The sequence below is a fragment of the Triticum urartu genome, chromosome 5, assembly GCF_003073215.2.
Source record: "Triticum urartu cultivar G1812 chromosome 5, Tu2.1, whole genome shotgun sequence".
NCBI classification, from domain to species: domain Eukaryota; kingdom Viridiplantae; phylum Streptophyta; class Magnoliopsida; order Poales; family Poaceae; genus Triticum; species Triticum urartu.
In genome coordinates, this window is record NC_053026.1 from 590,898,930 (window position 1) to 590,971,018 (window position 72,089).

The 72,089-nt window shown below is 44.2% G+C and overlaps 1 protein-coding gene and 1 pseudogene across 1 annotated transcript; both read right to left on the bottom strand.

Annotated features, from left to right (window-relative positions):
- Nucleotides 1-13,645: 13,645 nt before the first annotated feature.
- On the bottom strand, nucleotides 13,646-14,686 carry LOC125506960 (annotated as a pseudogene).
- A 3,402-nt stretch (nucleotides 14,687-18,088) lies between these two features.
- LOC125507488 (translation initiation factor IF3-1, mitochondrial-like) lies at nucleotides 18,089-42,463 on the bottom strand. Its single transcript, XM_048672056.1, has 8 exons — nucleotides 42,122-42,463; nucleotides 41,701-41,763; nucleotides 21,708-21,806; nucleotides 21,482-21,580; nucleotides 20,699-20,755; nucleotides 20,289-20,357; nucleotides 19,274-19,342; nucleotides 18,089-19,183 (listed from the first exon to the last, which is right to left on the bottom strand). The coding sequence occupies exons 1-8, from the start codon at nucleotides 42,461-42,463 to the stop codon at nucleotides 18,176-18,178; spliced, it is 1,806 nt and encodes a 601-aa protein (XP_048528013.1). The 3' UTR covers nucleotides 18,089-18,175.
- Nucleotides 42,464-72,089: the final 29,626 nt, after the last annotated feature.

A 72,089-nucleotide genomic window follows, 5' to 3' on the forward strand; every position in this document is an offset into this window, starting at 1 on the left:
CGGTACCCCTAGGGAACTGAACATCACCCCTGGCTCCACGGAGGCAATGGGGTGAACCGAAGTATGTTGTCGTGCTTCGTGTCGAGCTGTCAACTCGGCCTCTCGACGTGTGCGGCCGTGGTCCACAACATCTTGCGCATTAGCACCTCCTCCGTCCGGGTTGTTCCCCCGTGGCGAATTTCGGCGGCGTGCACTACTGGACACGGCCGGTTCGTCTTCCACGTGTCTGCTATAACTCCGGCTTGGACGGGGAGCGAAATGAATCCTCTCACGGCTGTGTGAATATGCTTGCTATTGATTTAGTGCTGTCTGAAGGAGATCCCTGGCCCGACGCGCTTCCACTGCAACTGGTGACTCGCCGTCGGTTGGGAGGGCTGCCAGACGCGAAGCGGCGGCCACAATGTTGTCCAATGGGTTGGAATAATGCCCGGGCGGCGTTGATGGTACAACGTTGTTCTGGCGAGGCAGGTCCGTCGTGCGCGGCTGAACCGGCGCTCCTTCTCCCGGTGCCCCCGCCCGGTTTAGCGTGGGTTGGTTACCAGCTCGTGCACCTGGCGTGTTGAAAAGATTCTGCGGCTCATAAACCGACGGGAGACGTGATCGGTACCTTCTTCTCATGACCTCCTCCGAAGCATTCTGATCCAGTCTAATCCGATAAGCCTGTGCTTCCAACTCGGCCTGCTCCGTAGCCATCCCAGCGTTCTCTGCTGCCAGGTCCACTTTAGCCTGGGCTATCTGATCTTTCACTTTTAGAATCTCCACATCGTGTTGATCCCTGGCTGCTGCGTCTACCTATACGGACATCAGTGCCGCCAGAGCGTCGAACAAATCAGATAAGACTTGGGCCGGAGGTGGCGCCGAGCTTCCTGCCCCTGCTGGTGTGGCCGTCGTTGAACCGGAGAGCACTACTGCGGCGGTAGATGAAAGGCGCCTATCGTGTGCCGGCCATGAAGATGGCGGCCCGGTTTGGCGGACTGGGGGAATCCGGAATACTGTTGCCCTCGGATCCTCCCTCAATCCGGTCGTCCTGCAACTGGTAAAGCGATTCGGTTTCTCCAGAAGACTCGTCATCAGAGCAGACTATGGTTTCTCCATCGGAGACCGGTCCGTCCTCGTACCCTGATCCATGGACGACACCTACGAAAACATGCCTTGCCTCGGGCTGAACCGGCGAAGAACTTGCACGCCGAGCCGTTTCGATGATGTCGGTGCAGATGTCCGACTCGGGGGCCGGTTCACCGATCTTGCCGATGAAGACGTGAATCCCACCAAAGGGGACTCGGTACCCGTATTTGATTGAATCGGCCTCGGGACCCCATCCTGTGTTGTCGATGTAGAGCTTTCCACGGAGACTCTTCATCATCCGGCCCGCGGCGTATCCCTTGAGTCCATCGAAGCTGCCCTTCAAGAACTCAAAACCACCATGCGATAGCCCCACGGTGGGCGCCAACTGTCGTGGGTTTGTCACGGCAGATGTCCTCGTGAAAGGACTTAGTCGTGGAGCCATCGCTATGGGTTAGCTTAAAGGGATTAAACCGGACGAAGGGACATGGGAGTTTATACTAGTTCGGCCCCTTCGATGAAGGAAAAAGCCTACGTCTAGTTGTGATTGGTATTGCTAGGGGTTTGCAGGCCAGGGAGTGAATCTGCTTTATCTGGCTCTCGAGTTGTTGTTCTCTGTCCTTGAACCGCCGCCGGGTCACCCCTTTATATACTCAGGAGGACCCCGGCCGGTCTACAGAGTCCCGAGGCTGGCTCATACAAGTGTCTGCCTCGGTCTCCTCTTTTCTATCTTACAATGCAAGTTTATACAATCATGGCGGTTTACTACCATGGGCCCTAAATCTCCTGCGGGCTCTGGGCCTCTAAGCCTCATCCGTAAAGCACCATCTTCTGGGTTTCCTTGGGCTTCAGTATAGGTGAAGGTGAACCGGCCCCTCCTGGGCGGTTTACTCTTAGTGGTTATATCCTCAACAGTCCAGGTTCCTTCTCTTGTGGCCAGCTCATATTCTTCATCGCGCAACACTGATGAACATGAAGATTTGGACGACACTACGGCAGGCCCTACATCAACAAACGACCCCAACAACGATGGCTCTCCTTCATCAACATGATTATCTTCAGGTGCGTTAGTCCTCATTTTCGATTCTTTTGGTCATTCGATGACAAAGGGTGAGAAATATGAGTTAGTCTTCAAGCGGGTCTACTATATGGGCGTTTTTTATTTGCTAAGTTACAACTCTCGTTCTTCTGAAACTTTATTGGATCGAGTTGTAATCTTAAACCCGATGGTGCTCTGATACTTTTGATGCACCGTGCTCTGATACTTTTGATGCACTATTCTGCATGCTTATTCCTCGTTAATATTATTGCACGCATGATGAATTTCATCAGGCACCATATTTCATCATGCATTTCAAATTCTTCTTATTATATGTTAAATGCGTGTATGAATTACAAGATATAGGGGGAGATCTCCATGATTCAACTCTTTAAGTGTGCATTGATTCAAAGGCAAATTCCTCACTATGCACATCTTCAGGGGGAGTTCTTCTATATCTTGCAATCGAATTCCTCAATATCAGTAGTTACACTTCATATGTTTATCCCCGTTGAAAACTTAACCTATATTGTCATCAATCACCAAAAAGGGGGAGATTGTAAGTGCATCTAGTGCCCCTAAGGGACTAATGCGTTTGTGAGTGTACACAGGTCTATAAGTCTATGAGGATTTTGATATTTACAAGAAAAGTCGACCCCTAAAAATGAATATCTTCGGCTGAAGATTTTGGTATTTCTGAAGACTTTCATGAAGACTTTGAAAGTGAAGAAATTGGTGTGTCCGTGAAGACTTGATATTCATGCGAGGAATATGAAGCTTGAAGACTTTCGTTTTCATAGTTTTGTTTTTCTCTTTTTTTGAGTCATAGGAAACACCGTACTGTTAAAGGGGGTCGAGGAAATACTAAGGAAAAATTTCCATGTGATGCTCAACTCAAAATCCTACACCTACCAATCCCTTCGAGTGAAGCCATTGGAAATCTCATACAGTTCAGTCAATTTCTTCAGTGACAGAGACGAAGTTCTTCTGGTCTATGAGGAATTTTTCCTGACTGAGGAGTTAGGAATTCGCCAGTGCGGATTGCTTACACAGTGAGGAACATGATAGCCCTGAGGATTTTACTACTCAAAATTCCGACCGTTGTTGTGCTATGCGCCAGCTGTCCCAAAATATCTATCCACCTAACGGTCATATCATTGAAGGGCATTTATGTCTTATCATGTCGGGCTGCTCCCTAGGCTATAAATAGCCGCCCCCTACAATCACTAGCTGGTTGGCTGCTCTGAGAAAATTGACACTTGTCATTTGAGAGCAACCCATCCTCTGAGGACTTTGAGCGAAAATCATCAAGTGAGGAAAAACCAAAAACCCAAACACCTACAAACCCCAAGTGATTGAGCATCACTGAAGAGATTGATCCTGCGTGGATCCGACACTTGTTACCTTTGAAGACTGTGCTTCTTCCAGACGGTTAGGCGTCATGGTCTAGAGCATCCAAGAGGAATTGTGGATCACCGAGTGACCAAGTTTGTGAAGGTTTGGAAGTCTCCTGAAGACTTACCACGAGTGATTGGATGAGGTCTGTGTGACCTTAGTTCAAGGAGAATATGGTGAGGACTGGGTGTCCTGAGCTGCATGTTCAGGACTGGGTGTCCGGGACTGTGTGTCCTCGAGTTTAAATACTCAGCCGCTCCAACCAGACGTACAACTGAGACAGCAGTTGGAACTGGTCTACCAAATCATCATCTTCACCAAGCTTACTGGTTCTATTTCCTCAACTCTTTCATTTCCTCATAGTTGTGTTGTGTGTTTGTTCATATCTGTGTTTGAAGACTTTGACTGAAGACTTTCTCAATTTTCTCAGTTTAATTTCTTCAGTCTGTTTGTCTTCATCCTGTGTTATCCTATGATTACGCTTCCTGTACTCTGTGCCTGTCTTCATTTCATCATGATGACTATGCTTGTATTCTGTTATGTTTACTTTTGAGTACTTATTCCGCTGCTAGTAGTTCTTCGCTAAGAAATTTCCTCACCGGCAAATTCCTCGGTGAAGAATTTCATAAAAATCGCCTATTCACCCCCCTCTAGTCGATATAACGCACTTTCAATTGGTATCAGAGCAAGGTACTCCCTTCGATCTCAGCAATTTCTTCACCACCTCATGGTCAGTGATATCAGGGGCACCAAGTGCTTGAAACTCATTTGAGATGTCAGTGAGGCGATCGAAGGTTTGCTGAACATTTTCATTGTCGAGTCTTTTGAAGCGGTTGAAGAGATTTCAAAGAACGTTAACTCGAGAGTCACGCTATGTTGAGACTCCCTCATTGACCTTGGATAGCCTATCCCAGATAAGCTTAGCTGTCTCCAAAGCACTCACTCTGCCATACTGCCCTTTGCTCAAATGGCCACATATGATATTCTTCGCTTGAGAGTCGAGTTGCTTGAATCTCTTCACATCAGCAACGTTGATGGTGGGAGTGGCAGAGGGAACACCATTCTCCACAACGTACCAGAGATCGTTATCAATTGCCTCAAGATGCATGCGCATCTTATTTTTCCAGTAGGGGTAGTCCGTCCCATCAAAGGTAGGACACCCAGCAGAAACCTTGATCATACCTGCGGTCGACATAACTAAAACTCCAGGCGGTTAAACCAAAATCACACAGAACAAGGGATTACCTTGCTCTGATACCAATTGAAAGTGCGTTATGTCGACTAGAGGGGGGTGAATAGGCGATGTTTATGAATTCTTCACTGAGGAATTTCAGGGTGAGGAAATTCCTGAGTGAAGAACTACTTGCAGCGGAATAAGTACTCAGAAGTAAACATAACAGAGCATGAGCATGGTCTTCATGAATAAATGAAAACAAGCACAGAGTACAGAAAGCGTAAACACAGGATAACACATGATAAGACAAACAGACTGAAGAAATTGAACGGAGGAAATAGAGAAAGTCTTCAGTCAAAGTCTTCAAACAGATATGAACAAGCACACAACACAGATAAGAGGAAATGGAAGGGGTTGAGGAAATGGAACTAGTTAGCTCGGTGAAGACAATGATTTGGTAGACCAGTTCCAACTGCTATGATAGTTGTACATCTAGTTAGGGCGGCTAGGTATTTAAACCTGAGGACACACAGTCCCGAACACACAGTCCTAAACACGCAGCTCAGGACACTTAGTCCTTACTGTATTCCCCTTAGCTAAGGTCACACAGACCTCGCCCAATCACTCGTGATAAGTCTTCAGGTGACTTCCAAATCTTCACAGACTCGGTCACTCGACGATCCACAATTTCCTTTTAAATACTCTAGACCATGACGCCTAACCGTCTGGAAGATGCACAGTCTTCAAAGGTAACAAGCGTTGGATCCACGCAGGATCAATCTCTTCAGTGATGCTCAATCACTTGAGGTTTGTAGGTGTTTGGGTTTGGGTTTTCCTCACTTGATGATTTTCACTCAAAGTCCTCAGAGGATGGGATGCTCTCAAATGACAAGTGTCAGTTTCTCTCGGAGCAGCCAACCAGCTAGTGGTTGTAGGGGGCGGCTATTTATAGCCTAGGGAGCAGCACGACATGATAAGACATAAATGCCCTTCAATGATATGACCGTTAGGTGGGTAGATATTTTGGGACAGCTGGCGCATAGCACAACAACGGTCGGAATTTTGAGTATCAAATTCCTCAGGGCTATCATGTTCCTCATTGTGTGGGCAATCCGTACTGGCGAATTCCTAACTCCTCAGTCAAAACAAATTCCTCAGAGACCAGAAGAACTTTTTCTCTGTCACTGAAGAAATTGACCGAACTGTATGAGATTTTCAATGGCTTCACTCGAAGGGATTGGTAGGTGTAGGATTTTGAGTTGAGCATCACTTGGAAATTTTTCCTTAATATTTTCTCGACCCCCTTTAACAGTATGGTGTTTCCTATGAATTAAGAAAGAGAAAAAAGAAACTACGAAAACAAAAGTCTTCACGCTTCATGTTCCTCGAATGAATACCAAGTCCTCAGGATTACACCTTCTTCACTTTCAAAGTCTTCAGAAAGTCTTCAGAAATCCAAAGTCTTCAGTCGAAGAACTTCATTTTTAAGGGTCGACTTTCTCTGTAAATATCAAACTCCTCATATACTTATAGACATGTGTACACTCACAAACGCATCAGTCCCTTAACCTACAAGTCTTCAATACACCAAAATCACTAAGCGGCACTAGATGCACTTACAAAAAGAAAATAAAAAAGTGAAAAACGAGGAAATTGGTCAAGCAAACCTACAACGACCGCTACGAGCGGCAGCGAGAAACCGCACTAAATGGGCCAGCCCGTTAGTGGCCGAAAGTAGGCGATTCCTATTAGGTACGGCCTAATTTACGCTCGCGGGTGCTGCTCTCTTCTTGAATATGTTGTTGTGGTTCTCCTCTGCGTGTCAGGTTTCCTGGTGAAAACCCATGTCCACTTTGGACTCGGCAACGGCGACGCTTCGCGCCGTCTTCCCTCATGAGGGCGTTGTCATGGAGCTTAGGTGTGTTAGCTAGGGTGTAGCATGGTGTTGTACTTCTGAGGTAGTCAAAGTCGGGATTCAGAGTCGGGTCGATTTTTCTTAAACATAATCGAGTCATGGAATCAAATATTCTACTAGATTTACTCAAATAAGATATTTTGTATCCACGCCGAAAATTTATAAGGGTTCTTTAGAGTTTTAACACTAAATATAGAGAAAAAACCGTACACATCAATGCTAGTTGTATTCCACTTTTTTCATGGCTAATCTACTATCTAGTTTGCATGTGTGGAACACATATGAGAGGGAAATACATAGAACATTTAAATCTTCAACGCACGAAATCTAACTAGGAGTTTTTATAGAGTTCATGAATAGCCGATCACTTGTATAGCTAACCCGCAGTGCTGAAGCATGAAGAGTCTTGTTGCCCTTCTCCGATCAATCTTGACACATCCTCCTTCCAACTCCAATTCCATCCGTCGACAAGCCTGATCCTCAGTTTCGATCTAGGGTCTAAGAGCCAGATAAAAAATGTTGGCGGATGAGCATTTGGGTTTGGGAAGGGAATAAAGGGCCATGAGGCATGTGAAAAAGTGTTTGGATGATGACATACTATTCTGCTACAACTAAACAAACGATTTAGATAAATTAGTAGAATAGTTGGGATTCTACAGTTTTGTATAGGATTCTATTATTTGGATCGTGACTCGACATGGATTCTATTTGATCCAGATTCATAATGGAGCTTGGATCGACATGCTTCCGTATGTTCATGAAGGCGTAGGATTCCAGGAGTCGAGTCGGGATTCTGACATAGTCAGAAAAAAAATGTGAGTACTCATTAGGTTTAACTGAAACTGAACCAATCAAACCAATGAGGCAACATTAAAGCGCAAGGAAACAACAAGAGATTACTAACAAATCAGTATTTTTTCGGCTCCAGCAAACAAACACAAGCATATATGCTCTACTGATCTATTATATGTATTGACCATAGCATATTATTATAGTTGGAACTGATCATCGCTTGTATAACAAAATGTGATCTCAATAATTCGCAAAAAAAAAACTAAAAAAATGTGATCTTAAAAGTGAATCAGTAGGAAAGAAGCCCTCAGTACTCATCTGATTAAACTGAAAGTGAGACAGTCAAACACTTGAAGCAAAACCAAAGCGTCAGGAAACAACCAAAGATTTACAATGTCAGAGCAATGATAAAGGAAACAAGCACAAGTATGTATGTATTGCCACATTTAATTTGTCCAGATCAATAGGCGTATCATCACAAGAATCATCACAACTCAGAGTGAGAGCATCATCTCTGTCGAAACAGAGCAAGCATCTTTGTCAAAACAGAGCAAGCAGAAAAGGCTCCCTCCCGGAGTTCAGAAGACTTTCTCACTGACAGACACAGTAATGCCGTAAACTGATTGGAGCGACGAGATATGCCCTACATTCTACTCCCGTGGAGATGGCTGCTGCTCGGGCGCCGTGCTAGAAGAAGAACTGGCGTTGCTGTGGACTGGACCCGGGATCACGTAGCCCATCCGCCGGTGCTGCTGAAGCACGTTGCTGGCGAGGAGATAGTCGCGGCAAACCTCGTCTTCGCGCGGGGGCTCCAGGCACAAAACCCGCGTGGTGGGCGCACGGCAAACAGGGCACCACTGAGCACCTGGCGCCCTCGGTCGTGGGTCGGCGGCGACCAGTGCCGGTGAAGAAGGCTGCTGCCCCGGCGCCGCGGAAGAAGGCCGAGGAAGGCGGCGGTCGGGCTGGCGCTGCTGGCCCCGAGGCGCACCGGCGTAGGTGGGGACTGGACTCGGGAGCACGTAGCCCATCTGCGGGTGCTGCTGGAGCACGCTGTTGGCGAGGAGGTAGTTGTTGTAGCAATACTCGCACAATGGCGCCGAGCCCAAAACCCAGGCGGTCGGCGCTCCGCAAGGAATGCACGCCGGAAGCTGCTGACCAATGCATCGAGCCAAGAAGAAACCAATGAGTTAGTTCATGGCAGGACACGCCCAAATAATGAATGATGAATCGTGACTAGTGCGTGGCAAATTACCCTGCCGGAGTCGCCGCGCGGCTGCCCTGTTCCTGTCTGCCAGGGGCCGGCGATCTGGTTCTGGCCGGGGAAGAAATCATAGCCGGTCGGCGCGTGGTACTGGTACGGGATGGGCGCATTCACAACGGCTGCGACAGAAACCAAGAAATCAAACTCCGACGTCAATGAAGAACCAAGAACCGCACGGATCAGAAAGAATTTGGCGCTTTTCTAGGGAGGGAACGCACCTGGATTGCCCAGCGGCGGCCGGAGCACCGGCGTCGTCGGCGCCCTCCAATGCCACTGGGAGAATTCCCCGCGAGCAGCTGCAATCCAAGAAGCGACATCAACCCAAGAATGAAAGACGCGCTCTGTCCTGTTCTTTGATTTCTTGGGCACCGACCTCCGCCGAACTGGGACGAGCCGCCGGGATAGCCTACAGCGAAGGCTGGTGTAATCGCCGTATGCCCTGCAAGCGCCTGCCGGTGCGGCCGAGCGGATCCCCTCTGCCCCAACCCGACCCCGCCCCCGCGGCCTGCAACTGCAACTGCAACTGCAAGAAACAAAGGTACCGGATGTTACAATCCAAGAAGCGGGCACCAACGCGAGAACGAACCCCGCGCTCGCCGTATGCTTTGATTTCTTGGGCACCCACCTCCACCGGACTGGGGAGAGGCGCCGGGGAAGCCTACAGCGCTGGGCGTAGTCGCCGCCGTCGGCCCTGCGAGCGCCTTCGAAGTCCCGGCAGTGCTGTCGCCGCCTGCATTCGCCGTCGGCCCTGCAGTCTGCGCCGAAGTACCGGCAACGTCGTCGCCGGCTGCAGTGTCCGTCCGCGCAGCCCGATGCCTTGCCCCGGGAATGTCGTCGCCGGCCTTCCGCTTGCCCGCCATCTCGCCTCGGGTTGAATAGCTTCGCAAGAAAGAAGAAACAATGGGAGGGGAGGACGGCGATGGAGGGAGGCTATATAGATGACGAACAGAGCCTCCCGTCCCGCTCCAACCGATTTCAACAGGCAGAGAGATTCAGGTCGGTTGATTTGGGGGACCAAATGGAAGACAGCAAGAGCCTCGGAAATGGGCCCAGTGCCAATAGCCCAAGTCATTTGCCGGGCCAGGCCGATGCTAGCTTTTGTGGATGTTTGACAAAATAACAAAAAGGGGTATGAAATCACCTGCTTCCAATGAGTAGGAGCACCCTATTTTTTTTGTTTGACTATATCTCACCTAGACGTGAGATAATAACTCACATCTAAGTATGACATCAATACTGTTTGTGGCCTCTTTTGTTTATTTGTTTGTTTGTTTGTTTGTTGTTTGTTTGTCTTGAGCCTGTTTGTTTGTCTCGGCTTACTCACTCTAGTTAGATGCCCAACTCTTTGTTATACTGGAGTAACCATACACCGGGATCCTGACCGACTTACGATAGTTAATAAATGCATTCGAGTCAACCCTTTATTTGTATGTCGGGACTTTTTAGCGAGTCAAACCTGACTCATGTCGTAGCAAAAATAATGTTTTTTGTTTAAAAAATATTCATAAAATTAATAAAAAAAATTCATAAATAAAAAAAGTTCAATTTAAAAACACGCACGTAAAGCATAAAAATGTACGTTGAACTGGGTCCAGTTGCGAGTTGAGAGTGGACTTGCAACTGAGACAAAAAAGGTCAGAGCCGAGTTGCGAGTCTAGGGTGGACTTGCAACGGTGACAAAAAAAATGTTGGGCTCCAGTTGCGGGTCGAGGGTGGACTTGAAACTGAGACAAAAAAAGGTCACCCCCCAGTTGCGAGTCAAGGATGAACTTGCAATTAGGACAAAAAAATGTTGGGCCCTAGTTACAAGTTGAGTGTGGACTTGCAACTAAGACAAAAAGAAGTCGGGCCCCAGTTGTGAGTCAAGGGTAGACTTGCAACTGGGGCAAAAAATATTGGGCCCAGTTGCGAGTCGACAGTGGACTTGCAACTGAAACAAAAAAGGTTTATCCCAGTTGTGAGTCGAGGTTAGGTTATTGACTAGGACCAAAAATGTCAGTCCCAGTTGTGAGTCGTTTATGGACTTGCAATTGGGACAAAAAAAATCGAGTCCCAGTTGCGTGTTGAGAGTGAACTTGCAATTGAGACTAAAAAAGTTGGGGTCCAGTTGCGAGTCGAGAATGAACTTGCAACTGGGACAAAAAAGTTGGGTCTCAACTACGAGTCGAGTGTGGACTTACAACCAGGAAAACAAAATTGGGCCCCACTTGTGAGTCGAGGGTGGCTTGCAACGTGGACAAAAAATATCGGGGTTCAGTTGCTAGCCAAGGGTGGCTTGCAACAAGGACAAAAATATCAGGGCTCAGTTGCGAGTCGAGGGTGAGATTGTAACCGAGACGAGATCGGGCTGTAGTTACACTTGAGGGTGGAATTGTAATTGGGACGAGAAAAAAAAAGCAACCCTTTGTTTATGTGGTGGACAGCTAAGTGACATGGATGGTAAAAAAAATCATACATTTACAAATAAATAAAAAAGATAAAATGGAAAAAAGAAAATAAAAAAAAGAAATGAGAGTGGATGAGTGAATGAATGCGAGTGAACCGAGGAACCGTACCCTCCCCACGCTCACTTCAGTGGGGCTGGAATGCGTGGGACTTGTGGACAAACAACGACATGCCAGCTTAAGAATGTGAAGAAAAAAAATACCAACTACGGCCTGCCCCTACCCTCGTGGACCTGGACACGGCCGCCGCGCGCGACACCGCGAGTGAACGCACATAATTAGCTTGCACGAATATTAAAGATAAACAAGATCAATGGCTCTGATTTAGATGTGAGGTAATTATTTTACATCTGATGTGAAATAGCAATTCAGTTTTTTTTAACCTTTAATCGTTGTATGGATAGGCATTTTGTGTGTTCCCATCCAAGACTTATGATTTTTGCAAAACTGCCACGTTACACTTTTTTCTTTCAACGACAGCAGGAGAACTGCTGTGATTCCATTTCAGTAGAGAGAGTAGCCGAGAGAAGAACTGAGCAAAGGAAGACAGAAACCTGGGGCAACCGGGCAAGCAACATCGCCCAAGAAGGGCTACAGCGGCAACAGGCAGCTCCTTTTGGTCAAAAATTCTCCTGTTACGCTCCCGCCAAATCTGCCAACAAACAAGCAAAAGCAAGGAGCGAGTGCCCTTGCGTTGCCTGCTCTCAAGGTTTGCGCACCGCACATGGAGGCCGCCCAGTCTGAATCTGAAAGCGTGTTCGTCGGCGCCCAGTTTTGAGGTTTCAGAGAAGGGATGCCAGCCTCCGGCGCTGTTCTCTCCAACATGTGGCTTTGACCATTGCTAGTAAGTGAAAAACAAAACAGATAAGCACAATGTAACATCGAATCGGATATGCTTAATTTATGTACTGTTGTTATAATCAAATGTGTTGGGTTACCAATCAAGCGATTAGTTCTGTTCATCTACCAAATGCATTACCCAACCAGTTAGCAAGATGCACCATCTTCTTCTGACAAAGCTTGTGTGCATTTTTTCAGACATTGCAGTACTTGTCCTCTCGCCCGACACCACGAGACTGGCGACGCTAAATTCATCCCCTTTTGCAACACAAACTGTCATTCACTCGCTGATATAAGATCATATGATGTGTTCATAATCCCGTAAACCTATGTTACCGCTTCGCGGCTCATCTCACCTCCCAAACAGAAGGGAGGTGTCATAACTAAACTGATATGTTAGTTCAGCAAATGCACTGTGTGTGTCTTTCCTGTCGTGGCCTTGCAGGGCGGAAGGCTATTGACCAGCGAAGCCGATTGTAGACGAGGACGTCAGCCGCCTCGACATAACACAAGCTTCTCTTCCACTCGCTTTCCGTTGGGATGAACAGACTACAATGCTGCTCATCTATTTTCCATTGTTTTCTCGGATAACCTCAAAGTTGATATACATCATATGCCTCTTAATTGTAATATATTTACATCATTTGTATAACATTTACGTTTAAAAAAAATATGTATAACCAGAGAATCAAAGGTAAAGAAACACCTATAGACTCAGTTATTTACCTTACCAAATAAGACTTTTTATCCCACAATGATCACATTGCCAAGACCAGAAGTTAACAGATTAAGGATCCTCCCATCAACCAAAATGACCCTCATCACAGCACCGAGCTCCTTCGGCTTTCTGCTGCTGTGATGCTTCTTTCACAACCCAATGCAGGTCAGGGTTAGGTCTTCACATCTCCATCAAAACTCTCAATACTCAAGCTAACATTTGATCTGTTTGTGTCTCCCTCCCACACAGAAGCCTCTATGGCATTGCTGCCAGCACATAATTTTCATGTTTTGCAGATATACCATGGAAGAAAATTTACAGATAACCTCAAACTTGTCAACAGCCTAAATGCCGAACAGGGAAGGAACAAGAACATGGACCGGAGGCTCAGACCGGCGATATTAGAAACAGAGAAAATGTCAGATACAAATGCTCTTCACTGCGGTTACCTTTAAGAGCTGCTAGTGAAGCCAGTTCTTCCTAGAGCTGCTAGCTATTCCTTTAAGAGCTCAATGTTGTAATCCTAATCATGGCCCTGTTTGCCCACTCTTACAATCTAGTACAAGATCATTCTATCATGCTTCAAGGAATCAAAATATGTAACTTACAATGCTATGCAATGAAGTTTAACCAAATATGCGGTTTTAATCTTGTTACGTTCTAATAGATGAGGCCATCATAACACTGCACGATAACGTAAATCATATGGGTGTCAAATGCGCAACAAAGGTTGCACACAAATGGAGGAAATTTTGCCAGAAAATTAAGACCAACTGTTACACGATTGCAAGGGAGCGCTCCAGATGAAATCAACAATATGATGAATACAAATCTGGGTTCATCGACGAGAATATTCATATCATCCATATCACTTGAAAATCAACCTAAATATTCTTAGATCCATCTAGCATTGAGCTTACCATCACAATGGCAAGTGAGTACAAGAAATTTATCAAATATTGACAAGCAGTTTATATGATTTGGCAATTCTACCTATGTAGCTGCTCATGCTTTACGAAACTTTCTTCTCTTCTCCAATGCGTCCACTATGAGAGATGGGCAACTCGCCTTGACATCCTTGAAGCCTTGGGTTGCCACCACAGCATCCATGTCATCTGACATTTCCATAAATTCAAGGCAAGCATCCTTAAGCTTGTGGCAGTTATGTTGGTCAGCTAAAGCCAATGTGGTTGCCACGGTGACCGCGTTCAGATCCTCACAAAGGATGCTTTGGCAAACCAGCTTGAGCCTCTCCATGGCATATCTATCTGCAGCCACTAGCAGAAGCCGGACCATGTCAGTATCCTTACCTCCCTGAAGATCCATGTCTCCCGGCAAAGAGTCAGTATAGATGAAATGAAGCAGGGCCTTGAAAACGGCAGGTTGCATGTCCTTGATGGTTATGGACTGCCCCGCGGCCTCGCCTCCCTCATCAACCCGTAGAGCTCTGCTTTCAGAACAGGTGACCGCATAGCAAGAACGAACCTATGCGCTTCAATGGTTTCTTCCCCAACAATGAAACTAACATCAAATCCCTCCTTTTCTTCCAGCAGCCTGCCAACATGCGCAGTCATGTCAGATGGTGGCATGTCAATCTTGGGGAATGGTTTGGTATCGGCAACATGTGGCTTTTTTATAACAGTGATGATGCATTCTATCGTCAGGTGATCATCCCTAAGGTACGCGGATCCCTCGATATGGCTTCGTCTTTTGAACTCACAGAACTCTGGAGCAAACCCAGTGGAATCGTCGAAATTGAAAATCCTAGGCCCTGTTTTTTTGCGCTGAATACGATAACCCGGTAAATTGGTCAACAAGCCTCAGGTCGCAAGATGCCCGGACTTTAGTGTTGTTACTCATAAGCTCGAGATAAACTGAGATGTAATCTGGATATGCTATGCCGCCAACAGTGAAAATCCTGGATCTTATGAAGCTATCGGGGTCTTTGCCCATGCCCCTGTGCTTGCTGTAGCCCAAGATATGAAACACATGCATGCCTTGAGCCTCATCCGGGGAACACGTAGACGCCGTCCTACATGCCCCCATCTGGTGACCGGCCGGGAGGGAGAAAGAATCCACGTGACGGCGCCGCCGCGTGCTAATACGATGGTGGGAAAGAAAAGCAGATTAATCTCCAGAGGAAAGCAAAGGGAAAGAGAGGAGCAGGATACGGGGGAGTGGATCGAACCTTGAGGCCACCGATGGTAACCGGAGATGGCGGCGGCGGCCGCCCGACTTTCTTTTTCGATTTTGCGTGTTCGTGTGCGTTGTGGCCTGTGGGGAGGAAGAAGGCGAGGAGACCTCGGAGTTGCTGGGCCTGAGCCCTGAGTTTTCTGGACTGTTTTGTATACTTTTCCCCGCAACCCAACGGAAGTGCACATCCTTAATTTTTTTTATTGACTAGAAAAATAACCTTTTATTGCTCAAATAACAGTAAATATAATTGTTCACGAGCTTATTATGCCGAATAAACATAGGTGGTTCGTGTAAGCACGATTGGATTGGATGATCAGCGGCATATAGCTAGCTAAATAATCTGCAACCTCGATCGTTAGCGCCCCGAGGGCAGTGAGCATAAGTTAATTATTACCTCCGCTATCTCCGATCAGCAAATGTGTTTCGACCAAGGGGCCAACCTGGAGGCTCACATATATAGAGGCCTTGAGCATAGATTTCTCTGATAAATTTTCACCGGATCATATCTTCCTTGAAAATTATACCGGTACAGGAAAATTGAACTTGAACACTCTTAGTTTGGAAATGCTTGCTTTAGAAAGAGGCGTCAGACGTTGATCTTCACTACTTTCTTCGGTGGTCGCTGCCATCCATGACGCTTTATGCATTTCTTCTTCTCCTTGCTTCCTTCATAGTTTGCCGTCAGAGCATGGATTGACATAGCAGCTCTTTCCGGCACTGTATTGCTTTCCCTTTAACGTGTTGCCTACATTAATTCTCACCAGATGTACCAACTAGTCACAGCAAGAAGAACTTGTATGTCAGCATACTCGGTATTCTGAAGGTCATGGTCTATCCCACACAAGAAATATGTTAGGGACGATTGGCTGCAGATAGATATGCCATGGAGAGGCTCAAGCTATGAGGATATCATGTTATGATACTGCATAGCCCTCTCAATAACATGTTTGAGCCCAAGGGCCTTCCACACTTGCCATGCACGGTCTGACGGTCACATGAGGATATCCTTATAGTAGTTACTAAGCTCCTAGGTTGCCTAAAACAAAGCTCCCTAGGAATAGGAATAGAGGCCTAGGAGAGGACACCGCTTCGGTGCCTTAAAGGCACCTGCCTTTGGGTCACTGACATGTGGGCCAGCCACCTGTTGGACCCACATGTCATAGACACAAAGGTAGGTGCCTTAAGGCACCGAAGCATCATCCCCTAGGAGAGGTTCGGTGATTTTCCTGGAAGCGGGCCTATCTGTAAGCATCAAGTCGAGTCACGGGTCCTGCATAACAGCCGTTCGAACCAACCTTCTCGCTTTGGTCAAAAATTGGTCTGGTGCGTATCATCCAACCGCTATTTGGCCGCGTTCGTGCCGTCTTCGATTCATGTTATGCCGATGCGAGAAAAGGAAGCAGCTTCTGCCCTTTCTCGCGAAGCAGCATCAACCCAACCCCACCTCATTCCTCCGTTCTGCTCCCCTTCATGGTAGCAGCAACCTTCCTCCTCACCTCCTAGCTCCCTCACGTATCCACCCCGCGCCTTTCATCCGATATGCCATTGTTTCCATGGGGGACAATTCCACCATGAGCAACCCTACCTAGGGCTCAACCCTCGGGTCGATTCTACATTGGGTGCACCATCTAGGACCCGCCGATGCGCTTGCTCCCTGTGTGTTTCAAGATGGCAGTTGCCAGTATCTTTGCCTTCTTCCCAACTTATCTCAGCATTCCTTGTAAGCGTTGCTATCACTATTTCTCCCTCTGGTGACCTTGAGGCGTCTCGATCAATCGGTGTATCTGCCACAGGACACACCTCCTCTTCTCAACCATCCGAACAAGAAGATTTTAGCACTATGCCAATACCTCCTGTGTATGCACGGCCGACAGGTCCCTCTACAGGTGTACGACCCTCTATCTCTTATCTTCACACGCATAAATAAAAATAAAAATCACAGGTTGCATCATCCACGATGTATGTAGAATTTATAGCATGCTTCGAGGCCACGGGACAGGCCATATGGCTAAAGAAATTTATACCCGACTTGAAAGTGGTAAATTGTATTTAAAAAGCACTAAAGATGTACTGTGACAACAGCCCGCAGTATTCTATGCTCACAACAACAAGTCGAGTAATGCTGCCAAAACAATAGAGATAAGGTATTATGTTGTGAAAGATAAAATCTAGGATCAAACTATAAGTCTCGAGCATATAAGGACAAAGGATATGCTTGCGGATCCGCTACGAAAGGCTTACCACCCAATGTGTTCAAGGAACACTTAGCCGACATGGGTTTAAGGAAAAGCCTTATGATTCCTGGATCATGAGAGGCCCAAAAGGAACAGAATTTGTTTCTGCACAAAACGTATGTTGTAGCTGTATGATTCTATCGACAATTAAGATGTGACGATGAAACATGCTCTATGTACCAATATGTGATGAAACAAATAAACTAGAAAACATAAGGTTAAAAGTAAAGTTGAGATAAAAGGGAGAATGTTAGGTTGATCTCTCTCCCGTTCGAGCCCAACGGGTCGAACGGGCCCTTGCATCGCGCCCTGATCGGGGGCGCCCAACCAAACCATGGGTAGTGTGCCTCTGTGACCCGTGCTATATAAACAAAGGTGGGGGCCGGGGCATGGGATACGAGGGTTGCCGCTGCCACAAACCCCACTGATACTCCCTACCGATCTAGGGTTAGCGCAGTGCTCACGGGAAGCTCCATCACCAACTCTCCCTCTCTCTGCCACCGCAGCCGCCACCACACACACACACCCACACCCACACCGCTGTCACCGTCCTGCCATGGCCTTGATCTAGGCTAACCGATCAAAGGATCTAACAAAGAAATAAGAGAGGAAGAAAATCAGAGCTGAGAATGTAGCTTAATCCCTTCTACCTGCTGCCTGCTTGCATTTTTATGTGATGCCCCAAAGCAGTGACCCGCATGTTCGTTGGTGTAAGTAGTGAGTGCCATGAACCGGACTTGTACCTGAGCACATGCCAGACAGATTCAATAAATCTTGGATTTTTTTCCCGTCAAAATGAGCTGACACACACCACATTACATGTATGCATGGGCTCATGTCCCATGTTCTTTTTTATGCAAAGGATCGATGATGGGGATAATTAAGGATTATTCGAAACAAATAAATAATAACGACAAAAATGGTGGCCAAAAACAGCCACTTGCTGCTCATAAACAGGCCTTGTTGAAGCAGCAATCACAAACATTCTCAATAGACGCCACGGAGAACTCCACCCCCACAAGCGGAATAATATTTGCTCTGCAAACTTCGCCACAGAACTTACTCGTCTTTTTTCACGACCTTTTTTTTATCACCGGAATCACTTTCAGGGAGTACTAAATATTCCAAAGCTTTTGGACGGACCGGGGTCAGAAGGTTTACCAGCAGCGGACACGCCATCTGCCTTCTTCGGCTCGGATGTTGTGGCTGGCGTTCGGCTGCTGAGGACGCCCAAACTCCTGGCTGTCGGAGTCGGACTCCCTGCGTCCCGGCCTGCTAATGGTCCACTGTTCTGATTCGATTGTTGGAGTCGTCGCGGCTGGTTGTTATTCGATGGGACATGGCTTCCTCTCTCGTTTCTTCTCGGGTCCTGTGGGGGTCGTCCTTGGCTCAACCTTGGCGATGGCGGGCTAGGCTGTTCCAAAGGCCTCTGGTTGTCGTTGAACCAGTGGCGGGCTTCATTTTCATTTCTTCTCGGGTCCTGTGGGGGTCTGCCTTGGCTGAACCTTGGCGATAGCGGGCTAGGCTGTTCAAAAGGCCTTTGATTGTCGTTGAACCGGTGGCGACCTTCATTTTCATTTCTTCTCGGGTCCTGCAGGGGTCTGCCTTGGTTGTCGCCTCCCATCTGCTGTCTACGGCTGGCATACCTGTTGGTTTGCTCAGGTGCCATATCCTGATTAGTCTTCTCTCGCTTTTCCATGTGAGAATTTCCACTCCTACAACCGAGTCCACGATCGGATGATTGTGATCCCCCCTGACCACGGTTAATCCTGTTTCCTACAGCACTCATGTTGTCCATGTTATCGCGGTTCCTGCCTCCAACGCCTCTATCTTGCCTTTCTTTTTGCACCACAGATTCACGAGAGAGATAGGATGGCGTTTTGCCAACATCCCCAACTTCCAAACCATGTTCACTTGTCTTGTCCCCACTATCAGTAGCAGTGGCTGGTGATTCAGAGGCAGTGTTGTGGGGGGTGCCTTTGCCCGCGTCTTCCATGGCCTTGCTAGCTTTCTTTCCGCCTTTCTTGGTTGCAAACTTCACATGCCTGACAATAACATATGCATGCTTGGAGTCCAAATGTGGCCCACTTTCCACAATACAGACATCTTGTATCTGTTCAATTGGTGAAATTGTAGAAAGAGATGAACTTTCATGGAGAGCAATTCTTAAACTGAAGGGGACAATACAGAACAAAATACTCACAAGTCCTAACAGCCGAGATAGCGGTCCGCCTAAATCTTCTGCTTCATTACCTGCAGGCATTGCCATGCACTGACAAACAGAAGCATCGTTAAGTTTTTCACAGTTTGTGCCTGAGAATTTAAGAGAAACATATACATGTGAACATCCACAAATCCAATAGATAGCTATGAAGTCTAAATAAATAGGCTGTAAACGAAAATCCAGTTCAAGCTGGTATCCGATATATGCATGCATGCTGGTTAGCAGTTTCAAAGACACTGCTAAATACTGTCATCTTAGGTAAAAATAAAGGCAAAGTCCGTCAGGCAATTATTGCTTCAAGTGAAGATAAAGAGAAAACATGTTACTGTGATTCTCCATCCACAGTTTAGATCCAACAGATAGAATTATCACTCAAACAAGATATGAGACAGCTGGGGTTCTCCTAAGGCAAGGAGAAAACAGAAAGTTCCTCCTGAATAATAAACTACATGCCCATTATCATTATATAGGTAGAAATAGAGACTGTACACATACTGCCGTCACATACAAGCCATATCATCAAGATCCAATTATAACATCAATATGACCACCAGCATGTACAACTTCAGTTAGGGATCGATCTAGACTCAACATATGATGTAAGACTCTGCAACAAAAACTAAACTCCACACACACCTTTAGCACAGATCATCTTCTGCAGTGCCAAACATCGATACAGGGAGATCAATGTACTTAACAGTATACTACGCTTCAGCTATGTTACGCTCCTACATGTCACAACAGCTTTCACAATCAACAGTTCCAGATCCACAAAAGGCCCCTGATCATATCACACTATTTGGTTTCCCTTTCTACAGTTATAAAGTTTCCTTGGGGATTGCCCAGTAAACATTATTATAAAATAATGGTTAAACAGGAAAAAAATACAAATAAGGTTTATTGACAATTCCATGTGATACAGTTCCTTGGGTTGTCACCAAATATTTGCAAAATCATACAAAATAAGAACTAAAAAGTACATGAGCACTCTTACCTTCACCCTGTAACCACGCTCCATTAGTCTGGTAATTGCATCTGCTTTCACCTTCAAGTCTTTAATTTCCTGCAAACAGTAGTTTATGTTCCTCAACAACCTTATGTGACACCAGCTCAATGAATGAGTTCAACTAGGTATAGGTCCAAACAAACAGCAAAAGAAGCATGTAGCAGTACAATCAAGCTATTACTCCAGCTAAAAGGTAGCAATCAAGCATGCATTCCACATCTGAACAAAAAAGTTATGATAGAATATTCACTATTACTGCCAAACAGCAAGGACCAAAATAGAACAAGCAAAAAAAACTGTTTTCACTTCAAATACTAATCAATCATGCATTCCGTATAAGAATAAAAAATCATGCAGCCTGCAATTAACAAAAGAACTACAACATTAAGAAAACTTACTGTTTTCGCCTTAAACCGCACTTCTTTGTTATCTCCACCACGCAAGACAATAGCAGACTGCAGAACATTGAAAGTGCTCATTATTATGATTTATGCAGAGGTAATATAAACATGCAAGGAGGTATAAGTGATTAACATTTCCCTTGCTCTGTTTTTAAGGCTACATTTAGCATTGCAGTACTTTTCAAAAGCATTTACACATTTCTAGTCTGGACACAGCAGTTAATCGAAATCAATTTTTTTATGAAGCAACAGTAAAATCTTACTAGAATTAGTACATAATCCCCTAGCTAACCCAACACACAGCACAGTAACCACGAATGTGCTCTAGTACGACAAATAGTAAAGAAATGCAATTCTGGCCATTTCCACTCAACAACAGACTCAACAGTAGCAGATGCCCCTACAAAGAACATCTTCTATGTATTCTACTAAGGAGTACTCCCTCCGTGCCTAAATATAAGATGTCAAAACATCTTATATTTAGGCACGGAGGGAGTACATAAGATGTCTATAGCTCTTAACCAGATGCCGTTGTTTTTGTAGAGATCAAAGAGTTATTTGTGTCTTTTAAAAAAGCAACAGCATCTGGTTAAAGCAAATGACAGTTTCTGTAGCTGAGATTGACTGTATCTAAAAAACGGTTTCCTTACCACGGATCAAGGAACTGATAGTTTAGTCCAATGATCTTAAACAATTACGAACATGGCTCCTTTCTAAACATTTCAACTCAACTGCAGTGTTGATGGGACGACTGATTCAACGAGGATTTATCACACACACCTTGGTTTTTAAGCGTTCTTTCTCCTTGACATCTTTGTTATACTTCTCTTTGTGAAAGTCCATGATCTTGCAAACAGGAGGGTCTGTTTTTCTGTGGACCTGCACCGACGAAAAGATAACCGTGAGAAATGAAAATGCAAGACTTGATTGAACAGTAAGAAAACACCAACACCAGGACACAAACAATTGAAGATGAAGAAGAAAAATGCAGTATGGAGTAGTGTACCTCAACCAAGTCCAAGCCCATCCTGGCAGCGAGCTGAAGAGCCTCATGCCTGGGGACAACACTATGCCCTGCAAAACTGAAACAGGCCATGTCCATCACCTGAATGGTGAACGGAGAAGGGGAGTTGTGAGTGAGTGAGTGGGTGCATCGTCCCTTCCCTACCTTCATCGTCCCAGCCTGCCTCCCTCCGCATAGGCCTAAAAGGCTCCCTCGTTAGTTGCGCAACTAAGCCCATTTAGGGCATGTACAATGCATAGCCTTAAGGTGATGCCTCACATATCATGTAGGATCGGATATGATGTAAAGCAGGTTCGGATAGGGAAGCGAGTTCCTTTTTAGAAAGCGGGTGCTTGAAGAGAAAAAGTGTGGTCCAGTGATAAAAACTAAAAAGGTTGGAATGAGAAGTAAAGATGCATATGTACTAAAGTCTTTATTTTCTATTTTTTAATGAGATCCACTAGTGGTAGCTTGTATTGGGGAGAAAAAATAAATGTAAATGTCTCAAATTACTTTTTGTCATGGGCATATGTATCCATATGCCATCATTGTACATGCCCTTACATGCAGCCTCCTCACAGTCTTTTTTCGAGATACACATTTTTTTTACTGTTAATTATGAATTTTTAATACTGTTCCCAGAGAAATTGTGAAGATGAACTAAGATTGTGTTAGCACCATACAAAAATAGGGGAGAAGGCCAATTCAAGAAATATAGAGAAAAGTACAGAATTCTTTTTTTCTTTTTTTTTGGAAAAACTTTCAATCTATTCGTCTTCAATCATGGTTGTACAACGAATACTGGAAATAATAAAAATTACATCCAGATCCAGACTATCTACCGATGACTACAAGTACTAAAACGAGACAAAGACGCGTCACTGTAATCGCCCCTCCCTCGCCGGAGGCGGACAAACCTTGTTGTAGTAGACAATCGGAAAGTCGTCGTGCTAAGGCCTAATCTTCTATATCTAAATAGGAGCCCGCCACTAGCTGATTTTCCTGGCTTCTCGCGCAGTCACATCACCCGAATTATTATTAGCCATTGGATCAACTATGAACGCAATCAGATGTCTACACTAACGCTCGCTGCGTTCCCGTATCGGCTTCCAGCGCTTGGGTTGTACGAAGCCACTTCACATGGGCTGCCTGAGTCGAGTAGCGCTGGTGCGCTACCTTACACATGGACACATGGCCCGGTTCAATATTTGGTATGTGGGTTGTATAGCCCGTACAGCCCATGGGCTTCAGCTGCGGCACTATTTGGCTGACACCTGACAGTCATCTTCTCCGTCGTGACTCTCATCGCCGCCGCTATCTCTTCCGCTGCCTCGACCGAAGCTCTTCCGGACGCAATTGCACATGAAACCGCAGCGTTGATCGCCCTCATTACCTTGCCCTCCGTTACCGGAAGAAAAAGCTACATTAAATTGTGCGCCACCGCCCCCGCACCTCGCATCTACAAACCTGTGTGTGCTAGATCCTCCCACACAATCGCGCGTTTGCCTCTTTCCGATGCAACCCTGGGCGCGGTTCGGGACGTGGTTCCGTTGCCAAACACCCACATCGTCGAGGAAGACACGCCGTTGTGCAAGCCGTTGCTCTGCTCTGGACCATCTCCCGCACGCCAGCTAGTCTGCCTAGCCTCACATCACATCCGATGCCTCTCTGATTGGGGGAAGACAGGGACGGGCTGCCGCCATTGCTGAACACACAGAAACCCAGATCGTCGAATAGCACACACCCGTTGAGGCATCCGCACGTCGTCGCTATGCTCCCACGACCGCCATCGGCGGCAATTAGAGGTGGGGAATCCGACTCAATCAAACAAGACTTCAACAGACTCCACCATTGGGACTAGCACATCAGCTTATTAGGTCAGCACCTCCGCGCTTACATTCGAGTAACATCATTGAACTGTTTCTGTGTGGTCGGTTGTTCTGATTCTACCTTTCCGGTCACTTCCCAGTCCCTACTTTGCAGGCTGCAACATGTGTTCATCCGCTTCACATGCGTCAGATACTCTCGTGTCCAGACTATCAGCTCCGTGTGCTCCCTCATGCCCACATGGATTTCATGGAGATGCTCTTTCACTTAGACAAAAGGTACGTAGCAGATATCAGTTTAGACTATACATCTGATTTTGATTACTAATATGTGTCTCTGAATTTCTCATGCGTTTTCAGCAATGGAGATGCTCTTTCACGTGGACCTAAGGCAGCATAAATAATTTAGATTATACAGTGTGCCTTTGTAAACATTTGGCTTACACAAGTGGTTCATTGCTATTTGCTAATATATGTCTCTGAATTTTGTAGCAGAGGGATTATTTTGCAAGCAGTCCATGCAGTCAACATGGCTACCCATTCATTATTTGTTTATGAGACCCCATAACTGAATTAAGACTTTTTCTTACTGATTTGTTGGAGATTCTATGTGCAATTTTGGTGTTAAATGTAACTACTCGATGCTTTAGGAAACGTCGTGCTTCGCAGCTGAAACATGGTTCAGTTAGTTTTACTTAGTTTTGTGATAATACTTACATATAATATATGCATGATTGTTGTTATTAAGTCAATTCCACGTGGTGTGAAAATATGCATTTGCAAACTTAAACACAATCATTTTTTGGTTAGTGCAGTTTCCAAGTTAATTGTTGTGATTAGCTATGTCAATTCCAATTTTCTAAATGAACTTTATAAAGAAAACTTTCACAATGACAAGGATGATATTTCACCTAGAGTGCATAGGGATCAGGACTGGAATACATGTAGATACATTTGTTTGAGCGTCAACTAATTTCAGATGGAGGAAGTAGGTCTTATACATATGGTTTATTTTGTGCTTTTAATTATTGTCATTAGTTGTATCAACTCCAAGTTTCTAACCAAATTTTATTTTCTTTATAGATAACTGAAAACTTTCAATTGACGAGAATGAGTTTTGATCTGAAGTTCCAAGGATCAGGAGCTGTATCAACGAGACACATTTCACGAGTATTTCAACCACTTTGTTTAACTGGATTCTTAGTGTCGTTTCCTATGTATATGAGGCTTATTTGTGGGATTCATTTTGCGTCTGCAGCAATCCAGGAGGCACCTAGAATATACTTTTATTTATATACCGTTGCTCAATATTCTACTATGTTTTGTCTCTAATTCTATGAATATGAATCTACGCATTTCAGGCCCGCAGCAACGCGCGGGTATCACCTAGTAGAACCAACGCACCAAAACAACAACCACCGTGGATGAAGAGTGTAGATCAAAAGGATCCAACCTGAAGACACATGAACAAAGACAAATGACGAATAGATCCGAGCAAATCCACCAAAGACAGATCCGCCGGAGACACACCTTCACATGCCCACCGATGATGCTATACGCATCACCAGAACGGGGGCTAGGCATGGAGACCTTTATTTCTGAAGAAAATATGACATAGAGGCAATAATAAAGTTGTTATTTATATTTCCTTATATCATGATAAATGTTTATTATTCATACTAGAATTGTATTAACCGGAAACTTGATACATGTGTGGATACATAGACAAAACACAGTGTCCCTAATAAGCCTCTACTAGACTAGCTCGTTAATCAAAGATGGTTAAGTTTCCTAACCATAGACATGTGTTGTCATTTGATAAACGGGATCACATCATTAGGAGAATGATTTGATGGACAAGACTCATCTGTTAGCTTAGCATTACGATCGTCTAGTTGTATTGCTATTGCTTTCTTCATGACTTATACATATTCCCCTGACTATGAGATTATGCAACTCCCAAATACCGCAGGAACACCTTGTGTGCTATCAAACGTCACAATGTAATTAGGTGATTATAAAGATGCTCTACAGGTGTCTCGAAGGTGTTTGTTGAGTTGGCATAGATCGATATTAGGATTTTTCACTCCGTGTATCGGAGAGGTATCTCTGGGCCCTCTCGGTAATGCACATCACTACAAGCCTTGCAAGCAATATGACTAATGAGTTAGTTGTGGGATGATGCATTACATAATGAGTAAAGAGACTTGCCTGTAATGAGATTGAACTAGGTATGATGATACCAACGATCGAATCTCGGACAAATAACATACCGATGACAAAGGGAATGACGTATGTTGTTATGCGGTTTGACCGATAAAGATCTTTGTAGAATATGGAGGAGCCAATATGAGCATCCAGGTTCCGCTATTGGTTATAGTCCAGAGATGTGTCTCGGTCATGTCTACATAGTTCTCGAACCCGTAGGGTCCGCACGCTTAACGTACGATGATGATTTGTATTATGGTTATGTGTTTTTGATGACCGAAGTTTGTTCGGAGTACCGGATGAGATCACGGACATGACGAGGAGTCTCAAAATGGTCGAGAGGTAAAGATTGATATATTGGAAGGTTATATACGGACACCGGAATGGTTCCGAAGAAATCGAGGATTTTTCAGAGTACCAGGAGGTTACCGGAACCCCCGGGAAAGTTATTGGGCCTAATGGGCCATAGTGGAGGAGAGGAGGCAGGCCACAGGAGGTGGGGTGTGCCCCCCTTGCCCCAATCTGAATTGGACAAGGGGAGGGGGTGCGGCCCCCCTCTTTCCTTCTCCCTCTCACTCCTTTCCCCTCCCCTCTCGCCGTTGGAAGGAAAGGGGGCTGAATCCTACTAGGTTTGGAGTCCTAGTAGGACTTCCCCCCTTGGCGCGCCTCCCCCTTGGCCGGCCTCCTCCTTCCCCCCCCCTTTATATCCGTGGGCAGAGGGCCCCCCAAAGGCACAACATCAATTGTGTTAGCCGTGTGTGGTGCCCCCATCCATAGTTTACCACCTCGGTCATATTTTCGTAGTGCTTAGGTGAAGCCCTCCGTGGATCACATCATTGCTACCTCTTGAGCATGTGTTGGTTTTCCCTTGAAGAGGAAAGGGTGATGCAGCAAAGTAGCATAAGTATTTCTCTCAGTTTTGAGAACCAAGGTATCAATCTAGTAGGAGACAACGCACAAGTCACCTAGTACATGCACAAACAATCAAGAACCTTGCAACCAACGCGATAAAGGGGTTGTCAATCCTTTCACGGTCACTCGCAAAAGTGAGATCTAATAAAGATAGTAAAGTAAATATTTTTGGTATTTTTGTTGTATAGATCGGAAAGTAAAGATTGCAAAATAGTAAACGAGATGCGGTGTAAATAAAAAAGATGCAATATAACAATAAAGAGACCTAGGGGCCATACGTTTCACTAGTGGCTTCTCTCAAAATAGCATGTATTACGGTGGGTGAACAAATTACTGCCGAGCAATTGATAGAAAAGTGCATAGTTATGAAGATACCTAAGGCAATGATCATGAATATAGGCATCACGTCCGTGTCAAGTAGACCAAAACGATTCTGCATCTACTACTATTACTCCACACATCGACCGCTATCCAGCATGCATCTAGAGTATTAAGTTCATAAGAACAGAGTAACACATTAAGCAAGATGACATGATGTAGAGGGATAAACTCAAACAATGTGATATAAACCCCATCTTTTTATCCTCGATGGCAACAATACAATACATGCCTTGCTGCCCCTACTGTCACTCGGAAAGGACACCGCAAGATTGAACCTAAAGCTAAGCACTTCTCCCATTGCAAGAAAGATCAATCTAGTAGGCCAAACTAAACCGATAATTCGAAGAGACTTGCAAAGATATCAAATCATGCATATAAGAATTCAGAGATGAACCAAATAATATTCATAAATAATCTTGTTCATAAACCCACAATTCATCGGATCTCGACAAACACACCCAAAAGATTATTACATCGAATAGATCTCCAAGAACATCGAGGAGAACTTTGTATTGAGAATCAAAGAGAGAGAAGAAGCCATCTAGCTAATAACTATGGATCCGAAGGTCTGTGGTAAACCACTCAAGCTTCATCGGAGAGGCAATGGTGTTGATGTAGAAGCCCTCCGTGATCAAACCCCCTCCGGCAGATCACCGGAAGAGGTCCCAAGATGGGATCTCACGGGTACAGAAGGTTGCGGCAGTGGAAAGGTGTTTTTGTGGCTCTCTGCGATCGATCTAGGGTATAAGAGTATATATATAGGCAAAGGAAGTACGTCGGTGGAGCTACAAGGGGCCCACGAGGATGGGGGGCGTGCCCTCCTGCCTCGTGTCCGCCTCATGGAGTTCCAGACTTCGACTCCAAGTCTTCTGGATTGCTTTCGGTCCAAGAAAGATCATCGCGAAGGTTTCATTCCGTTTGGACTCCCTTTGGTATTCCTTTTCTGCGAAACTCTAAAATGGGCAAAAAAACAGAAACTGGCACTGGGCCTCTGGTTAATAGGTTAGTCCCAAAAATAATATAAAAGAGCATATTAAAGCCCATTAAACATCCAAAACAGATAATATAATAGCATGGAACAATAAAAAATTATAGATACATTGGAGACGTATCAAGCATCCCCAAGCTTAATTCCTGCTCGTCCTCGAGTAGGTAAATGATAATTACAGAATTTTTTATGTGGAATGCTACCTAACATAATTATCAATGTAATTTTATTTATTGTGGCATGAATTTTTAGATCCAAAAGATTTAAGACAAAAGTTTAATATTGACATAAAAATAATAATACTTCAAGCATACTAACAAATTAATCATGTCTTCTCAAAATAACATGGCCAAAGAAGGTTCATCCCTACAAAATCATATAGTTTGGCTATGCTCCATATTCATCACTCAAAATATTCAGATCATGCACAACCTCGATGAAAAGCCAAGCAATTGTTTCATACTTTAGTACTCTCAAACTTTTTCAACTTTCACGCAATACATGACCATGAGCCATGGACATAGCACAATATGTGGAATAGAGTGGTGGTTGTGGAGAAGACAAAATGGAGGAAGATGGTCTCACATCAACTAGGCGTATTAATGGGCTATGGAGATGCCCATCAATAGATATCAATGTGAGTGAGTAGGGATTGCCATGCAACAAATGCACTAGAGCTATAAATGTATGAAAGCTCAACAAAAAAACTAAGTGGGTGTGCATCCAACTTGCTTGCTCACGAAGACCTAGGGCATTTTGAGGAGGCCCATTATTGGAATATACAAGCCAAGTTCTATAACAAAAATTCCCACTAGTATATGAAAGTGACAAAATAAGAGACTCTCTATCATGAAGATGGTGCTACTTTGAAGCACAAGTGTGGAAAAAGGATAGTAGCATTGTGTTGGGGAACGTAGTAATTTCAAAATTTTCCTACGCACACGCAAGATCATGGTGATGCATAGCAACGAGAGGGGAGAGTTTTGTCCACGTACCCTCGTAGACCGAAAGCGGAAGCGTTTGCACAACGCGGTTGATGTAGTCGTACGTCTTCATGATCCGACCGATCAGGTACCGAACGCACGACACCTCCGAGTTCAGCACACATTAACCCCAATGACGTCCCCCTAACTCCGATCCAGCCGAGTGTTGAGGGAGAGTTTCGTCAGCACGGCGGCGTGGTGACGATGTTGATGTTCTATCGACGCAGGGCTTCGCCTAAGCACCGCTACAGTATTATCGAGGTGGACTATGGTGGAGGGGGGCACCGCACACGGCTAAGAGACGATCAACTTGATCAACTTGTGTGTCTAGAGGTGCCCCCCTGACCCTGTATATAAATGAGCAAGGGGGGTGCGGCCGGCCAAGGGGAGAGGCGCGCCGGAGGAGTCCTACTCCCGATGGGAGTAGGACTCCCCCCTTTTCCTAGTTGGATTAGGACTTGGGAGGGGGGAAGAAGGAAAGAGGGGGGACGACCCCCTTTGCCCTAAACCAATTCGGTTTGGGCCTTGGGGGGGCGCCCCACACTTCCCTTGCTCCCCTCCTTTTCCACTAAGGCCCATGTAGGAAACCCCCGGGGGGTTCCGGTAACCTCCCGGTACTCCGGTAAAATCCCGATTTCACCCGGAACACTTCCGATATCCAAGCATAGGCTTCCAATATATTAATCTTCATGTCTCGACCATTTTGAGACTCCTCGTCATGTCCGTGATCACATCCGGGACTCCGAACAACCTTCGGTACATCAAAACATAAAACTCATAATATAACTGTCATCGTAGCGTTAAGCGTGCGGACCCTACGGGTTCGAGAACTATGTAGACATGACCGAGACACGTCTCCGGTCAATAACCAATAGCGGAACCTGGATGCTCATATTGGCTGCTACATATTCTACGAAGATCTTTATCGGTCAGACCGCATAACAACATACGTTGTTCCCTTTGTCATCGGTATGTTACTTGCCCGAGATTCGATCGTCGGTATCTCAATACCTAGTTCAATCTCGTTACCAGCAAGTCTCTTTACTCGTTCCATAATACATCATCCCGCAACTAACTCATTAGTTTCAATGCTTGCAAGGCTTAAGTGATGTGCATTACCGAGAGGGCCCAGAGATACCTCTCCGACAATCGGAGTGACAAATCCTAATCTCGAAATACGCCAACCCAACAAGTACCTTCGGAGACACCTGTAGAGCACCTTTATAATCACCCAGTTACGTTGTGACGTTTGGTAGCACACAAAGTGTTCCTCCGGTAAACGGGAGTTGCATAATCTCATAGTCATAGGAACATGTATAAGTCATGAAGAAAGCAATAGCAACATACTTAAACGATCGTGTGCTAAGCTAACGGAATGGGTCATGTCAATCACATCATTCTCCTAATGATGTATCCCGTTAATCAAATGACAACCCATGTCAATGGCTAGGAAACTTAACCATCTTTGATCAACGAGCTAGTTAAGTAGAGGCATACTAGTGACACTCTGTTTGTCTATGTATTCACACATGTATTATGTTTCCGGTTAATACAATTCTAGCATGAATAATAAACATTTATCATGATATAAGGAAATAAATAATAACTTTATTATTACCTCTAGGGTATATTTCCTTCAGTCTCCCACTTGCACTCGAGTCAATAATCTGGATTCACAGTAATGATTCTAACACCCATGGAGCCTTGGTGCTAATCATGTTTTGCTCGTGGAAGAGGCTTAGTCAGCGGGTCTGCAACACTCAGATCCGTATGTATCTTGCAAATTTCTATGTCTCCCACCTGGACTAGATCCAGGATGGAATTGAAGCGTCTCTTGATGTGCTTGGTTCTCTTGTGAAATCTGGATTCCTTCGCTAAGGCAATTGCTCCAGTATTGTCACAAAAGATTTTCATTGGACCCGATGCACTAGGTATGACACCTAGATCGGATATGAACTCCTTCATTTGCTGCTTCCGAAGCATCTATGTACTCCGCTTCACATGTAGATCCCGCCACGACGCTTTGTTTAGAACTGCACCAACTGACAGCTCCACCGTTCAATGTAAACACGTATCCAGTTTGCGATTTCGAATCGTCCAGATCAGTGTCAAAGCTTGCATCAACGTAACCGTTTACGATGTGCTCTTTGTCACCTCCATAAACAAGAAACATATCCTTAGACTTATAGCAAGGCACACATCAGGTCTGGTACACAACATTGCATACATGATAGAGCCTATGGCTGAAGCATAGGGAACATCTTTCATTTTCTCTTTATCTTCTGCAGTGGTCGGGCATTGAGTCTTACTCAACTTCACACATTGTAATACAGGCAAGAACCCTTTCTTTGCTTGATCCATTTTGAACTTCTTCAAAACTTTGTCAAGGTATGTGCTTTGTGAAAGTCCAATTAAGCGTCTTGATCTATCTCTATAGATCTTAATGCCCAATATGTAAGCAGCTTCACCGAGGTCTTTCATTGAAAAACTCTTATTCAAGTATCCCTTTATGCTATCCAAAAAATCTATATCATTTCCAATCAGTAATATGTCATCCACATATAATATCAGAAATGCTACAAAGCTCCCACTCACTTTCTTGTAAATACAGACTTCTCCAAAAGTCTGTATAAAACCAAATGCTTTGATCACACTATGAAAGTGTTTATGCCAACTCTGAGAGGCTTGCACCAGTCCATAAATGGATCGCTGGAGCTTGCACACTTTGTTAGCTCCCTTTGGATCGACAAAACCTTCCGGTTGCATCATATACAACTCTTCTTCCAGAAATCCATTCAAGAATGCAATTTTGACATCCATCTGCCATATTTCATAATCATAAAACGCGGCAATTGCTAACATGATTCGGACAGACTTAAGCATCGCTACGGGTGAGAAGGTCTCATTGTAGTCAATCCCTTGAACTTGTTGAAAACCTTTCGCAACAAGTCGAGCTTTATAGACAGTAACATTACCGTCAGCGTCAGTATTCTTCTTGAAGATCCATTTATTCTCAATTGCTTGCCGATCAACGGGCAAGTCAACCAAAGTCCACACTTTGTTCTCATACATGGATCCCATCTTAGATTTCATGGCCTCAAGCCATTTTGCGGAATCTGGGCTCACCATCGCTTCTTCATAGTTCGTAGGTTCGTCATGGTCTAGTAACATAACTTCCAGAACAGGATTACCGTACCACTCTGGTGCGGATCTTACTCTGGTTGACCTACGAGGTTCAGTAACAACTTGATCTAAAGTTTCATGATCATCATCATTAACTTCCTCACTAATTGGTGTAGGTGTCGCAGAAACCGTTTTCTGTGATGAACTACTTTCCAATAAGGGAGCAGGTACAGTTACCTCATCAAGTTCTAATTTCCTCCCACTCACTTCTTTCGAGAGAAACTCCTTCTCTAGAAAAACTCTGAATTTAGCAACAAAAGTCTTGCCTTAGGATCTGTGATAGAAGGTATACCCAACAGTCTCCTTTGGGTATCCTATGAAGACACATTTCTCCGATTTGGGTTCGAGCTTATCAGGTTGAAGCTTTTTCACATAAGCATCGCGGCCCCAAACTTTCAGAAATGACAAATTTGGTTTCTTACCAAACCATAGTTCATAAGACATCGTCTCAACGGATTTCGATGGTGCCCTATTTAACATGAATGCGGCCGTCTCTAAAGCATAACCCCAAAACGATAGCGGTAAATCTGTAAGAGACATCATAGATCGCACCATATCTAGTAAAGTATGATTATGACGTTCGGACACACCATTACGCTGTGGTGTTCTGGGTAGTGTGAGTTGCGAAACTATTCTGCATTGTTTCAAATGTAGGCCAAACTCGTAACTCAAATATTCTCCTCCACGATCAGATCGTAGAAACTTTATTTTCTTGTTACGATGATTTTCAACTTCACTCTGAAATTCTTTGAACTTTTCAAATGTTTCAGACATATGCTTCATTAAGTAGATATGCCCATATCTGCTTAAATCATCTATGAAGGTGAGAAAATAACGATATCCGCCACGAGCCTCAACATCCATCGGACCACATACATCTGTATGTATGATTTCCAACAAATCTGTTGCTCTCTCCATAGTTCCGGAGAATGGCGTTTTAGTCATCTTGCCCATGAGGCACGATTCGCAAGTACCAAGTGATTCATAATCAAGTGGTTCCAAAAGTCCATCAGTATGGAGTTTCTTCATGCACTTTACATCGATATGACCTAAACGGCAGTGCCACAAATAAGTTGCACTATCATTATCAACTCTGCATCTTTTGGTTTCAACATTATGAATATGTGTGTCACTACTATCGAGATTCAATAAGAATAGACCACTCTTCACGGGTGCATGACCATAAAAGATATTACTCATATAAATAGAACAACCATTATTTTCTGATTTAAATGAATAACCGCCTCGCATCAAACAAGATCTAGATATAACGTTCATGCTCAACGCTGGCACCAAATAACAATTATTTAGGTATAATACTAATCCCGAAGGTAGATGTAGAGGTAGCGTGCCGACCGCGATCACATCGACTTTGGAACCATTTCCCACGCGCATCGTCACCTCGTCCTTAGCCAATCTTCGCTTAATCCATAGCCCCTGTTTCGAGTTGCAAATATTAGCAACAGAACCAGTATCAAATACCCAGGTGCTACTGCGAGCATTATTAAGGTAAACATCAATAACATGTATATCACATATACCTTTGTGCACCTTGCCATCCTTCTTATCCGCCAAATACGTGGGGCAGTTCCGCTTCCAGTGACCAGTCTGCTTGCAGTAGAAGCACTCAGTTTCAGGCTTAGGTCTAGACTTGGGTTTCTTCTCTTGAGCAGCAACTTCCTTGCTGTTCTTCTTGAAGTTCCCCTTCTTCTTCCCTTTGCCCTTTTTCTTGAAACTAGTGGTCTTGTTGACCATCAACACTTGATGCTCCTTCTTGATTTCTACCTCCGCAGCCTTTAGCATTGCGAAGAGCTCAGGAATTGTTTTATTCATCCCTTGCATATTATAGTTCATCACGAAGCTCTTGTAGCTTGGTGGCAGTGATTGAAGAACTCTGTCAATGACACTATCAACCAGAAGATTAACTCCCGGCTGAGTCAAGTGATTATGGTACCTAGACATTCTGAGTATATGTTCACTGACAGAACTATTCTCCTCCATCTTGCAGCTATAGAACTTATTGGAGACTTCATATCTCTCAATCCGGGAATTTGCTTGAAATATTAACTTCAACTCCTGGAACATCTCATATGCTCCATGACGTTCAAAACGTCATTGAAGTCCCGGTTCTAAGCCGTAAAGTATGGCACACTGAACTATCGAGTAGTCATCAGCTTTGCTCTGCCAGACGTTCTTAGCATTGTCAGTTGCATCAGCAGCAGGCCTGGCACTCAGCGGTGCTTCCAGGACGTAATTCTTCTATGCAGCAATGAGGATAATCCTCAAGTTACGAACCCAGTCCGTGTAATTGCTACCATCATCTTTCAACTTTGCTTTCTCAAGGAACGCATTAAAATTCAACGGAACAACAGCACGGGCCATCTATCTACAATCAACATAGACAAGCAAGATACTATCAGGTACTAAGTTCATGATAAATTTAAGTTCAATTAATCATATTACTTAAGAACTCCCACTTAGATAGACATCCCTCTAATCCTCTAAGTGATCACGTGATCCAAATCAACTAAACCATGTCCGATCATCATGTGAGATGGAGTAGTTTCCATGGTGAACATCACTATGTTGGTCATATCTACTATATGATTCACGCTCGACCTTTCGGTCTCCGTGTTCCGAGGCCATATCTGTTATATGCTAGTCTCGTCAAGTTTAACCTGAGTATTCCGCGTGTGCAACTGTTTTGCACCCTTTGTATTTGAACGTAGAGCCTATCACACCCGATCATCACGTGGTGTCTCAGCACGAAGAACTTTCGCAATGGTGCATACTCAGGGAGAACACTTATACTTTGATAATTTAGTGAGGGATCATCTTATAATGCTACCATCAATCAAAGCAAGATAAGATGCATAAAAGATAAACATCACATGCAATCAATATAAGTGATATGATATGGCCATTATCATCTTGTGCTTGTGATCTCCATCTCCGAAGCACCATCATGATCACCATCGTTACTGGCGCGACACCTTGATCTCCATCGTAGTATCGTTGTCGTCTCGCCAATCTTATGCTTCCACGACTATCGCTACCGTTTAGTGAAAAAGTAAAGCATCACAGGGCGATTGTATTGCATACAATAAAGCAACAACCATATGGCTCCTGCCAGTTGCCGATAACTCGGTTACAAAACATGATCATCTCATACAATATAGCATCACGTCTTGACCATATCACATCACAACATGCCCTGCAAAAACAAGTTAGACGTCCTCGACTTTGTTGATGCAAGTTTTACGTGGCTGCTACGGGCTTAGCAAGAACCGTTCTTACCTACGCATCAAAACCACAACGATAGTTTGTCAAGTTGGTGTTGTTTTAACCTTCGCAAGGACCGGGCGTAGCCACACTCGGTTCAAATAAAGTTGGAGAAACTGACACCCGCCAGCCACCTATGTGCAAAGCACGTCGGTAGAACCAGTCTCACGTAAGCGTACGCGTAATGTTGGTCCGGGCCGCTTCATCCAACAATACTGCCGATCCAAAGTATGACATGTTGGTAAGCAGTATGACTTATATCGCCCACAACTCACTTGTGTTCTACTCGTGCATATAACATCAACGCATAAAAACCTGGCAAGGATGCCACTGTTGGGGAATGTAGTAATTTCAAAATTTTCCTATGCAGACGCAAGATCATGGTGATGCATAGCAATGAGAGGGGAGAGTGTTGTCCACGTACCCTTGTAGACCGAAGGCGGAAGCGTTAGCACAACGCAGTTGATGTAGTCATACGTCTTCACGATCCGACCGATCAAGTACCGAACGCACGGCACCTCCGAGTTCAGCACATGTTCAGCCCGATGACGTCCCTCTAACTCCGATCCTGTCGAGTGTTGAGGGAGAGTTTCGTCAGCACGACGGCGTGGTGACGATGTTGATGTTCTACCGATGTAGGGCTTCGCCTAAGCACCGCTACAGTATTATCGAGGTGGACTATGGTGGAGGGGGCACCGCACATGGCTAAGAGACGATCAACTTGATCAACTTGTGTGTCTAGAGGTGCCCCCTACCCCTGTATATAAAGGAGCAAGGGGGTGTGCGCCCGGCCAAGGGGAGAGGCGCGCCGGAGGAGTCCTACTCCCACCGGGAGTAGGACTCCTCCCCTTTTCCTAGTTGGATTAGGACTTGGGAGGGGGGAAGAAGGAAAGAGGGGGGCCGCCCCCTTTGCCCTAAACCAATTTGGTTTGGGCCTTGGGGGGCACGCCCCCACTTCACTTGCTCCCCTCCTTTTCCACTAAGGCCCATGTAGGCCCATTAAGCCCCCGGGGGTTTCCGGTAACCTCCCGGTACTCCGGTAAAATCCCGATTTCACCCAGAACACTTCCGATATCGAAACATAGGCTTCCAATATATTAATCTTCATGTTTCGACCATTTCGAGACTCCTCATCATGTCCGTGATCACATCCGGGACTCCGAACAACCTTCGGTACATCAAAACATAAAACTCATAATATAACTGTCATCGTAGCGTTAAGCGTGCGGACCCTATGGGTTCGAGAACTATGTAGACATGACCAAGACACGTCTCCGGTCAATAACCAATAGCGGAACCTGGATGCTCATATTGGCTCCTACATATTCTACGAAGATCTTTATCTGTCAGACCGCATAACAACATACGTTGTTCCCTTTGTCATCGGTATGTTACTTGCCCGAGATTCGATCGTCGGTATCTCAATACCTAGTTCAATCTCGTTACCGGCAAGTCTGTTTACTCGTTTCGTAATACATCATCCCGCAACTAACTCATTAGTTGCAATGCTTGCAAGGCTTAAGTGATGTGCATTATCGAGAGGGCCCAGAGATACCTCTCCGACAATCGGAGTGACAAATCCTAATCTCGAAATACGCCAACCCAACAAGTACCTTCGGAGACACCTGTAGAGCACCTTTATAATCACCCAATTACGTTGTGACGTTTTGTAGCACACAAAGTGTTCCTCCGGTAAACGGGAGTTGCATAATCTCATAGTCATAGGAACATGTATAAGTCATGAAGAAAGCAATAGCAACATACTTAAACGATTGTGTGCTAAGCTAACGGAATGGATCATGCCAATCACATCATTCTCCTAATGATGTGATCCCGTTAATCAAATGACAACCCATGTCAATGGCTAGGAAACTTAACCATCTTTGATCAACGAGCTAGTTAAGTAGAGGCATACTAGTGACACTCTGTTTGTCTATGTATTCACACATGTATTATGTTTCCGGTTAATACAATTCTAGCATGAATAATAAACATTTATCATGATATAAGGAAATAAATAATAACTTTATTATTGCCTCTAGGGCATATTTCCTTCACATTGTCCCTTCTCTCTTTTTCTCTCTCTCTTTTTTTGTTTGGCTTCTTTGGCCTCTTATTTATTTATTTATTTATTTATTTATTTATTTATTTATTTATTTCCTCACATGGTACAATGCTCTAATAATGATGATCATCACACTTCTATTTATTTACAACTCAAGGATTACAACTTGATACTTAGAACAAAATATGACTCTATATGAATGCCTCCGGCGGTGTACCAGGATGTGCAATGAATCAAGAGTGACATTAAAACATAAAAAACACAATCATAACAGACGCTAGATGAATTATTTATTACTAAATAGGAGCAAAAAGGAAAGAACAAAAATAAAATTGGGTTGCCTCCCAACAAGCGCTATCGTTTAACACCCCTAGCTAGGCATAAAAACAAGAATAGATCTAGGTATTGCCATCTTTGGTATGCAATCCATAAGTGGCTCTCATAATAGATTCATAAGTCAATTTAATTTTCTTCCTAGGAAAGTGTTCAATGTCTTTCCTTAACGGAAATTGGAATCTAATATTTCCTTCTTTCATGTCAATAATTGCACCAATCGTTATAAGGAAAGGTCTACCAAGAACAATAGGACATGTAGGATTGCAATCTATATCAAGAACAATGAAATATACGGGCACATAATTCCTATTTGCAACAATAAGAACATCATTAATCCTTCCCATAGGTTTCTTAATGGTGGAATCCGCAAGATGCAAATTTAAAGAACAATCATCAAATTCACGGAAACCTAGCACATCACACAAAGTTTTTGGAATCGTGGAAACACTAGCACCCAAATCACACAAAGCATATCATTCATAATATTTAATCTTAATTTTAACAGTAGGTTCCCGCTCATCATAAAGTATTATAGGGATAGAAACTTCGAGTTCAAGCTTTTCTTCATAGGATTGCATGAAAGCATCAATGACATGTTTAGTAAAATCTTTATTTTGGCTATAAGCATGAGGAGAATTTAACACGGATTGTAACAAGGAAATACAATATATCAAAGAGCAATTATCATAATTAAGTTCCTTGAAATCCAAAATAGTGGGTTCATTACTATGTAAAGGTTTGACCTCTTCAATCCCACTTCTATTAATTTTTGCATCAAGATCTAAAGACTCCGAATCATTGGGATGCCTTTTAACTAAAGTTGACTCATCTCTAGTCACATATTTATCAAGATTCATATTGGAAAACAAAATTTAATAGGAGTCACATCAATCACTTTTAGATCTTCATCATTATTATCATGAAAACTAGAAGAACACGCTTTCACAAAGCAATCTTTTTTAGCATGCATCCTAGCGGTTCTTTCTTTGCTATCATCAATGGAAATTCTCATGGCTTTGAGAGACTCATTGATGTCATGCTTAGGTGGAATAGATCTAAGTTTCAAAGAATTAACAACAAGAGAAATTCTATCCACGTTCCTAGCCAACTCATCAATCTTAAGTAATTTTTCTTCAACCAAAGCATTGAAATTCTTTTGCAAACTCATAAATTCTTTAACACTAATCTCAAAATCAGAGGGCATGTTATTAAAATTTCCATAAGAGTTGTTTTAGGAATTACCATAATTATTAGAGGAATTATTAGGAAATGGCCTAGAATTAAAGTTTCCTCTATCACGTTGTTACCAAAATTGTTCCTACCAACAAAATTCACATCCATAGATTCATTATTATTCTCAATCAAAGTGGACAAAGGAATATCATTAGGATCAGAAGGAACACTTCTATTAGCAAACAATTTCATAAGTTCATCCATCTTTCCACTCAAAACATTAATCTCTTCAATCACATGAACTTTTTTACTAGTGGATCTTTCAGTGTGCCATTGAGAATAATTAACCATAATATTGTCTAGGAGTTTAGTAGCTTCTCCTAAAGTGATTTCCATAGAAGTGCCTTCCGCGACCGAATCTAAAAGATTTCTAGAAGCAAAATTCAACCCGGCATAAAATTTTTGTATAATCATCCACAAATTCAAACCATGTGTAGGAAAATTACGTATCATTAATTTCATCCTCTCCCATGTGCAATATGCTCATGATCAAGTTGCTTAAAATTCATAATATCGTTCTTAAGAGAGGTGATCTTAGCAGGAGGAAAATACTTAGAGATACACTACTGGAATCAGCTTCTTTGCCGTCTGCGATGGCAGGCAGCAAAGGCATGGATCACGGACGGCAAACTTCTTTGCCGTCCGCCAGCAGACGACAAACTTCTTTGCCGTCCGCCAGCAGATGACAAACAATCCAGCTGAACACGTGCCAGCGAAGGCCTTCTTTGCCGTCCGCTTCCTGGAAACGGACGGCAAAGGATTGTGCCATCCGCCATCCGAGGCCAGCAGACGGCATAGACAATGGACGGCAGTGCGGTGGCGTGACAGCCGTTAGGGGGTTAACGGCGCTCTTTGCCGTCTGCCAGCGGACGGCAAAGAGTCAAATCACTTCGCCGTCCGCTGACAGATGGCAAAGAGCTCAACTAGGCAGCATTGGGCAGCTGCCACGTGGCCCGCTATGCTGTCCACCAGCGGACGGCAAAGTGATTTGAATCTTTGTCGTCTGTTGGCAAACGGCAAAGTGACCAAATAGGTAGCCAGTGTTCCCAGGTTTTACAGGTAGGTGCCACATGTCCTCTTTGCCGTCCGCTAGCAGATGGCAAAGAGCTTCGCCGTCCGCTAGCAGACGGCAAAGAGGCTACATATCCCCTATTTTTATTTGAATCCATTTAATTTCACAGGAATTCACACACAGATATACATATTTTTTCACATGCACAACAGACATATGATGTATCCAACACATAGCTCCTTCCATGACCACATACATACATAATAAGAAACATAGTTCCATCCATACATATTACAGTAACATCACAATGTTCATCCAACACATTGTTCCATGCATCCATATAACAAGTTCCACATTTTTCATCGATACAAACGAAAAAAAGAAAAGGGAAACAAGCACTCCATCCATGCAAGCTTCCATATAGTGAATTAAATCTGCAAAATGGGAAACAAGAAAGTTAGAAGAAGAATACTAGAATCAGAAGAAGAAGAAGAAGAAAATGAAGAAGAAGAAGAAGTAAGCATACTTAGGTAAAATGGAGCTAACCTAGCTAATCATGCCATTTTTGAGTGAACTAAGCATATTATGCCATTTTTGCTTTTCTTCTTCTTTTTCTTCTTCTTCTTCTTTTCTTCCTATTCCTTCTTTTCTTCCTCTTCCTGGATTTTCTTCATCTTATTATGTCATTTGTGGACTAAATAGGCTAAATTATGTCATAAATGGACTAAATAGGTAAATAAGAAGAAAAATGCCATTTTGAGCTTACCTAGCTAATTATGCCATTTTTGACCTAACTAAGCATATTATGAGATATAACTTAGAGCTAACTTCATTTTGGAGAAGAAGAAGAAAACTAGAAGAAGAAGAAGACTATAAGAAGAAGACTTTTCTTCTTCTTCTTCTTCTTCTACTTCTTCTTCTTTTCTTCCTATTCCTTCTTTTCTTCCTCTTCTTTGATTTTCTTCATATTATTATGTCATTTGTGTACTAAATAGGCTAAATTATGTCATAAATGGACTAAATAGGCTAAATAAGAAGAAATATGTCGTTTTTGAGCTTACCTACCTAATTATGCCATTTTTGACCTAACTAAGCATATTATGCCATTTTTGATATAACTTAGAGCTAACTTCATTTTGGAGAAGAAGAAGAAGAAGAAGGAGGAGGAGGAGAAGAAGAAGACTAGAAGAAGAAGAAGATCTCTTCTAGTCTTCTTCTTCTTCTCCTTCTTCTTCTTCGTCTTCTTCTTCTTTTCTTCCTATTCCTTCTTTCCTTCCTCTTCCTTGATTTTCTTCATCTTATTATGTCATTTGTGGACTAAATAGGCTAAATTATGTCATAAATGGACTAAACATGCTAAATAAGAAGAAAAATACCGTTATCACAGAGGTGTAGGAATGGTCGGGGCTGCGCCAGTGCCAGACGGAGGTGAAGGACCGGTCGGGGTTTCGGCATTGGCAGAAGGAGTGGTCGATGCTTGTCGAGAGCCATGCTACACCAAAGATCATTTCCAATAATGTCTCATTAGCAAGTTCGCAAACTGAAATGTGAATAGTAGTAAGCAATGACCATTCAAATCAAACTCACCGTGGTCGCCGGAGCAATCTGGGGCATCGGCGGAGGGGCCTGACCATTTTTCTTGCACATGGTCTGCACATTTGGTTCTCACGAGTTAGTCATATTATATAGTAATGCGAACATTACGTGCATGATTGGGATAATATGCATGAGAAACGTACCACGATGAGCTCGTATAGGGCCCGGTTAGCATTGTCATTCCGGTTCCTCTCCTCCTCCAATAGCTTAGTCGTCCTCTCCTCCATCTCCCTCTCCCTCTCTACCTCCTCCCTTTGTACCTCCCTATTTGCCTCCTCCACAAGCGCCCGCATCTTCAATCACTCTTTATCAACAATAGATTGCAATACACCACTCCTTGTTAGCATTGTAATCATCGACAGATGCACACACAATATAATGGCGGAAAGGTGAGAGAGTCCGTATAACTAACCGCCATGGTGAGCTCCGCGGGCCGTGCACGAGGCGTTATCTCAGGATCAGAGCTACTCAGGCACTTCTTGATCTGCGGGAGAGTCTTAGGACAATGTATCAGTCCATCACCAATGGCTTGAGATCCATGGGACTTCCCGCCACCAGATATCATCACCAGCTCTGTATCAAAAGGATCCTGGCTCGGGTTAAAGTCCTCCCCTTTCCTCGCCTTCCCCTCGTCTCTGTACTTCACAAGCTTGTGGTGGGAGGACGTGTTGGTGAAGTTCTCTGGATCATCTTCCCTTCTCAACCAGCTCGTCGTCGCTGTAGCTATCATCAGAAAAGTTGTCCTCGCTACCATCACTATGGCCACTAGCCTCCGGAGTCTCGTGGGAAGAAGCCTCCGGGATCGGAGTCTTCTGGGACGAAGACCCCATGACCGGAGTCTTCTGGGACGAAGACCCCGTGACCTGAGTCTTCTGGGACAAAGACTCTGGGACTGGACTCACGTGGGGCAAAGGATCGGCGACCCGAGTCAGGTGGGGCGAAGGATCAGCGACCCGAGTCAGGTGGGGCGAAGGATCGGCGACCGGAGGCTCATGGACCGGAGTCCGAGACGGGTCCATGTCAGACGGAGCAGTCCTATGGTCGGGTGAATCAGCTGAGGGTGGCGGCGAGGAAGGCGTAGCAACCTTCCTACCTCTCCCGCTGCCACGTCCACCTCTACCAACCTTCTTCGTCCTCCCCCGACCTCTCCCAGCCGAAGAAGAAGCGCCCGCCGTAGTTGTCTGCGTACTGTCTAGAAGCGCTCTTCGGAGGGGCTGGGTTAGAATAATGGAACCACCCCTCCTAGTAGCGCTCGCATGAGGATCGGGGCGCTCTGGACCCTTGCCCACCATCCTGTCAACACCTGCAATGACAAAAAGTAAACGAAATTAGTACAACATAAAAAATTTGGATACCTAACATGAACATAATAATATGTATATAATTTAAGTGTATCATAATCATGAACATAATAAAAATACACCCGATCAACACAAATATATATGGGGTCAGGGTGTGGTGTCGGGGTGTTGGAGTCGGGGTGTCATGCCGGGGTGTCTTGTCGGGGTCGGGTGGTCAGGGTGTTAGGGTCAGGGTCGGGGTGTGGTGTCAGGGTGTTGGGGGTCGGGGGTAAGGGTGGGTGTGGTGTCAGGGTGTCAGGTGTCGGGGTGTCGGTGGTCAGGGTCGGGGTGTGGTGTTAGGGTGTCGGGGTGTCGGGGTCGAGGTGTCGTGCCGGGCTGTCGTGTCGGGGTCGGGGTGTCGGGGTTGGGGTCAGGGACGGGGTGTGGGTCGGGGTGTGGTGTCAGGGTGTCGGTTGGTCGGGGGTCGGGGTCGGGGTGTGGTGTCAGGATGTCGGGGGTCGGGGTGTCTTTTTTCCTTTTCTTCTTCTCTTCTTCTTCTCCTCCTCCTCTCCTCTTTCCTCTTCTTCTTCTTCTTCTTCTTCTCCTTTTCCCTCTTCTTCTTCTTTTCTTCTTTGTTCTTCTCCCTCCTCCTGTTCCTCCCTCCTCCTTCTACTTCTTCTTCTTAACTAAAACTAAAACTAAAATAAACTAAAACTAAAACTAATCTAAAATAAACTAAACTAAAATAAACTAAAAATAATCTAAACTAAACTAAACTAAAACTAAACTAGAACTAGAACTAAACTAAAACTATAACTAAAATAGAAACTAAACTAAAAGAAACAAAAGGAAACTAATTAAACATAAAAAGGGGGAGGAGCTCACCTGGTGGAGGGGGAGGCCGGACGGCTGCGGTGGCGGCTGGAGGAGGCGGCGACCCAGTGGAGGGGGAGGCCGGACGGCCGGGGCGGGACGGGGGGGGGGTGGGCGGGGGGGGGGGGATGGCCGCAGCGCGGCTGGTCGGCGTGGAAGAGGCAGCGGGGCCATGGTGGAGGTCGGGGAGGGGTGTGGGGGAGTGGCGCGGCCGGCTACGCCGGACGGGGTCGGCGGCGACGGTGCGGGCCGGTGTGGGTGGGGGATGGCGACGGAGGGGAGGGGGCAGGGGGGTCGGGGCGACGTGGAAGGGGCGGCGGGAGTGCGGTGGAGGTTGGGGGCCGCAGGGGAGGGGTGTCGGGCGGCCGGCTACGACAGACGGGGTCGGCGGCGGCGGCGCGGGTGTGAGTGGGGAGGGAATGAGAGAGGAGAGAAGAGACAGAGGAGGAGGGCGGGACGGCCGTTAATGTACCCGCCTCTTTGCCGTCAACCAACGGTCGGCAAAGATTCTTTGTCGTCCGCTTGTGGATGGCAAAGAGGTGGGGCCGGTGGGATTGAGTTGGTTAAACAATAACTGGACCCACCCACCTCTTTGTCGTCTGCTAGCGGATGGCAAAGATTCTTTGTCGTCAGCCAGCGGACGGCAAAGAACTGGCTGATGGCAAAGACCTTGTTTGCCATCAGTCACATCTTTGCCACCCGTTTTCCTGTGGCTGACGACAAAGACCTTCTTTGTCGTCAGCAAGCGGACGGCAAAGAGTTGGCAGACGGCAAAGAAGCTAATTCCAGTAGTGATAAAAGCATCTTTGCACTTATTCCATGAATCAATACTGTTTTTAGGCAAAGAAGAGAACCAAGTTTTAGCACGATCTCTAAGCGAAAACGGAAATAGTTTCAATTGAACAATATCATTATCCACATCTTTCTTCTTTTGCATATCACACAAATCAACAAAGTTGTTTAGATGGGTAGCGACATCTTCACTAGGAAGGCCAGAAAATTGATCTTTCATAACAAGATTCAACAAAGCAGTATTAATTTCACAAGATTCAGCATCGGTAGTAGGAACAATCGGAGTGCTAATAAAATCATTGTTGTTGGTATTGGAAAAGTCACACAATTTAGTATTATCTTGAGCCATCATGACAAACAATCAATCCAAGACACAAGCACACAAGAAGCAAGCGAAAAGAGACGAAGGAAGAGGGTTTTTTAAAATTGTTTTAGAAGTGGGGGAGAGGAAAACGAGAGGCGAATGGAAAATAATGTAATGCGAGGGAGAAGAGTTTATGGTGGGTACTTTGTATGTCTTGACTTGGCGTAGATCTCCCCGGAAACGGTGCCAGAAATCCTTCTTGCTACCTCTTGAGCATGCGTTGGTTTTCCCTTGAAGAGGAAAGGGTGATGCAACAAAGTAGCGTAAGTATTTCCCTCAGTTTTGAGAAAAAATGTATCAATCCAGTAGGAGACAAGGCACAAGTCACCCAGTACCTGCACAAACAATCAAGAACCTTGCAACCAACGCGATAAAGGGGTTGTCAATCCCTTCACGGTCACTCGCAAAAGTGAGATCTAATAAAGATAGTAAAGTAAATATTTTTGGTACTTTTGTTGTATAGATTGGAAAGTAAAGATTGCAAAATAGTAAACGAGATGCGATGTAAATAAAAGAAATGCAATATAATAAGAAAGAGACCCGGGGGCATAGGTTTCACTAGTGGCTTCTCTCAAGATAGCATGCATTACTGTGCGTGAACAAATTACTGCTGAGCAATTGATAGAAAAGCGCATAGTTATGAAGATATCTAAGGCAATGATCATAAATATAGGCATCACGTCCGTGTCAAGTAGACCGAAACGATTCTGCATCTATTAGTATTACTCCACACATCGACCGCTATCCAGCATGCATCTAGAGTATTAAGTTCATAAGAACAGAGTAACGCATTAAGCAAGATGACATGATGTAGAGGGATAAACTCAAACAATATGATATAAACCCCATCTTTTTATCCTCGATGGCAACAATACAATACGTGCCTTGCTGCCCCTACTGTCACTGGGAAAGGACACCACAAGATTGAACCCAAAGCTAAGCACTTCTCCCGTTGCAAGAAAGATCAATCTAGTAGGCCTAACTAAACCGATAATTCGAAGAGACTTCAAAGATATCAAATCATGCATATAAGAATTTAGAGAAGAACCAAATAATATTCATAGATAATCTTGTTCATAAACCCACAATTCATCGGATCTCGGCAAACACACTGCAAAAGAGTATTACATCGAATAGATCTCCAAGAACATCGAGGAGAACTTTGTATTGTGAATCAAAGAGAGAGAAGAAGCCATCTAACTAATAACTATGGACCCGAAGGTCTGTAGTAAACTACTCACGCTTCATCGAAGAGGCAATGGTGTTGATGTAGAAGCCATCCGTGATCGATTCCCCCTCCGGCATATCGCCGAAAGAGGCCCCAAGATGGGATCTCACGGGTACAGAAGGTTGCGGCGGTGGAAAAGTGGTTTCGTGGCTCTCTGCGATCGATCTAGGGTATAAGAGTATATATAGGCGAAGGAAGTACGTCGGTGGAGCTACGAGGGGCCCACAAGGGTGGGGGGCGCGCCTACCCCACAATATGCTGAAATTACTCTATGTGTGTGTAATGTGTTTAAGATGCCATCATTGCAGGTTAAGCGGGTTTTTCTGCTCTCATTTGTGAGCAATACTACACATGAAGAGTACACATGGCTTAGGTCACCGTGTGCTAGCCATCAAGTGTCACTGACCTGGAACTAAAGCGCGCATTCAATCTTCAATGCCCCATGCCCTAGTCTTCTCTACAACTTCTTGGACTTATCCAGTCAGTCCTAAGGGATGCCACTATGAAAGATGAGACCAGTTCGCCACTAAGGTGTGTGCCTTGGGAATGGCAGGAATGCCCCTGGAACCAGTTCACCACTAAGTTGTGTGCCGCCTCCCTTCTCCTCTGGTTCTCTTGTTCCAACATGTTCTATTTGAACCTTGGAAGTTGTTGCGCTTCGGCAAGGAGTGCGGACTGGTCTAGCCACTTAGCTGGTCTGATTATTCGAGGGTTTGTGGTCGTTGAGCAATTCACTTCCCCTGCCCCCTTGCATTATCAAATAAATGGAATCAGAAGTAGAAATTAGAAATTACAGTGGGTTGAAATTTTTCACACCACATAACCAAGTAAAATTGAGTAGATGGAGAGACAACAAATGGCACGTGTAGGTTTTGGTTGCATAAGTGTATTCAACTATCACAGAACGTATTTTACTTGCATGTTCTTCGTCATCCAATATAAGTTATTAAAGGGGACATTATTGTATCTTCTCTTCTTTTATGAGCATGAATAGTACTTGTACTTCAGAAATAAAGTGATTCGGGAGAAAATATATGATAGTAACATGGCATAAGAAACTTTTAAGCACATTTGGGTGGGCTTAGTATATGAGTCCCAGTTTCTGAAAAATCTAAGTACTCGATTTCCGAAAACTAAGTTTTTTAACTGTATTCATGTTTCACCGAAAGTGGGAATGTTCAAATATGGAAATTGCTTAATGGAATGCCCACTGTATATGTTTAGAAATATAACAGTTACATAGGTTTTACTTGGTTTGGCTCTGCTTCTGTTGTTTGCAAAGAGGACTTTCTTCTCTGTGATATCTTCCAGTTCTTATCTAATGATGGTTGTTGTTTGCCCTTGATGATGTTGTCTCTTGATTTAATTCTCCCAATAGCCTTGCTAGCTCTAAGGACGAACATAATATCTAATGATGTTGACATTCTTGACAGTGAAAAACATGTCATGTTTTTCTATTCCCAAGGGGCGTTACCATTGATAAAGTATGAAACATTTTTCCATTTTAGGGGAGAGCACTTTAAAAGAAGGTTGTAATGGAGGTGTAATGTTAGTCCAAGCTATTTTGCTCATGCTGTTTGTGACTAAATTCATGAAGTCCACTTCCCTGCTTCTCTATTGTTATCTTTGATACAGTATAATCACATAAAAGAACATGCATTGTTACTGGGATGTTAGCATTGGTTTACATTTCATTCAATCGATTCATCATACATTCATGGTACAATGTAAAACAATGCGGTGGTAGTGGCTGCCTACAGCAGTTGCGCGTTCAGCTCCATGCATGGAGGCACAACCGTCGGCCGGCACATGGCCTGATAGCTTGGGGGCGACAGTTCCTCCACGACTCCCTATGTCACAACGATGGTGACCCTGGACCAGCAGTGCGGTGCGGCTGCCCACATATGCGTTGGATCTTCAAGCTTTCATCTCTGAGAAATTTCAACCAGCCATATGAGGATGCTTGCTCCGCTGTGTGGAGGAGGAACTCCAGGTGTGGCTTTAGGTCCAATAGATTCCACCTCGGCCACCTATTTGACATTAGCATCCCAACCCATCCCTTGACTTGTTCTGTTACGAGGTAAATAATATCCAACAATTATGCTTATTTGCCGATTCGTAACCCTGTCTTCTTATAAATTTATAATTATTTATAGGCGCCGTATCATGTGAATTGATACGTCCATTTTGCATCATGCTTTTATATCGATATTTATTGCATTATGAGATGTTATTACACATTATGTCACAATACTTATGCCTATTCTCTCTTATTTTACAAGGTTTACATAAAGAGGGAGAATGCCGACAGCTGGGATTCTGGGCTGGAAAAGGAGCAAATATTAGAGACCTATTCTGCACAACTCCAAAAGTCCTAAAACTTCACGGAAGTTATTTTCAGAATATAAAAAAATATTGAGCGCAAGAAGTACCAGAGGGGGGCCACTCACCAGCCACGAGAGTGGGGGCGCGCCCCCTGCCTCGTGGGCCCCCTGGTGGCCCTCTGATGCCCATCTTCTGCTATATGGAGTCTTTCGTTGAGGAAAAAATCATAAGCAAGCTTTCGAGACGAGACTCCGCCGCCACGAGGCGGAACCAGTCTAGGGCTCTGTCGGAGCTGTTCTGCTGGGGACACTTCCCTCCGGGAGGGGGAAATCATCACTGTCGTCATCACCAACGCTCCTCTCATCGGGAGGGGGCCAATCTCCATCAACATCTTCACCAGCACCATCTCCTCTCAAACCCTAGTTCATCTCTTGTATCCAATTCTTGTCTCCAAGTTCGGGATTGGTACCTGTGGGTTGCTAGTAGTGTTGATTACTCCTTGTAGTTGATGCTAGTTGGTTTACTTGGTGGAAGATCATATGTTCAGATCCTATATGCATATTAATACCCCTCTGATTATGAACATGATTATGCTTTGTGAGTAGTTACGTTTGTTCCTGAGGACATGGGAGAAGTCTTGCTATTAGTAGTCATGTGAATTTGGTACTCGTTCGATATTTTGATGAGATGTATGTTGTCTCTCCTCTAGTGGTGTTATGTGAACGTCGACTACATGAAACTTCACCATTATTTGGGCCTAGAGGAAGGCATTGGGAAGTAATAAGTAGATGATGGGTTGCTAGAGTGACAGAAGCTTAAACCCTAGTTTATGTGTTGCTTCGTAAGGGGCTGATTTGGATCCATATCTTTCATGCTATGGTTAGGTTTACCTTAATACTTTTGTTGTAGTTGCGGATGCTTGCAATAGAGGTTAATCATAAGTGGGGTGTTTGTCCAAGTAAGGGCAGCACCCAAGCACCGGTCCACCCACATACCAAATTATCAAAGTACCGAACGCGAATCATATGAACGTGATCAAAACTATCTTGACGATAATTCCCATGTGTCCTCGGGAGCGCTTTCTTCTATATAAGAGTTTGTCCAGGCTTGTCCTTTGCTACAAAAAGGATTGGGCCACCTTGCTGCACTTTATTTACTTTTTCTACTTGTTGCTCGTTACAAATTATCTTATCACAAAACTATCTATTACCTATAATTTCAGTGCTTGCAGAGAATACCTTGCTGAAAACCGCTTATCATTTCCTTCTGCTCCTCGTTGGGTTCGACACTATTACTTATCGAAAGGACTACGATAGATCCCCTATACTTGTGGGTCATCAAGACTCTTTTCTGGCGCCGTTGCCGGGGAGTGAAGCGCCTTCGGTAGGTGGAATTTGGTAAGGAAAAAGTTATATAGTGTGCTGAAATTTACTGTCACTTGTTACTATGGCAAGTAATCCTCGGAGGGGCTTGTTTGGGGTATCTTCACCCCGACTAGTAGAGCAAAGAGTTGCTCCTCAACCTACTGAACCTACTGAACCTACTGAAAATGAAAATGTCTACTTTGAAATTCCTTCAGGTATGATAGAAAAACTGCTAGCTAACCCTTTTGCAGGAGATGGAACATTACATCCTGATGAGCACCTAATATATGTGGATGAAGTTTATGGATTATTTAAGCTTGCAGGTATGCCCGATGATGTTATCAAGAATAAGGTATTCCCTTTATATTTGAAGGGAGATGCATTGACATGGTATAGGCTATGTGATGATATGGGATCATGGAACTACAAACGATTGAAATTGGAATTTCATCAGAAGTTTTATCCTATGCATCTTGTTCATCGTGATCGCAATTATATATATATATATATATAATTTGTGTCCTCGCGAAGGAGAAAGCATCGTTCAAGCTTGGGGGAGGCTTAAATCAATGTTATATTCTGCCCCAATCATGAGCTCTCAAGAGAAATGTTTATCCAAAAAATTTATGCTCGGCTTTCTGATAATAATCGCGCCATGCTTGATACTTCTTGTGCTGGCTCTTTTATGATGAAGACTATTGAATTCAAATGGGATTTATTGGAAAGAATTAAATGCAACTCTGAAGATTGGGATCTCGACGAAGGTAAGGACTCAGGTATGACACCTAAGTTTGATTGTGTTAAATCTTTTATGGTTACCGATGTTTTCCGTAAATTTAGCACTAAATATGGACTTGACTCTGAGATAGTAGCTTCTTTCTGTGAATCTTTTGCTACTCATGTCGATCTCCCTAAGGAGAAGTGGTTTAAATATCATACTCCCATTGAAGTAAAAGTTGTTGCACCTATTAAAGTTGAAGAAAAGACTATCACTTATAACGATCATGTTGTTCCTACTGCTGATGTTGAGAAACCACCTTTTCCTGTTAGGATAAAAGATCATGCTAAAGCTTCAACTGTGGTTCGTAAAAGTAATATTAGAACCTATACACCTCCTGAGCAAGTTAAAGTTGAACCTAATATTGCTATTGTTAACGATCTCTTGGCTGATAATATTGACGGCATGTTATTTATTTCTATGATAAAACTGCTAGAATTGCTAAACCTTATGCTAAAGATAAGCATAGACATGTGTTAGGCATGCATGTTATTTCTGTTAAAATAGAAGATCATTGTTATCATGGCTTGTATGATATGGGTGCTAGCGCTAGTGCAATACCTATTGACTTATACAGAGAAATTATGCATGATATTGCACCTGCTGAGTTAGAAGATATTGATGTCACAATTAAACTTTCCAATAGATATACTATTTCACCAATGGGGATTGTTAGAGATGTTGAAGTCTTGTGTGGGAAAACTAAATATCCTGCTGATTTTCTTATTCTTGGTTCCCCACAAGATAGCTATTGTCCCATTATATATGGTAGACCCTTCTTAAACACTGTTAATGCTAGGATAGACTGCAAAAAGGATGTTGTTACTATTGGTTTGGGTGATATGTCTCATGAGTTCAACTTTTCTAAATTTCGTAGACAACACCGTGAAGAGGAACTGCTTAGTAAAGATGAAATTATCGGCCTTGCTTCTATTGCTGTACCTCCTAGTGATCCTTTAGAACAATATTTGCTAGACCATGAAAATGACATGTTTATGAATGAAAGGAGGGAAATAGATGAAGTGTCCACACCGTGTCCGTGGGCATGAACACAAAGGTTCAGGGTCGACTCCCACTTCTACAATGCATAACCTTTCATTTTAATTCTCGCTCTTGATGAAGCTGTAGTATTGAAATTTTATCTGACGAAAAGCCAGTAGAGTAAAACCCGCATAACTTTCGAGTTCACACAGATTAGGGAAGGCATAGGTTCAACCCATCGGGGCATCTTAGGAACATATATCATTAATTTCAAGAATAAATAACACAAGATCGGTAGTAGAGCATGATTGAGAAAGCATAGGATACAATTTACCAAAAGCATTATGTATCCGAGGAAAGGCTCACAAGCTTATTGAATATGAAGGATGTTGTCGGATAAAATCCGAAAAAGGGGTCTGATGGTCTACAAGGGATCTGATGTGAGCATCAGTACTCAACCAGAGGAACAAAGAATGCAAGGAGATCACATTATAGAAACAACTGACTAACTCAAAGCTCAATTGCAAAGGAATTATGAATTCCAAGACAAGGGATCAGAAGCAATGCTCTGATTAGGGATGGATAGGTAGAATAGCCTTAGGGGTATAATCGATGGCGATTTGATTGGTCGAGATCCAGTGCATGTTAAAATGACGTCTGAGCCGGAAGGATGAATTCTAGGATCTGATTGAGGATTGCGAGCATTCGCAACATATTGTATCAACAGACTCAAAATGATAAAGACAAAGGATGACAATAAGATTACTAGACTTATGGTATTAACCATAATGCAAGCAAGCAAGAAATTCAAGAACAATAGGGTGTTGAGGATTTTCACAAGAACGAATGGTATTACGAAGACTTTTGTGAAGTACATGAATCAACTTAGGATGAGCGGATACTCGATAGGAGCACAAAGTTATCCGTAGGAGTATTCAGGTGACAAGGAATTGCAAGGCAGAAAGCTCAGGGGATTCTCGGAACAACGAAGAGCAGTTCAAGGCATCTTGTAATAACAAGATCAATGGGATTGAATGTAAGAATGGTAGGTGTAAGCAGTCATCAATAGGGATATAACAGTGGTAGGGAATTTGCAAAGGCGGTGGGTATGAGTGTCTCGGGAGAACATCATAGAGTAACCTCGGAAACTTCTGGTGCAGCAGACGATCATCGGTAATAAGGTGCTCTCTGGGTGAAAGTGATCACGAGATCCTAATGTTAGATTTAGCAAAATTCATTTAAGTTGAATAGAAGAGAGATCAGAATCCCAAAGTATAGACGAGGAATAAAAGATCCTAATACCACCCATATGGAGACATGGGCCCGTAAGCCGCACGGCCATGTTAGTTAAAAGTTTTGCAATGACTAGACTCAACTTCGGCCAAGGAGCTTGGAAAGGAGGATACCTATAGGCAGTCAGCTCTGATACCAACTTGTGACGCCCTCGATTCAATCGTACACTAATCATACATGCAAATATGTACGATCAAGATCAAGGTCTCTCGAGAAGATATCACAACACAACTCTAGACACAAATTAAAATAATACAAGCTTTATATTACAAGCCAGGGGGCTCGAGGGCTCGAATACATAAGCTCGAATACACAAGAGTCAGCGGAAGCAACAATATCTGAGTACAGACATAAGTTAAACAATTCTGCCTTAAGAAGGCTAGCACAAAAGCAACAACGATCGAACAGGCAAGGCCTCCTGCCTGGGAGCCTCCTAACTACTCCAAGTCGTCAGTGGTCGTCACGTTGTAGTAGGCACCCTCAGGGTAGTAGTAATCATCAGTGGTGTCATCTGGCTCCTGGGATCCGTCATCTGATCGCAACAATCGGGCATGGGGGGAAAAGAGGTAGCAAAGCAACCGTGAGTACTCATCCAAAGTACTCACAAGACTTACATCAGATCTAAACTAAGTATGCATCTGTATCAAATGAATGGGTTGTATCTGTGGACTAAACTGCAGAATGCCAGAAGAGAAGGGGAAAGCCTAGCCTATCAAAGACTAGCATCTTCAAGCATCTTCAAGCATCTTGCAGCATATAGAAGAGTACAGATCAACATAATGTGAAGTAGTAGTAGTGTTATCAACCTCGTCCAAAGATCCTTTCTCGACTCTCTACGAGAAAGCAATCCTAGAGCCATACTATCCATTTCTCATATCCATGTCTCATCTCAAGTATCCAGTTCTAGTTGTATCGATCAGGATACAACTCCAAGTGTCTGTTACCGTAGGATAGGCTATCGATAGATGTTTTCTTCCCTGCAGGGGTGCACCAACTTACCCACCACGCTCGATTAACTCTGGTCGGACACACTTTCCTGGGTCATGCCCGACCTCGGCCAAACAATACGGTGCAACCCGACCTAGGCTTAATAGAGAGGTCAAGCACGTCGGACTGAACCTATGCCCCCAGGGGTCTTGGGCGTCCATCGCCCTGGGAACTCCTGCACGTTGCGTGGGCGGGCGGTGAGCTGACCTAGCTACCTCCTTAAAAAGGCAGGAGCTTACCAGTCCAACCCGGCGCACGCCGCTCAGTCGTTGACATCTAATAAGCTTCGGCTGATGCATACGACGCAGAACGCCCATACAATGCCCACGTGATGGTTAGTGCTATCAGGCCAGAGGGCCCTCGGATCAAATATCCAAATCGTGGTGTATTAGGAGCACGCGGTAACGAGCAGAGACTCACGATCGATGTGACCCCGTCGCCCCGTCTCGAGTACTTGCAGCAAGGGCTAAGAATGCCCGGCCACGGCTCGTAAGTATCTCGCGGGTACCCCTCAGGGTCGACCCGTCTTTAGTAACATGGTCCAGTGTAAAGTCATAGTAACCATAGTAACTGTGCGTCTAACACCAAGGGGAAAACCCGAGGAATCATCCCCGGTGAATTCCACTCGATATTATCTTCAAGGTGAACGTAAGAGGATCCACCCACGAGGTTCACAATTGAGGGGTTGCACGACGGAGCCGTAATGGAAGTGGTTAAGGAGGAAATCACCCTCGATGACCTTGACCATATAGCTACACTAAAGAGATCTCATCAGGAGTGATGTAAGAGGTTCCACCCTCGGCACTCGATGGTAACTCTGCAGAGTCGTACAACTAGGGGGGTGATGTGCGGTGTCGGGGCCTGGACGTCGATCACATTGATCGAGTCATTGGACATAAAGTGAGGCATCTAGGACAAGGTGGGGTCACTGATGGATCTCTAACCAACCTATACTAAGCAGTTTAGGATAAGCAGGTAAGGTATGAAAGCACGTAACAAAAACAGGCTATGCATCAGAGTAGGATCATACATAAAGCAGTAGCAGTTCTAATGCAAGCATGAGAGGAAAAGAAATGGGCGATATCGGAATGCTCAAGGGGGGTTTGCTTGCCTGGAAGCTCTGCTAAAAAGGAAGAAGTGTCGTCGTCGACATAATCGATCACAGGGGCGGCATCGGTCTCGGGGTCTACCGGAGAGAAGAGGGGGAAGAAACAATAAATATAAAGCAAACACAGCATCACGAAGCATAACATGGCAATATGATGTGCCGGGTGTGACCTAATGTATGGCTACACGATATAGGTGAAGGGGGAATTCAACCGGGAAGGTATTCCCGGTTCCGGACCTATGTCACACAGATGACCGGAGGGGGAATGTTCCATGTTCAGCATGCTAGGGGCATGTGACAGATGAACAGACCGCATATTCGGATTGTTTGGATTTTTCTGAGCAACTTTCATGTATAAAACTTTTTCATCCGAGTTACGGATTATTTTATATGATTTTTCAAAGTTTTAAACAATATTCTGGAATTATTAATATTAACAGAAATGGAATATGACGTCAGCATGACATGTTGATGTCAGCAGTCAATAGAGCGGCTGACCAGGTCAAACCTGGCCAGTGGGGCCACTAGGACCCACATGTCAGCCTCTGTTAGTATAACAGTGGATTAAACTAATCTAGCAGGGTTAATTAGGGGTGTGGGCCCCGGGTGTCAATGAGTGTTTAGGTTAATCTAATTACTTTTATTTATAAAATGTTTATTAGACTATTTAACAGAGGGGGCCCACATGTCAGTGGTTGGTGCTGCCCAGCCAGCACGTTGACCGCTGTCAACAAGTCAAAGAGGGCCCTGGGGCCACTGGTTAGTGACCCAAGTGGTGGCCCCAGGCTGGCCACGTCGGCTGGCGGCGGTGGCACGCTGGCGGCGACCATTCAGACGGCAGCACGGGGCGGACATGGTCGAAAAATGGCCACCGGGGGACGTTTGGACCGCCGCGAGCATCTACAGGCGCAGGGGGACGGCGCACTTCGAACCGCGGCAGCAGCGGGGGCGGGGGTTGCCGGAGCGGCGCCGATGACGAGCGTGGGCGGCGGTTGGCTTCGGGCCTCATCGGGGACGGGGCTACGGGCGATCAAAAGGAGCGTGGGGTGGTGCGTTCAAAAGCACGGGCTCGGGCGCAGCCATTCGAGGTCTCAGCCGAGGCTGGGATGGACGGTGTCGACGGTGGCGTCTGATACGTCCATTTTGCATCATGCTTTTATATCGATATTTATTGCATTATGGGCTGTTATTACACATTATGTCACAATACTTATGCCTATTCTCTCTTATTTTACAAGGTTTACATAAAGAGGGAGAATGCCGGCAGCTGGGATTCTGGGCTAGAAAAGGAGCAAATATTAGAGACCTATTCTGCACAGCTCCAAAAGTCCTGAAACTTTACGGAAGTCATTTTCAGAATATATAATAAATAATGAGCGCAAGAAGTTCTAGAGGGGGCCACACCCTGCCCACGAGGGAGGGGGCGCGCCCTACCCTTCCTGGGCGCGCCCCTACCTCGTGGGCCCCCCGGTGGCCCTCCAATGCCCATCTTCTGCTATATGGAATCTTTCGTTGAGGAAAAAATAATAAGCCATCTTTCCGGACGAGACTCCGCCGCCACAAGGCGGAACCTTGGCGGAACCAATCTAGGGCTCCGGCGGAGCTGTTCTGCTGGGGAAACTTCCCTCCGGGAGGGGGAAATCATCGCCATCGTCATCACCAATGATCCTCTCATTGGGAGGGGGTCAATCTCCATCAACATCTTCACCAGCACCATATCCTCTCAAACCCTAGTTCATCTCTTGTATCCAATTCTTGCCTCCAAGTTCGGGATTGGTACCTGTGGGTTGCTAGTAGTGTTAATTACTCCTTGTAGTTGATGCTAGTTGGTTTATTTGGTGGAAGATCATATGTTCAGATCCTATATGCATATTAATACCCCTCTGATTATGAACATGAATACGCTTTGTGAGTAGTTACATTTGTTCCTGAGGACATGGGAGAAGTCTTGCTATTAGTAGTCATGTGAATTTGGTATTCGTTCGATATTTTGATGAGATGTATGTTGTCTCTCCTCTAGTGGTTTTATGTGAACGTTGACTACATGAAACTTCACCATTATTTGGGCCTAGAGGAAGGCATTGGGAAGTAATAAGTAGATGATGGGTTGCTAGAGTGACAGAAGCTTAAACCCTAGTTTATGTGTTGCTTCGTAAGGGCCTGATTTGGATCCATATGGTTCATGCTATGGTTAGGTTTGCCTTAATACTTTTGTTGTAGTTGCGGATGCTTGCAGTAGAGGTTAATCATAAGTGGTATGCTTGTCCAGGTAAGGGCAGTACCCAAGCACCGGTCCACCCACATACCAAATTATCAAAGTACCGAACGCGAATCATATAATCGTGATGAAACCTAGCTTGACGATATTCTCATGTGTCCTCGGGAGCGCTTCACATCATAGAAGTAAAAGTAGCTTCTTTCTGTGAATCTTCTGCTACTCATATTGATCTCCCTAGGGAGAAGTGGTTTAAATATCATCCTCCCATAGAAGTAAAAGTAGCTGCACCTATTAAAGTTGAAGGAAAGACTGTCACTTATAATGATCCTATTGTTCCTACTGCTTATGTTGAGAAACCACCTTTTCCTGTTAGGATAAAAGATCATGCTAAAGCTTCAACTATGGTTTGTAAAAGCAATGTTAGAACCTATACACCTCCTGAGCAAATTAAAGTTGAACCTAATATTGCTATTGTTAAAGATCTCTTGTCTGATAATATTGATGGGCATGTTATTTATTTCCGTGATAAGACTGCTAGAATTGCTAAACCTTTTGCTAAAGATAAACCTAGATCTTTGGTAGGCATGCCTATTATTTCTGTTAAAATAGGAGATCATTGTTATCATGGCTTATGTGATATGGGTGCCAGTGCTAGTGCTATACCTCATGACTTATACAAAGAAATTATGCATGATATTGCACCTGCTGAGATGGAAGATATTGATGTCACAATTAAACTTGCCAATAGAGATACTATTTCACCAATTGGAATTGTTAGAGATGTTGAAGTCTTGTGTGGGAAAACTAAATATCATGCTGATTTTCTTGTTCTTGGTTCCCCACAAGATAGCTTTTGTCCCATTATATTTGGTAGACCCTTCTTGAACACAGTTAATGCTAAGATAGATTGCGAAAAGGATGTTGTTACTATTGGTTTAGGTGATATGTCTCATGAATTTAATTTCTCTAAATTTCGTAGACAACACCGTGAAGAGGAATTGCCTAGTAAAGATGAAATTATTGGTCTTGCTTCTATTTCTGTGCCTCCTAGTGATCCTTTAGAACAGTATTTGCTAGACCATGAAAATGATAGGTTTATGAATGAAAGAAGGGAAATAGATGAAGTATTCTTTAAACAGGAACCCATCCTGAAACATAATTTGCCTGTCGAAATCCTAGGGGATCCTCCTCCACCCAAGGGTGATCCCGTGTTTGAGCTCAAACCGTTACCTGATACTCTTAAATATGCTTATCTTGATGAGAAAAATATATATCCTTTTATTATTAGTGCTAACCTTTCAGAGCATGAAGAAGAGAGATTATTGAAAACTCTGAAGAAGCACCGTACTACTATTGGATATACTCTTGATGATCTTAAGGGCATTAGTCCCACACTATGTCAACACAAAATAAATTTGGAGAAAGATGCCAAACCAGTTCGTGATCACCAACGACGGCTGAATCCTAAGATGAAAGAAGTGGTAAGAAAGGAAATACTAAAGCTCCTTGAGGCAGGTATAATTTATCCCGTTGCTGATAGTCAGTGGGTAAGTCTTGTCCATTGTGTCCCAAAAAAGGGAGGTGTTACTGTCGTTCCTAATGATAAAGATGAATTGATTCCGCAAAGAATTATTACAGGTTATAGGATGGTAATTGATTTCCACAAATTAAATAAGGCTACTAAAAAGGATCATTACCCCTTACCTTTTATTGATCAAATGCTAGAAAGATTATCCAAACATACACATTTTTGCTTTCTAGATGGTTATTCTGGTTTCTCTCAAATACCTGTGTGAGCTGATGATCAATCTAAGACCAATTTTACTTGCCCGTTCGGTACTTTTGCTTATAGACGTATGCCTTTTGGTTTATGTAATGCACCTGCTACCTTCCAAAGATGCATGATGGTTATATTCTCTGACTTTTGTGAAAAGATTTGTGAGGTTTTCATGGACAATTTCTCCGTCTATGGATCCTCTTTTGATGATTGCTTAAGCAACCTTGATCGAGTTTTGCAGAGAAGTGAAGAAACTAACCTTGTCTTGAATTGGGAGAAGTGCCACTTTATGGTTAATGAAGGTATTGTCTTGGGGCATAAAGTTTCTGAATGAGGTATTGAAGTTGATAAAGCTAAAGTTGATGCTATTGAAAAGATGCCATGTCCCAAGGACATCAAAGGTATAAGAAGTTTCCTTGGTCACGCTGGTTTTTATAGGAGGTTCATTAAGGACTTCTCAAAAATTTCTCGGCCTCTGCCTAATTTATTACAAAAAGATATACCATTTGTTTTTGATGATGAGTGCGTAGAAGCATTTGAAATACTTAAGAAAGCATTGATCTCTGCACCTATTGTTCAGCCACCTGATTGGAATTTACCCTTTCAAATTATGTGTGATGCTAGTGATTATGCTGTAGCTGCTGTTCTAGGGCAAAGAGTTGATAAGAAATTAAACGTTATTCAATATACTAGTAAAACTCTAGACAATGCTCAGAGAAATTATGCTACTACTGAAAAAGAATTCTTAGCAATTGTATTTGCTTGTGATAAGTTCAGACCTTATATTGTTGATTCTAAAGTAACTATTCATACGGATCATGCTGCTATTAAATATCTTATGAAAAAGAAAGATGCTAAACCTAGACTTATTAGATGGGTTCTCTTGCTACAAGAATTTGATTTGCACATTATTGATAGAAAGGGAGCTAAGTGTTGGGGATCGTAGCAGAAATTTAAAATTTTCTACGCATCACCAAGATCAATCTATGGAGTCATCTAGCAACGAGAGGGAGAGGAGTGCATCTACATACCCTTGTAGATCGCGAGCGGAAGTGTTCAAGAGAACGGGTTTGATGGAGTCGTACTCGACGTGATCCAAATCACCGATGATCCTAGCGCCAAACGGACGGCACCTCCACGTTCAACACACGTACGGAGCAGAGACGTCTCCCGCGCCTTGATCCAGCAAGGAGGAGGGAGAGGTTGAGGAAGAGAGCTCCAACAGCAGCACGACGGCGTGGTGGTGGTGGAGCGGCAGTACTCCGGCAGGGCTTCTCCAAGCTCTTAATGGAGGAGGAGAGGTGTTGGGGAGGGGAGGGGCTGCGCCTTTGATGTGGTATGCAGCCCTCCCCTTGCCCCTCTATTTATAGGGGAAGGAGGAAGGGGGCTGGTCCCCTCTAGATGAGATCTAGAGGGGGGGCGGCGGCCAAGGGGGTGGCTTGCCCCCCAAGCAAGGGGGGCGCCCCCTCTAGGGTTTCCCCCCCAATCCTAGGCGCATGGGCCCAAGGGGGGGTGCGCCCAGCCCACTTGGGGCTGGTTCCCTTTCCTCTATGGCCCCTGAGGCCCTCCGAGAGAGGTGGCCCCTCCCGGTGGACCCCCGGAACCCCTCCGGTGGCCCCGGTACAATACCGATATGCCCCCGAACCTTTCCGGTGACCGTATGACAACTTCCTATATATAAATCTTCACCTCTGGACCATTCCGAAACTCCTCGTGACGTCCGGGATCTCATCCGGGACTCCGAACAACATTCGGTAATCACATACAAGTCTTCCTAATAACCCTAGCGCCATCGTTCCTTAAGTGTGTAGACCCTACGGGTTCGGGAACCATGCAGACATGACCGAGACAACTCTCCGGACAATAACCAACAGCGGGATCTGGATACCCATGTTGGCTCCCACATGTTCCACGATGATCTCATCGGATGAACCATGATGTCAAGGATTCAAGCAATCCCGTATACAATTCCCTTTGTCAATCGGTACGTTACTTGCCTGAGATTCGATCGTCGGTATCCCAATACCTCGTTCAATCTCGTTACCGGCAAGTCACTTTACTCGCTCCGTAACACATCATCCCGTGACCAACCCTTAGTCACATTGAGCTCATTACGAAGATGTCTTACCGAGTGGGCCCAGAGATACCTCTCCGTCATACGGAGTGACAAATCCCAGTCTCGATTCGTGCCAACCAAACAGACACTTTCGAAGATACCCGTAGTGCACCTTTATAGTCACCCAGTTACGTTGTGACATTTGGCACACCCAAAGTATTCCTACAGTATCCGGGAGTTGCACAATCTCATGGTCTAAGGAAAAGATACTTGACATTAGAAAAGCTCTAGCAGACGAACTACACGATCTTGCGCTATGCTTAGGATTGGGTCTTGTCCATCACATCATTCTCCTAATGATGTGATCCCGTTATCAATGACATCCAATGTCCATGGTCAGGAAACCGTAACCATCTATTGATCAACGAGCTAGTCAACTAGAGGCTCACTAGGGACATGTTGTGGTCTATGTATTCACACATGTATTACGATTTCCGGATAACACAATTATAGCATGAACAATAGACAATTATCATGAACAAGGAAATATAATAATAACCATTTTATTATTGCCTCTAGGGCATATTTCCAACACTCTCCCACTTGCACTAGAGTCAATAATCTAGTTACACTGTGATGAATCGAACACCCATAGAGTTCTGGTGTTGATCATGTTTTGCTCGAGGAAGAGGTTTAGTCAACAGATCTGCGACATTCATGTCCGTATGCACTTTACAAATATATATGTATCCATTTTGAACATTTTCACGAATGGAGTTGAAGCGACGCTTGATATGCCTGGTCTTCCTGTGAAACCTGGGCTCCTTGGCAAGGGCAATAGCTCCAGTGTTGTCACAGAAGAGAGTCATCGGGCCCGACGCATTGGGAATAACTCCTAGGTCGGTAATGAACTCCTTTATCCAGATTGCTTCTTGTGTTGCCTCTGAGGCTGCCATGTACTCCGCTTCACATGTAGATCCCGCCACGACGCTTTGCTTGCAACTGCACCAGCTGACTGCCCCACCATTCAAAATATACACATATCCGGTTTGTGACTTAGAGTCATCCAGATCTATGTCAAAGCTAGCATCGACATAACCCTTTACGATGAGCTCTTCGTCACCTCCATAAACGAGAAACATATCCTTAGTCCTCTTCAGGTACTTCAGGATATTCTTGACCGATGTCCAGTGTTCCATGCCGGGATTACTTTGGTACCTTCCTACCAAACTTACGTCAAGGTTTACATCAGGCCTGGTACACAGCATGGCATACATGATAGACCCTATGGCCGAGGTATAGGGGACGACACTCATATTTTCTCTATCTTTTGCCGTGGTCGGGCATTGAGCCGTGCTCAATCTCATACCTTGCAATACAGGCAAGAACCCCTTCTTGGACTGATCCATATTGAACTTCTTCAATATCTTGTCAAGGTACGTACTTTGTGAAAGACCAATGAGGCGTCTTGATCTATCTCTATAGATCTTGATGCCTAATATATAAGCAGCTTCTCCAAGGTCCTTCATTGAAAAACACTTGTTCAAGTAGGCCTTTATGCTTTCCAAGAATTCTATATCATTTCCCATCAATAGTATGTCATCCACATATAATATGAGAAATGCTACAGAGCTCCCACTCACTTTCTTGTAAACACAGGCTTCTCCATAAGTCTGCGTAAACCCAAACGCTTGATCATCTCATCAAATCGAATGTTCCAACTCCGAGATGCTTGCACCAGCCCATAGATTGAGCGTTGGAGCTTGCACACCTTATCAGCATTCTTAGGATCGACAAAACCTTCCGACTGCATCATATACAATTATTCCTTAAGGAAACCATTAAGGAATGCCATTTTGACATCCATTTGCCATATCTCATAATCATAGAATGCGGCAATTGCTAACATGATTCAGACGGACTTCATCTTCGCTACGGGTGAGAAAGTCTCATCATAGTCAACCCCTTGAACTTGTCGATAACCCTTAGCGACAAGTCGAGCCTTATAGATGGTCACATTACCATCCGCGTCTTTCTTCTTCTTAAAGATCCATTTATTTTCTATCGCTCGCTGATCATCGGGCAAGTCAGTCAAAGTCCATACTTCGTTTTCATACATGGATCCTATCTCGGATTTCATGGCTTCCAGCCATTTGTCAGAATCTGGGCCCGCCATTGCTTCTTCATAGTTTGAAGGTTCACCATTGTCTAACAACATGATTTCCAGGACAGGGTTGCCGTACCACTCTGGTGCGGAACGTGTCCTTGTGGACCTACGAAGTTCAGTAGCAACTTGATCTAAAGTTTCATGATCATCATCATTAACTTCCTCTCTAGTTGGTGCAGGCACCTAAGAAACATTTTCTTGAGCTGCGCCACTCTCCGGTTCAAGAGGCAATACTTCATCAAGTTCTACTTTCCTCCCACTTACTTCTTTCGAGAGAAACTCTTTCTCTAGAAAGGATCCATTCTTGGCAACAAAGATCTTGCCTTCGGATCTGAGGTAGAAGGTATACCCAATAGTTTCTTTAGGGTATCCTATGAAGACGCATTTTTCCGATTTGGGTTCGAGCTTTTCAGGTTGAAGTCTCTTGACATAAGCATCGCATCCCCAAACTTTCAGAAATGACAGCTTAGGTTTCTTACCAAACCACAATTCATACGGTGTCGTCTCAACGGATTTCGACAGAGCCCTATTTAAAGTGAATGCGGCAGTCTCTATAGCATAACCCCAAAATGATAGTGGTAGATCGGTAAGAGACATCATAGATCGCACCATATCCAATAGGGTGCGATTACGACGTTCGGACACACCATTACGTTGTGGTGTTCTAGGCGGCGTGAGTTGTGAAACTATTCCACATTTCCTTAAGTGCATGCCAAATTCATGACTCAAATATTCTCCCCCATGATCTGATCGTAAGAACTTCATTTTCCTGTCACGTTGATTCTCAACCTCACTCTGAAATTCCTTGAACTTTTCAAAGGTCTCAGACTTGTGTTTCATTAAGTAGACATACCCATATCTGCTCAAGTCATCGGTGAGGGTGAGAACATAACGATAGCCACCGCGAGCCTCTACACTCATTGGACTGCACACATCAGTATGTATGATTTCCAATAAGTTGGTTGCTCGCTCCATTGTTCCGGAGAACGGAGTCTTGGTCATTTTGCCCATGAGGCATGGTTCGCACGTGTCAAATGATTCGTAATCAAGAGACTCCAAAAGTCCATCTGCATGGAGTTTCTTCATGCGTTTGACACCAATGTGACCAAGGCGGTAGTGCCAGAAGTATGTGGGACTATAATTATCAACCTTACACCTTTTGGCATTCACATATGAATATGTGTAACATCACGTTCTAGATTAAATAAGAATAAACCATTCACCAGCAGGGCATGACCATAAAACATGTCTCTCATATAAATAGAACAACCATTATTCTCAGATTTAAATGAGTAGCCATCTCGCATTAAACGAGATCCAGATACAATGTTCATGCTCAAAGCTGGTACTAAATAACAATTATTGATGTTTAAAACTAATCCCGTAGGTAAATGTAGAGGTAGCGTGCCGACGGCGATCACATCAACCTTGGAACCATTCCCGACGCGCATCGTCACCTCGTCCTTCGCCAGTCTCCGTTTATTCCGCAGTTCCTGTTTTGAGTTACAAATATGAGCAACTGCACCGGTATCAAATACCCAGGAGCTACTACGAGCGCTGGTTAGGTACACATCAATAACATGTATATCACATATACCTTTGGTATTGCCGGCCTTCTTATCCGCTAAGTACTTGGGGCAGTTCCACTTCCAGTGATCGTTTCCCTTGCAATAAAAGCACTCAGTCTCAGGCTTGGGTCCAATCTTTGGCTTCTTCCCGGCAGCTTGCTTATCGGGGGCGGCAACTCCCTTGCCATCCTTCTTGAAGTTCTTTTTACCCTTGCCTTTCTTGAACTTAGTGGTTTTATTCACCATCAACACTTGATGTTCCTTTTTGATTTCCACCTCCGCTGATTTCATCATTGAATATACCTCGGGAATGGTCTTTTCCATCCCCTGCATATTGAGGTTCATCACAAAGCTCTTGTAGCTAGGTGGGAGCGACTGAAGGATTCTGTCAACGACTGCATCATCTGGGAGATTAACTCCCAGCTGAGACAAGCGGTTGTGCAACCCAGACATTTTGAGTATGTGCTCGCTGACGGGACTATTCTCCTCCATCTTACAACTATAGAACTTGTCGGAGACTTCATATCTCTCGACCCGGGCATGAGCTTGGAAAACCATTTTCAGCTCTTGGAACATCTCATATGCTCCATGTTGCTCAAAACTCTTTTGGATCCCCGGTTCTAAGTTGTAAAGCATGCCGCACTGAACCAGGGAGTAATCATCACTACGCGTCTGCCAAGCGTTCATAATGTCTTGTTCTGCAGGGAAAACAGGTGCTTCACCTAGCGGTGCATCAAGGACATATGCTTTCCTGGCAGCTATGAGGATAATCCTCAGGTTACGGACCCAGTCCGTGTAGTTGCTGCCATCGTCTTTCAGCTTGGTTTTCTCTAGGAATGCGTTGAAGTTGAGGGCAACATTAGCGTGGGCCATTTGATCTACAAGACATATTGCAAAGATTTTTAGACTATGTTCATGATAATTAAGTTCATCTAATCAAATTATTTAATGAACTCCCACTCAGATAGACATCCCTCTAGTCATCTGAGTGATACATGATCCGAGTCAACTAGGCCATGTCCGATCATCACGTGAGACGGACTAGTCATCATCGGTGAACATTTCCATGTTGACCGTATCTTCTATACGACTCATGTTCGACCTTTCGGTCTTCTGTGTTCCGAGGCCATGTCTGTACATGCTAGGCTCATCAAGTCAACCTAAGTGTATTGCGTGTGTAAATCTGGCTTACACCCGTTGTATGCGAACATTAGAACCTATCACACCCGATCATCACGTGGTGCTTCAGAACAATGGACCTTAGCAACGGTGCACAGTTAGGGGGGAACACTTTCTTGAAATTATTGCAAGGGATCATCTTATTTATGCTACCGTCATTCTAAGCAAATAAGATGTAAGACATGATAAAGATCACATGCAATCAAATAGTGACATGATATGGCCAATATCATTTTGCTCCTTTTGATCTCCATCTTCGGGGCGTCATGATCATCATCGTCACCGGCATGACACCATGACCTCCATCATCATGATCTCCATCATCGTGTCTTCATGAAGTTGTCTCGCCAACTATTACTTCTACTACTATGGCTAACGGTTAGCGATAAAGTAAAGTAATTACATGACGTTTATGTTGACACGCAGGTCATAAATAAATTAAGACAACTCCTATGGCTCCTGCCGGTTGTCATACTCATCGACATGCAAGTCGTGATTCCTATTACAAGAACATGATCAATCTCGTACATCACATATATCATTCATCACATCCTTTTGGCCATATCACATCACACGGCATATGCTGCAAAAACAAGTTAGATGTCCTCTAATTGTTGTTGCAAGTTTTATGTGGCTGCTATAGGTTTCTAGCAAGAATGTTTCTTACCTACGCCAAAACCACAACGTGATATGCCAATTTCTATTTACCCTTCATAAGGACCCTTTTCATCGAATCCGATCCGACTAAAGTGGGAGAGACAGACACCCGCTAGCCACCTTATGCAACTAGTGCATGTCAGTCGGTGGAACCAGTCTCACGTAAGCGTACGTGTAAGGTCGGTCCGGGCCGCTTCATCCCACGATGCCGCCGAATCAAGATAAGACTAGTAATGGCAAGTAAATTGACAAAATCGACGCCCACAACAACTTGTGTTCTATTCGTGCATAGAAACTACGCATAGACCTAGCTCATGATGCCACTGTTGGGGATCGTAGTAGAAATTTAAAATTTTCTACGCATCACCAAGATCAATCTATGGAGTAATATAGCAACGAGAGGGAGAGGAGTGCATCTACATACCCTTGTAGATCGCGAGCGGAAGCGTTCAAGAGAACGGGGTTGATGGAGTCGTACTCGACGTGATCCAAATCACCGATGATCCTAGCATCGAACGGACGGCACCTCCGCGTTCAACACACGTACGGAGCGGAGACGTCTCCCGCGCCTTGATCCAGCAAGGAGGAGGGAGAGGTTGAGGAAGAGAGCTCCAACAGCAGCACGACGGCGTGGTGGTGGTGGAGCGGCAGTACTCCGGCAGGGCTTTGCCAAGCTCTTAACGGAGGAGGAGAGGTGTTGGGGAGGGGAGGGGCTGCGCCTTTGATGTGGTATGCAGCCCTCCCCTTGCCCCTCTATTTATAGGGGAAGGAGGAATGGGGCTGGCCCCCTCTAGATGAGATCTAGAGGGGGGTGGCCAAGGGGGTGGCTTGCCCCCCCCCAAGCAAGGGGGGCGCCCCCTCTAGGGTTTCCCCCCCCCCAACCCTAGGCGCATGGGCCCAAGGGGGGATGCGCCCAGCCCACTTGGGGCTGGTTCCCTTTCCTCTACGGCCCATGAGGCCCTCCGAGGGAGGTGTCCCCTCCTGGTGGACCCCCGAAACCCCTCCGGTGGCCCCGGTACAATACCGATATGCCCCCGAACCTTTCCGGTGACCGTATGACAACTTCCTATATATAAATCTTCACCTCCAGACCAGTCCGGAACTCCTCGTGACGTCCGGGATATCATCCAGGACTCCTAACAACATTTGGTAATCACATACAAGTCTTCCTAATAACCCTAGCATCATCGAACCTTAAGTGTGTAGACCCTACGGGTTCGGGAACCATGCAGACATGACCGAGACAACTCTCCGGACAATAACCAATAGCAGGATCTGGATACCCATGTTGGCTCCCACATGTTCCACGATGATCTCATCAGATGAACCACGATGTCAAGGATTCAAGCAATCCCGTATACAATTCCCTTTGTCAATCGGTACGTTACTTGCCCGAGATTCGATCGTCGGTATCCCAATACCTCGTTCAATCTCGTTACCGGCAAGTCACTTTACTCGTTTCGTAACGCATCATCTCATGACCAACCCTTAGTCACATTGAGCTCATTATGATGATGTCTTACCGAGTGGGCCCAGAGATACCTCTCCATCATACGGAGTGACAAATCCCAGTCTCGATTCGTGCCAACCCAACAGACACTTTCGGAGATACCCGTAGTGCACCTTTATAGTCACCCAGTTACGTTGTGATGTTTGGCACACCCAAAGTATTCCTACAGTATCCGGGAGTTGCACAATCTCATGGTCTAAGGAAAAGATACTTGACATTAGAAAAGCTCTAGCAGACGAACTACACGGTCTTGCGCTATGCTTAGGATTGGGTCTTGTCCATCATATCATTCTCCTAATGATGTGATCCCGTTATCAATGACATCCAATGTCCATGGTGAGGAAACCATAACCATCTATTGATCAACGAGCTAGTCAACTAGAGGCTCAATAGGGACATGTTGTGGTCTATGTATTCACACATGTATTACGATTTCCGGATAACATAATTATATCATGAACAATAGACAATTATCATGAATAAAGAAATATAATAATAACCATTTTATTATTGCCTCTAGGGCATATTTCCAACACTAAGAACCCTGTTGCAGACAACTTGTCTAGGCTAGAGAATGTTCTTGATGACCCACTACCTATTGATGATAGCTTTCCTGATGAACAATTAAATGTCCTAAATGCTTCTCATACTGCTCCAGGGTATGTTGATTATGCTAATTACATTATTGCTAAATTTATACCACCTAGTTTCACATACCAGCAAAAGAAAAAGTTCTTCTATGATTTGAGACATTACTTTTGGGATGACCCACATCTTTATAAAGAAGGAGTAGATGGTGTTATTAGACGTTGTGTACCTGAGCATGAACAGGAACAGATCCTACGCAAGTGTCACTCCGAAGCTTATGGAGGACACCACGCTGGAGATAGAACTGCACATAAGGTATTGCAATCCGGTTTTTATTGGCCTACTCTCTTCAAGGATGCCCGTAAGTTTGTTGTATCTTGTGATGAATGTCAAAGAATTGGTAATATTAGTAGACGTCAAGAAATGCCTATGAATTATTCACTTGTTATTGAACCATTTGATGTTTGGGGCTTTGATTATATGGGACCTTTTCCTGCCTCCAATGGATACACACATATTTTAGTTGTTGTTGATTACGTTACTAAGTGGGTAGAAGTTATTTCAACTAGTAGTGCTGATCATAACACCTCTATTAAGATGCTTAAAGAAGTTATTTTCCAAGGTTTGGAGTCCCTAGATACTTAATGACTGATGGTGGTTCACATTTTATTCATGGTGCTTTCCGTAAAATGCTTGCTAAATATGATGTTAATCATAGAATTGCATCTCCTTATCACCCACAGTCTAGTGGTCAAGTAGAATTGAGTAATAGAGAACTCAAATTAATTTTGCAAAAGACTGTAAATAGATCTAGAAAGAATTGGTCCTAGAAACTTGATGATGCATTATGGGCCTATAGAATTGCATATAAAAATCCTATGGGTATGTCTCTGTATAAAATGGTCTATGGAAAAGCATGTCATTTACCTCTCGAACTAGAACATAAGGCCTATTGGGCTATTAAAGAGCTCAAGTATGATTTCAAACTTTTCGGTGAGAAGAGGTTATTTGACATTAGCTCACTCGATGAATTGAGAACCCAAGCCTATGAGAATGCCAAATTATTTAAAGAAAAAGTTAAAAGATGGCATGACAAAAGAATACAAAAGCGTGAGTTTAATGTAGGTGATTATGTATTTCTATACAACTCTTGTTTAAGATTTTTTGCAGGAAAACTTCTCTCTAAATGGGAAGGTCCTTACGTTATCGAGGAGGTCTGTCGTTCCAGTGCCATAAAAATCAACAATTTCGAAGGCACAAATCTGAAGGTGGTGAACGGTCAAAGAATTAAACATTATATCTCAGATAATCCTATAAATGTTGAAACCAATGTTCTTGAAACCGTAACTCTAGAGGAATACATAAGGGACACTTTCCGGAACGTTTCAGACTCCGAAAAGGAATAGGTATGTGGTACGGTAAGTAAACCGACTCCAAAACAGTTATAATGGCAATTTTCTTCCGTTTTGGAATATTTAGAAAAATAGAAAAATAAGAAGCAGTCCGGGAAGGACACGAGGGCTCCACGAGGGTGGAGGGCGCGCCCTACCCCCTGGGTGCGCCCCCGTACTTCGTGGGCACCTCGTGTGCTCTCCGGACTCCGTTTTCTTACACGACACGTATTTTGGTCGGTAAAATTTCATTATATAACCTCCCGAATGTTTTGACCACCGTATCACGCAAAAATCTCCTGTCTTTGTTTCGAGCTATTTTTCTGACAGATCCAGGTCGTCGTGTCGTCTTCAAGTGCCCCCAAGGACCAGTTCTTCGAGAAGGTCATTAACCCCTACCTCGCGGAAGTGTTGCAACACCCTCAAACCATTGAGATGCGTGAGGGGTTGTTGCACATCCGCGATGTTGACGGACCAAGGAAGACTGGAAGCACGGAGGCAAGGCTCGAGGCATTGGAGCAAGATGTTTTCAAGTGTTAGGAGATGGTGGAGCGTGGACTCGATTCCAATCACATTATGATCATGGAGTTCACCAATAACCACAAGCTGGACGTCAAGGACATTGGGGAGGCCATCTTCAAGCTTCATGAGAAAATCGAGCACCTCCAAGCCCAGATCTATGACCTGCAAAATCAAAACTATGAGTATGAATATAGATTCAAGAGGATGAGTTTGGCTGTAGATTTGAGGTTTCAGGAGACTCGATCGTCCTTCTATGATGGTGAGCCTATGCCTTGGAAGAAGGACGACAAGCCTACGCCATCAACAAAACCACCATCTTCTTCACCAACAAAGGAGACATAACCACATGGGTATGGGCACTCCCCTTGGAAACTGCCAAGCTTGGGGGAGTGCCCCGGTATCGTATCACCATCACTTTTATCTTTACCATTTTTCTTAGTTCGATCCTTTTGATAATATCTTGATCTAGTAGAATAAAAGCTTTTTAGTATGATCTAGTTGTGAGTTTTGCTTTATGATCCTTCTATGTAATCGAGTCCGTGAGCTATATAATAAAGATTAGTGTTGAGTCAAGGGCTTGATTATTTTTCCATGATCTTGAGTGAATAAAAGAAAAGAGAAAGAATAAAAAGAATAAAAGAGATCATATGGATCTTATGGAGAGTAATGAGCTCACATAGAAAGAGTATGATGAATAAAAGTTGTTGAGAGTAGACAAACATAGTTTTGGTCATCGTTGCAATTAATAGGAAGTAATAAAGAAAGAGAGGTCTTCACATATAAATATACTATCTTGGACATCTTTTATGATTGTGAGCACTCATTAAAATATGACATGCTAAAGAGTTGACGTTGGACAAGGAAGACAACGTAATGGGTTATGTTTTCTTGCATCTGAGATAAATTATATTGTCTTGGATCATCCAACATGATTGAGCTTGCCTTTCCCCCTCATGATAGCCAAACTCCTTGCACCAAGTAGAGATACTACTTGTGCTTCCAAATATCCCTAAACCCAGTTTTGCCATGAGAGTCCACATATCTACCTATGAATTGAGTAAGATCCTTCAAGTAAGTTGTCATCGGTGCAAGCAATAAAAAAATTTCTCTCTAAATATGTATGACTTATTAGTGTGGGAGAAAATAAGCTTTATACGATCGTGTGATATGGAAGAAATAAAATTGACAAACTGCATAATAAAGGTCCATATCACAAGTGGCAATATAAAGTGACGTTCTTTCGCATTAAGATTTTGTGCATCCAACCATAAAAGTGCATGACAACCTCTGCTTCCCTCTGCGAAGGGCCTATCTTTTACTTTTATCTCCTACCTTACATAAGAGTCATGGTGATCTTCACCCTTCCTTTTTACA

Coding starts and splice junctions, on each gene's coding strand:
- LOC125507488 (XM_048672056.1), bottom strand. CDS start 42,463: ATGGTAGCGAGGACAACTTTTCTGATGATAGCTACAGCGACGACGAGC. Junction 21,807..41,700: donor AGATTGCTCCGGCGACCACG/GTGAGTTTGATT, acceptor TTCACCATTCAG/GTGATGGACATGGCCTGTTT. Junction 19,184..19,273: donor TATCTCGGCTGTTAGGACTT/GTGAGTATTTTG, acceptor CCAATTGAACAG/ATACAAGATGTCTGTATTGT.